This window comes from Pholcus phalangioides, unplaced genomic scaffold (assembly GCF_987345545.1).
Source record: "Pholcus phalangioides strain wild (caught in Gottingen) unplaced genomic scaffold, Ppha-v1.0 ptg000007l_1, whole genome shotgun sequence".
NCBI lineage: Eukaryota > Metazoa > Arthropoda > Arachnida > Araneae > Pholcidae > Pholcus > Pholcus phalangioides.
The window spans coordinates 40,024,617-40,096,705 of record NW_028301600.1 but is presented as its reverse complement, the minus strand read 5'-3'; the positions used below and the strand labels follow the sequence as shown (position 1 = coordinate 40,096,705).

The following is a 72,089-nucleotide window of genomic DNA, read 5'->3' as shown; positions in this document are numbered from 1 at the left end:
TAGGATACATCTTGGTGGACCAATACAAGCTTGGGTGCATAGCGAAAGGCTGTAATAGAGTGCCTCTATGCACTAAGAATGTATTATGCCATATTCTAGTAAGACAAAGCTCTAAATTTGTTGGGCAAAACTATCGGTTGTTTTTCATGGCGTTTCTGCTCTTGCCCACTGGCTTAGGCATTTTAATAAGTAAAAGATCTGGCAAACGAGCTTTCAAAGAGTGTACTTTATGGATCTACATACACTGCAAAGACGCTCTTGTAACATGTTGGAACAATGTGCCATGTTGCTGGATGAATGAATGTGTTCCTATGACAATAACCAGTTCTGACCACAATGTAAAGGTGATGGTACCCACACATCCACCCAGATGTTGCGCCCATGTATCAATAGCGTAAACAGTATGCTGCATTTCATGGGCAGAGATACAGAGGCGGGGGGGGGGGGCGGGGGCATTGCCCCCAGCGTCAAAGGTGAAGTCGACTGATCTAATGTATATATGCATATATGAATTGACATCATCATCATGCCCCCAGCAATAATGACCGTGCCCCAGAGACGTCCAAGTCTATCTCTGCCTATGGTGCATTTCTATAGTGCACTTCTACTCTTATGGCGACTTATTAATAATCTTAACTTAATTCTGACTCTTTCATAGTTTGTAGATAGTTGAAACTGCTGTCCATTTCTTCGAAAGGCATTGTGATTGATAAGGAATGCAAACAAAAGTTGAAGTACAAAAGCTTGCATACCTTTTGTTATCCACTGCCCCATCCTTAACTTTAAGAAACCTCTCACAAGTGGTTGAATGGTCAAATCTGGATGAAACCAATATCAGCTGCATCTTTCTTGCTACCTTTCATGTGTTTGAACACTCAGATCAAAAGTATCGTTCTTTTCAGGTGCTGCATTTTCATTTTCAGGTAGTACGTATTTTTAAAAGTGCATCTTTCCTCACTTACTCATATGCCTGTCTCATTTATACATCTTTTTTCCTTGTTCTCTGGCACAGTCACATGAGTGAGTTTTGTACTGTATTACATTACATATTTGTGCCCTTTTTTTGTTTTGCTGGGAAGTTATACCTATGAATTTTTTTTTTGAAATGAAACAGAATGGCATGAGCAATCAGAATTATTTGGTTTTGCTGGGGGACATGCCTATGAATTTTTTTGATGTAAAAGTTGTATAGATTTTAAATAAAAAGTTTAAAACAAAAGGGTTAAGCTTGAAATCATTTCAGGGTTTTTAGTCAAATTGATTGTATGTACTTTAGAACTGTTTGTTTGGTTAACCATAATCATTATTAAGGAATTTTTCAACTTGTCTTTTCAAAATAAACTGCTTGGTTAAATCAGGTGAGTCCATCTGAGTAGCAGTATCGAATAGTGACTAATTTGAATTTGATATATGTCGTCTGACATATCAAGATAAATGTTTATAGAATGAAAAATTTTCGGATTTTCTTTTTTTGATTCTATAAACTTACAACAAAACCAAAACACAGGAACCAGGGATCCAGAATGTGGGGCCTTGAACCTAACGAACCTAATTAAAGAATATTTATAGCATTTTACATGTTACATAATTATGTGCATAAAAACTTTTCATATAGCACAGAACTGAACAAATTCCAGATCACCATAGTGACTAAAAAATTGACATTGGTGTCTAATTTTTTTAATGTCCTCCTATAAATGGATTTAAACCTTAGGACAGCACAAAATTGTCGAAAATTATATCACGTGTGTCTGCTAGCATGAAAAGGGGTCCCAGATAAGTAAAAAAACCACTAATTTGTTAAAAAAATACCTGGCACCTATGAAATTTTGCTAGTGCCTAATTTTTTTTTGATTTGTCAAAACTTGATGTAAACCTGATACTTGTCAAAACCTGATTACTACCTCCGGGGGTAAGCTATTCCATTTATTAACAACCCTATTAAAGAAAAATTCCCTGCGACACCATAACCTAGAATTGTCCCTTACCAATCGATACTGGTGACCCCTTGTAAAAGCAGTCGATTGGCGGTGTACTAAAAGTTCATGGTCCATCCTATCCAAATTTTGAACACTTCGATCATATCTCCTCGACACCTGCGTTCATCCAATGTAAATATATTCAAAAAATGAAGTCTCTCTTCATAACTCAGGCCCCATGTGCCAATAAGGACACGCGTAGCTCTTCTCTGCACCCCTTCAACCAAATCTATGTCCCTCTGTAGGTATGGCTTCCAAAACCTTACAGCATACTCCAGTCTAGGAAGAACTACGCCTCGAAAAAGCGGAAGAATGACTTTAGGAGAACGCAAAGAGACCTTTTTGAAAATGAGACCAAGCATTCTATTCGCTTTTTTGACCACCGCTGAACAATGTTCAGAAAACCTAAGTCGCTTGTCAATGAGAATTCCCAAATCGGTGACCCTAGTTGCATTCGGGATAGTGACACCATTCAACTCGTAAGAAAACCGTGGGTTGTTCGAACCAAAAGAGCGACCATGCACTTATCAACGCTAAACGTCATGCTCCATTCATTTGCCCATGCTGCAATCCTGTTTAAGTTGGTCTGGAGCAACTCCCTATCGTTTTGATTCCTGATTACCCCCATTAGCTTCACATCATCTGCGAATTTGCTAGTAATCCTATCGATACCCTGATCGAGTTTATCGATAAAAAGTGAAAAAAGTATGGGGCCAAGGACACTTCCTTGAGAAACTCCACTTGTGACATCTGTCCAACCAGAGAATTCCCCGTTCACCATAACTCGTTGCGACCTATCTCTCAACCACGATTCTATCCAATTCAGCAAGTTGCCCACAATTCCAATCTCGTATAAATGGTCGAAGTCGTTCCCGACGAAAATATGAAGTTGTTAGTTCTTTCCGACTTCACCTCAGCATAATATCCAGAAAATAAAATGTTTCCTTGACTATGAGTGTTTCGCGACCAATAGATCATACAAAATGTTAGTCCTCTAATGAAATTTTTTGTGAAATCTCTGCTCTCCAATGTGAGTTTAACATTAGCAAAAACTATTTCCATACTTGATGGTAAGATTTCAATGAGCCATACGTAGTACAGCAGTTACTCCTTGAAATTATAACAAAATATTTCAGAAAAGCAGCCTTCTACGCGAAAAATTAGTGTATGTGTTGGCTTTCCAAATGATATGCAAGACTTACAAAAGCTACTTTCTGTGATCGCAGTGCTGAGCAGGAACAGAACTAGAGGGAGACAAAGAGGGCAATGTCCCAGGCTACAAAATTTAGAGGGTGGGAAATTTTAAATGTGTGGGAACAAAAACAGTCATCACACGCACACAAATTTTATGATGGGGTTGCCGCTTTGGTGGTTCAGTGGTCTTAGTGACAGACTCGCATTGCGAGGACCTGGGTTTGAACCCTACAGTGGTGGTCGGCTGAAGTTGGTTTTCTGTGGTTTCCAACTTCGAGGTGCAAATGCGGGTTGATCTCCCTGTTAAAAGTCTCGCCACAGAGAGCAACAGGCATACAATGATTCAATCATCACACTTCAGTCATAGTAAGAAAGATTGATGGCAGATGGCAGCACTACACAGAAACAAACCTCACAATAGGGGGTTCACAACACATACCAATTCGTTAGAAGTTCCGCAGAGGAATATGGATGAGTTGCATGTGTGGTTTAGTGATAGGGGTGGGAAAATCCTGTTCATAAAAATTCTAGTTACAGCCCTGGTGCTGAAGATTACATAAACACTGACGACAATGTACAAACTGAACCTGACATGACATATATTGAAACTTCGCATTTGAAATTTTAGAGCAAGTCAAAAAGAATGTAGATGTCATCATTTTAGAAGAATAGCGTAGGATAAATTTTTATACAGATGCTGTCAAAACCCTGAAAGAACTTCTGCATTTTGTTTCAGGGCATGATGATTTGGACATGTTTAATATACTTTTGGGAGAAAAATTGTTTACTGAAAGTCAGGTATAGTAAAGGGGCATACAAAAAAAACACTTATTGACTAGTGGAAAAAATTCAAATTTATATTCATTTTCAGTAGTTTTTGATTTTTTTACTCACTATTCTGTATGCAATGTACTGTATATACTGTAATGTTAAAGGTAAAGTGAATATGTATGTATTTTATAATAAATAATGTATCATATGTGATAAATATTTAGTAATTACAGAGGAAATAATGTAGATTACTTTATTAATTTTATCTATTTTTAAATTATTTATTTTCAATTCATTTTTATTTCCTTTCAATTGAATACGAAATCATTAAATGATTTTACAAATTTTGTCAATTGAACCGTTGTTAAGCGGAGACCTGTGTTTAACGGAAAAACTCTCGGCTCCTTGCAATTGATTCCATTGAAGACAAGTTTTAGTGTATTATAAAAAATTCCCTCTTTGTTCAGCTAAGATGTATGTGAATTCTGCCTTCAATGCAACTGGTGTAGAAAACAGACTTTCAAAAAAATAAGCCGTAGAGGGTCCTCTCTCTACAGCTTATCTTTAGCATGATTAAAATTACTGTTGAAGCAGTTACAAATACTGGAAGGCTGAGAAACCAAATCAACAAACTCTGACCTTCGAGCAATTTAAAACACTCATTTACAACAAGAATTCTTTTAAGAAGTATTGTGTGGCCCATTGGACTTTTTCACTTTTGTTTAGAAAGTAGATTACTTTCCCTCATGTTGATGAATGTATTGAAATTTTCTATTTAAAATAAATAAATAAATATATACACTGAAGAGCCAAAAAAACTGGTCACCTGCCTAATATCGTGTAGGGCCCCCGCGAGCCCACATAAGTGCCGCAACACGACGTGGCATGGACTCGACTAATGTCTGAAGTAGTGCTGGAGGTAATTGACACCATGAATCCTGCAGGGCTGTCCATAAATCCGTAGGGTAAGAGGGGGCGGAGATCTCTTCTGAACAGCACGTTGCAAGGCATCCCAGATATATTCAATAATGTTCATGTCTGGGGATTTAGGTGGCCAGCGGAAGTGTCTAAAGTCAGAAGAGTGTTCCTGGAGCCACTTTGCAGCAATTCTGCACATGTGGGGTGTCGCATTGTCCTGCTGAAATTGTCCAAGTCCATCGGAATGCACAATGGACATGAATGGGTGCAGGTGATCAGACAGGATGCTTACGTACCTGTCAGAGTCATATCTAGACGTATCAGGGGTTCCATATCACGCCAACTGCACACGCCCCATACCATCACAGAGACTCCACCAGCTCGAACAGTCCCCTGTTGACGTGTAGGGCCCATGGATTCATGAGGTTGTCTCCATACCCATACACATCCATCAGCTCGAAGCAATTGGAACCGAGACTCGTCAGACCAGGCAACGTGTTTCCAGTCCTCAACAGTCCAATCAATGTCTGTGTTGTCGGGCCCAGGCGAGGCGTAAAGCTTTGTGTCGTGCAGTCATCAAGGGTACACGAGTGGCCTTCGGCTCCGAAAGCCCATATCGATGATGTTTCATTGAATGGTTCGTACGCTGACACTTGTTGATGGCCCAGCATTGAAATCTGCAGCAATTTGCGGAAGGGTTGCACATCTGTCACGTTTAATGATTCTTGTCAGTCATCGTTGGTCCCGTTCTTGCATGATCTTTTTCTGGCCGCAGCAATGTCGTAGATTTAATTTTTTACCGGATTCCCGATATTCACGGTACACTCGTGAAATAGTCGTACGTGAAAATCCAAATTTCATCGCTACCTCGGAGATGCTATGTCCCATCTCCGAGTCGTCGTCATTATTCTCGTGTGTCGACTATAACACCACGTTCAAACTCACTTAAATCTCTATAACCTGCCATTGTAGCAGCAGTAACCGATCTAACAACTATGCCAGACACTTGTTGTGTTATGTAGGCGTTGCTGACCGCAGCGCCGTACTCTGATTGGTACCATATCTCTTTATTTGCATACGCATGCCTCAACCAGTTTTTTTGGCTCTTCAGTTTATATACGGGGTGATTATAAAAAAACTATCCCGACATATGGGCCCCTAACTATCATACCATTCACAGAAACTGAATGAAATTTTGGCATAAGGTATTTTGAGATATGCGCTCAAGAATGATATGGAAAACAACAGTGTCACTCTAACAGTTACGGTTACAGTGAGAAAATTTCGAAAATATCAAATGGCAACACCAAGTTTTTTGTATTTTAATGCGATCTCCATACTGAAAAACACTAAATAGCATTGGAATGGCACCTGTAGCACAAAAATCCCCGGAGCTAGGCAAGGAAAAAGTAAAAAGGACTTCGCCGTGCACCAAAGCATTAATGTTCATTTCATTCGTCACACCGTTTCTTCGGCTGAGATCCCAGCCTGATTAGTCCTCCACAAGGTCATGTGGAAAATTTGTGAAACACAATAAAATGTTTATTTTATGCTGCTTCTCTGTCCTTATTAGTTATCCTCACTTTTAGCCTATCTACCGCCGGTGATTTTCATGCTACAGTTGCTGTTCGAACGCTATTTAGGGTTTTTCACAATGGAGATCACATTCCAATACAAAAAACTTGGTGTTGCCATTTGATATTTTCGAAATTTTCTCACTGTAACCGTAACTGTTAGAGTGACACTGTTGTTTTCCATATCATTCTTGAGCGCACACATCAAAATACCTTATGCCAAAATTTCATTCAGTTTCTGTGAATGGTATGATACTTAGGAGCCCATACATCGGGATAGTTTTTTTTATAATCACCCTGTATATATATTTATATTTACTTATTTATATATATTTCAACAGTGCACTGGTGTAAGAAATTAAGAGAATTTGCAGACTGGGCCGATTTTAATGAAATTTGATATGTACATACACTGATACAATACAAAACAAATAACCATTCAATAATTGTGTAATACACATGCATGATTGTGCATAACAGTCGTTGGAGTCGGAAGGTATGAAACAGTGGTTGCACGATAAACAAAAAAATGGGTTAATAGATGGGTTAATAGGGGGTATGGTCACCTCTTACAGATATACAGGTCTCGCAGCGTGATTTCATACTTGAAATAAGACAGTTTATCATTTCCTGTGGCAATTCGTCCCAGCAACGCTGTTTTCATTCTCTGGATGGTTTCCCGGAGGGGGGTTGCGAGTTGCAATTGCCCTCCCCAGAGTGTCCCAGACATGCTCTATAGGGTTAAGGTCTGGAGATCTGGCTGGCCAATCCATCCGGCGAATATCCTCACTCTCTAGAAAATCGTCGAGCAGAAGAGCTCTATGTGGCCTCGCGTCATCGTCCATTAAAATGAACTCAGGGCCAACTGCACCCCTGAAAAGGCGAACATAGGGCTCCAAGACCTCATCCCTATACCTCACACTAGTCACAGTGCCTCTTTCAAAGACATGGAGAGGTGTGCGGCCATCCAACATGATGCCTGCCCAGACCATTAAACCTCCTCCGCCATAATGGTCGATTTCGTGGACATTGGAGGGTAGGTAGCGGGTCCCTGGTTCTCTCCATATGAACGTACGGCGAGAATCGGTGCTTCGGCTGAACCGGGACTCGTCAGTGAAGAGAACAGTCGCCCATTGATCCATACTCCAATCTCTATGCTCTCTGCACCATGATAAACGGATTCTCCTGTCTGTAGAAGTGAGCGGACGCAAACAGCAGGTCTTCTTGCAAACAACCCTCTCTCATAAAGTCTTTTGGAAACAGTCACCCTTGATACACGGGTTCCTGTGGCTGCATACAAGTCACGAGAGAGCTGAGAAGCTGTAGCACTCCTGTTATGCCTCGCCATAATCAACAAATGGCGATCTTCTCTGGCCGTCGTGGCTCTTGGACGACCTTGCCCAGGCTTTCTCTCGATGGATCCGGTATCCTAGAACTGTTTCCATAAGTTACACACAACGCTGGGCATTAAATTGAACTCTCTACAAATCTGGACTTGAGATTGGCCTGCTTCTAGCCTCCCCACAATTCGCCACCTCATTCCATCATCTAAACGTTGGTGGTTACTCATTTTTACTGCTACAATTTGAAATTAACCGATTGCTGCAAAATAACACCAAGAAATTCGCCGAGGTGTGCTAGCAAACGAAATGCGTCTTAACTTACGCGCGCTTATAAAGCCTTTTCTGTACTGGCTCCGCCTACACACACGTGTACGCTTACGTATTTGACGTACAAGATTTGCAAGAAGCAGTGGTTTTACATTCAGTTCAGTTCTTTTCATGAAATTCGATAAAATATGCAAATTCTCTTAATTTATTTCACCAGTGTATATATATATATTCTTTGTTGTTAGAATAATGTTCTTTTTCTTTTAGAGTTTTGTAAGTGTTAAGCAGAGGAATAAAAAAAACGAATGCCAAGTGTGTCATAACCTCCAAGACTGTAAAAAATGCCACATCACATTGGAGTGTAATCACAGTGGATCATCCAAATTACGAATTGGAGATGAAAGAGACACTTGAAAGCTCAAGGAACGATGAAAGTAGGATTCCCTTGTACACAGCATGCCTGAAAGTGAAGGACTTTGGTAGTCATGTTTCTGTGTCATATTACAAGGAACAATATAAACACAATCCTGTGCATTGCGCAATGTCCCAATACCTAAATCAAAAAAAGACATTACAGCAACACGTAATAGTTGCCCAAGAAAACACCATTTCATAGATTGAAGCAAATTTTTTTCGTCAAATACTGCATAATTTTATAAATTAGATATCCTAATTCAAATGAAATTCACCTGGGGTTAAAATAACCGTTAAAATATTGATAGTTTTTGTTGTTAACTTTTCAGTAATTTTTGAACAAAAACAATTGAAAAGTATTTTGCATGGTACCAGCAAATATGTACAGCTTCATAATCAGTACATAATGAATGATTTTTTATTAATGCCATTCAATGAGTATCGTTTTTATCAAAAAAAAAAAAAAATCTTTATTTGTATTTTATTTTTAAAGTGTGTCCATACCAATTGAAGTTTAAGGGGAAGACTGCTTTCAGTCCAAAAATGAAATTAATGTTTGTCAGCTTTTGTGTAGCTCAATATCACCTCTTTCAACAACGTAAAACACAGGAGGCAAAAATGCTTTCAGTCTGGCTGTAATAAAGAAAGATACAGAATGAAGGGAAACAATGTTTTTAGTCACAGCTTGTAGTCTCCTGAAAAATTTAGTTTTGTGAACTGAAATCATTCTTCCCTGACCCTTCAACTGTTTGGCACTAAAATGAAGGAAGCAGTCATTTTGACAACAAAACTACTTTGACACAGGATTACACCCAAACAACCCTCCAGAAATGGAAGCAACTTTGCTACCACAGATTAACAGCTAGGAAAATGAACAAGATAGTCTCTTGAATCACCTTCAAAACATTTAACTGAACACATGCCCATTCCTTTAACTACATACATGAACAAAAATGCCACAAAACAAACAGGTGTGGCACACCAGCTGACTATGGTACAGAATACAAATTTATAAAGCATCTACATGCATACAATTACTCTGAAAACAATAGTTCATCCAAATTATCAAAAACAAAGCAGTAAGGGGACATTCAAGTATTATTGTCAGCAGATTTTTAACCCTTTTTTTGACCCCATCTCAGCAAGTCATCAAAACTCTGACCCCCGTCAGTAAAATTTTGTCAGCTCTGCCCCTACCTCCTAATGCATATTGGGATCAGAGACGTGGGGGGTAAGCCCCCTATGCTCCCCTACAGATGATCAAAAATGTATTTTTCAAAAAAAAATATAAGAAAATACCTTTATATGATATCATAATCGATTTCTGTTGATTTCAATGTTATTTGAAGGCTAAGAACTCAAGATTTCCCTTCAAGAAATTCATTGCGACCCACCAAGACTTTTGCACTCCCTCGATACGGCTGATTGAGATTGCCCTTCGAGAATATACATAGGGCAGCAGGGTGAAAGTAGATGATGCCCCCGATCACCCCCCCCCCCATTTGAAGAGCATGCATCTGCTTATGTACAGGAGTCCAGCAAATCACTCAAGGACAATGCATAGGATGCACTGAGTGGACACAAAACCGTTTAGTCGACCCCTTCCCCTATGAGTGAGACAGGACATGGGGGGTGGAACGTCTTTTGAGGACTTATCAATAGGGGTGAATGTTAGTTCAGTTGCCCACAAACTAGGGAAAGGTTTTCTTGTTTTTGGCATTCCCAATAAAGATGCCATTAAGACTATTTCATATTCTTATAAAGGGTGGTTGATGATGTATGCATCAGTTCAGCCCCTGTCCCCTCTACCTATCATCAAAAGTCAACACATCTGAAACCCCTCTGCCTCCCCATTGATGCTGACATAATACTTGAATGGTCCCTAAGGGGTCAAAACAAAAGCAAGTGTACAAAAACCATTTAAATGGGCTATCTACTAGTACTGTAACAACCCCTTTATGCATGTTATCACCCGGAAAAAAATTTCTGCACCTTGATTTGTTTGTATATTAGATACTTTTGTCCATGATACTTTGTTTGTCCAGCGTTAATTTAAATTAAAATGAAGCTATATATCTCATTTTAACATGTTCTCTGGGTTTATAATCTTATTTTTTATAAAGAAAAAGTAGTAATGAATAGTTACAATCTCATTCTGTAGAAACTGCCAAAGAGAAACAAAGATTCCGTAGGTCGATGCAAAAGAGCATATTGCTGTGATCTTATTGTAACTGTGTACTAAGTGTTTCTGAAAACTTATCAGCACTGCATCATGGAAAGCCATGAGCAAAAAAGTATGTATCAGGAAAGCTCAGTTGCAATAATTTTGTAAGTTGACTTCAGTGAGCAATGCCGGAGGAAGCACGTGTATATTATGATTTCCACGTGGTAATTTTTATTTGAAAACGATGAGTGGTAAGAAAACTGTTTTCAATCTAGAATGGGCAAATAAAAACCTAAATCTTCAGTAGGCTGATTTGATCGAAGCAGTCAAAAATGATCTGTATAGTCTAATTTGAGCAACACGGACAGACAAGCTATTCAGAGCCATACCAAGCATGTGAAATCAGAGTTTTGTAAATGACCCTTTGATTACTAAACTTTTCAGTTCTAGCACAAATGCGAGTGTGGAGTGTAAACCAACTTACAAGGAATTGTGATGCAGCAAAACCAACTACATCTTTGACCAATTATATGGGACAGTGAAGGCTTAAATCTTGTGGGTATTGAAATTAGTAATGTTCCCACTCTTCCTATAATAATTCGAGGATGTTGGAAGAATTTTTAAGGTCACGATTCCAGACAATGATATTACAGAAAAGGGAAATCTTGCATTCCTTGATTGTGTTCCATATGTCCATCATGTGTATTTGAAAAGCATAAATGTGTGTATAGAAAATTGTGATAATTAATAATCTGATTATGATGTTATGATAATCATACACTATCTACCAATAAGTATTTGGACACCTATGCAAATGACGATATCTGCGGTCCTGAGATACGTCACGCCCTCTGCCGGTATATATCGTGTAGGAAACAACATCGGCATTAGTCGCATGCAAGATGCCGCGCAGTTCGGAGCTCTCTGATTTCGAGAAAGATATAATTATCGGGTATCACAAAAATGACCGATCCTTAAGGGACATATCTAGCGAGCTGAAGTACCCAAAATCGACAGTGGTCTATGTGATTAAGAAGTGGAAGGTGAGCTGTGATTGTCGGAATTTGCCCCGAGTCGGCAGACCAACGAAACTGGGAGATAGAGACCGACGGGTGCTGTCCAGAGAAATTCGGAAGAACCGCATCCAACCGATGGTCCTCATCCGCGAGGAGTTTCAACAGGCATCCAGGAGTATTGTTTCAATGAATACAATCCGTAAGGAAGCATATCTGATTGGTTTTCATGGTCGTGCTGCTGCCCATAAGCCTTTGATCACAAAGTCCAACCGTGTTGCTTGGTTAATGTGGTGCAAAGCACATCGAAATTGGACCGTAGATCAGTGGAAACGGGTTCTTTGAAGCGACGAATCAAGGTTCACCCTCTACCGTTCGGATGTCTGGGTCTGGCGTCTGCCTGGAGAACGTCTCCTGCCAGAATGCATTGTGCCAACAGTCAAGTTCGGGGGAGGTGGAATTATGGTCTGGGGGTGTTTCTCCTGGTATGGACTGGGACCCTTGGTCCCCATTCATGGTAAGCTCAACGCTGATGCCTACTGCACTATTTTGGATGACAATGTGCTTCCTACGTTGTGGCAGTTTTACGGGGTGGACCCCTGTTACTTCCAGGACGACAATGCCAGCTGTCATACTGCGAGGTTAACCAAGGCTTGGTATGGTGCCAATGGGGTTCATCGAATGGACTGGCCTGCCCAGAGCCCAGACCTGAACCCTATCGAGAACCTCTGGGACGAGTTGGATAGCCGAATTAAGGGGTGCCCTACCCGTCCAAAATTGGTGAAGGCTCTGACATGTCTTCTCCAAGCCGAGTGGAAGAAAATACCACTAGCCGTCACACAAGGACTTGTGGAAAGTATGCCCCGGAGGGTTCACGCTGTAATTGCCTCTCGTGGAGGCTCTACCAACTATTGATTTTGAAGTGTCCAAATACTTATTGGTAGATAGTGTAATTCTTATTATTAATTTTATATTGAATTTTTTGATTAAAAAATTACCTAGAATTTCTAGAAAATCTGACAGGAAAACCTGGATAAGTGAGATTTTTTTTCAATGAAAATGAGAGTAAACCCTGGGTATATATTGGTTAGTGATTATACATGCCATTATTAATTATTTATGCCATTTAGGACAAAGGAAGGTCACAAGTTTTACTTTCAATATTTTGCATTACTTAGAGTGGAATGCATGAATTTTTTTACAATGTACCAGCAGGAATAAAAATGATACACCTGTTAAAAATATGTGTCTTTATTTTCATAATTCTAAGTACAAAAGACATACACAGACATTTGTGGCCCCCTAATGAATTTTACATGAAAACATATTTATATTTTTGCACATCTAAAATAAAAAGTAACTCAAAATTTGAACGTTCAGGTATATGTACCAGTTTTACTTAAAAAACAAATCAAATTAACAAATTTTAACTGCCAGGTTGCCAATTTACAATACTGTCAAATTGTAGTTGATTTAGATTACACTGTTTTAGTTACATGCAATTAAGCCTCTGCTCTTTTGCTCCTCTCAGCTCATCATCTACATTCAAGCCCCCATGTAACAAAGTCAACTTATTCAAATAAAGCAGCAGTTTGTTTTATGAATGCAGAAACTTTATAACTCATACTTGTGTAAGAGAAAATAAGTAATTACAATAAATTTATGAAACAAATTAGGCTTTCACAGCTATCGTTAGTACTAAGACTGCAGAATTTCAGGCTATTTGGCCGTCATGAATGAGTGAATGAACTTGATGTTTAACAACATCTTCAGAAGTCAATGATAAGGACTTGAAAAGTGATGGTAACTTGATCACTGACTCCTAAAGATGCTTATACAGATGATTGAAAGAAAATATGGGTCACAAGCTACTGGTTGAGCTTGATCCATGGGCTTTCAACCACTACACTAACTGAGAAATACACATTGCTTTACAGCTGAAATAAGAACACACAAACAATAAAAGCTACAGTGATAACTTACGACATGAATCATTGACAAATACTAGATATTTTATATGGGACAGATGGTTTGTGCTAAAATGTGGTATTAGGATTATCTAACACTCAAGTGTATAAATTGAATAGCATTTTACATTATGAACATAACCTTTTTACAGGACTAATTGAGGCACTTACATACATTTCATTGCCTTGGTAAAGCAATATTTATATGCCGAAATTTCTAGCAAAAGTTGTTTTATTTTACATTAAAACACTAACTACAGTGAAACCTCAATATAACAATACTCTGAAAACCAAGAAAATATATTGTTATATTGAGAGGCAGCAGTTCAACATTAGAAACCAGGTTTGAACCCCACTGTCACCACAGTGGTGGTCAGCTGAAGTTAATTTTCTGTGGTTTCCAACTTCAAGGAGAAAATGCGAGCCCATCTCTCTATTAAATAAATTGTCTTGCCACAGAGAGCAATAGGCCTACAACAGTACAATTATTCAATCATTACATTTCACTCATAGATAAAAAATTGATGGTAGCACTACACATAACAAGCATTACACAGAAATAAACTTCATGTTAGATTCACGGCATGTACCTTCCAACATGCACCAATTCGTTAAAAGTTCTGCAGAGGAATATGGCTGAGGTGAATGTCTGGTCTAGTAGTAGCTCAACATTAGAGTATAGACATTTCCAGACAAGACTTGAAAACATTGTTGTAGAGGGATTTATTATATATTGAGTACCATTATAGCAAGGTTTCACTGTATTTACATCTTTAGATCTAATGCTACTACTGGAATTTCTTTTACTCTATAAAAAAAATAGTAATCAATCTAAATAATTACATGTATTACATTCTTACATAGCTATCAACTGTTTCTGAAATAAAGCAAATCAGCAGTAATAAATGAAAAGAAATACATTTTTATTCAGAAAAAATATTTATCTTCAGCAGCAGTAAATTGCGCTTAATGTGGTTTTTGTGTGAAAACAACACAGCAACAGAAGGAAACATCATGGCCATCTTAGAAACCAAATGGTGTGAATCACATTAATCCCAGTTATTACAACACATCCCTGCCAATAAGTGATCCCAATGTCAAAATATGTGAAAGTCTGAAAGGAGCAGAGTTCTGGTAAATAAATGGAGTAATGCCTCATACCCAAAGATCTTAGTTTTTTCGCATGTCACAAATAGACAGGTGTACCTGTACTCCATGGTGAAAGAGTAAAAAACCAAAATTATTGATTGAAAATAACTATTTGTTACATAATTTCTGGTGACATTCATTCAGCCACTGGCAATGCAAATCAGTTCTCGTTTTTTTTTTTTGCCATGCTGCAAAAATGTAGAGGGCACCACAGTGTTGCCAATCCACCATGTTAGAGCCTTCTGTTGGTGCAAGTCAGGTTTCAACATTTATTTTCATTGATCCCTTTTATGAGCTACTGTACTGTTTCTTTTCTGTTGTCATACTGACCTCAGTTATGGACCAAAACTAAAAAATGAGGAGAGAAAAACCTAACAAGAAAGCCATCACATTCCTTTCGTGGTAGATTTATAGATATCATAAAATCAACCTCATGTGGGTCTCACAGATGCAAGAAATATCAAGGGGTCTCACAGACACAAAAAAATGTTTCTTGTATAGTTAAACGATAAAACATTTACAATAAACTACTCTGCTGTAGGACTACACCACACACCAAATTATATTCTTATCACATGCATCAATCAATTTTTGCCAATAATTGTGATGAGAAACCTACCTAGAGTAAACACATGTAATCATAAAAAACACAAGTTTTTCAGCTTGGGGTTACTTAAGTTAAAAGTAGAAATAGCCATTTCCAAGAACATAGAACTCTGTAACAGGTAATATTATTATACAGTTTGTGATTTAAAAAAAATTATCTGCCGATGTTCTGTGTATCTGCTTATACCTGATAACTTTCTTCAACTTGTAAGAATCGAAGAGATAGGCATGACAGTTTCCTTTCCAGTAAAGACACTCTGTACTGAAGATAAATCCGTGTTATCATCAAATACTCCAACCAATAAAGCAAATTCATCATTACTGGATATAGATGTGGAAGACTATAAAATTAGAGAAGCGAGAGTAAATAAAGCATATATTCCGAAAAAAAGATGATGCAATGAAATTTGGTAATTTCTTGCATGAATATAGTTAGAAAGCTCACACAAAAAGCTAAAAAAATTATATTTGTGCTATGAAAAAGATGAGAAAAATCCAATTTTCTATATAAAGGCGAACCAAACACAAAACTAAAATAATTAACCACCAAATAAGGGAGGACCCACCTCAGCTAAACACATAGATATAATGGGTCTCGTGACATTACTAACATCTGAAGGTGTTTCAGAGTAAGGCACCTATGAAAGAACGGGCTCGTCATTGATATTTGTGCTGATAACAGGATTGCTGCTTCAAGTGATGTCTTGGAGATCATTGGAAAGAAAAGCAGGGCAGGAAACTGTGATTGGCTATAGCGATATTACTGACAGCACATTTTTGCTCAAATGTGGCACATATAACAGACTCGTATTTAAAGGAGCACATTTTGGTTCAAAGCACATTGTTACTTTTTTTAATGACTGTACCCAAAGCATGCTGTAACTAATACTTAAAACGCTCTTTAAAATTATTGATCATTTTGATCATTTTAGTCGCACCACGGTCATTTTCTGCACACGAGGGCTAATTAGACCGGGACCTACAATTTATTGTCGATTCCAAATGGCAGGCTTGTTTTTTATACTCGTCGAGGCATTGGTGCACTAACCCCTCGATGGGAGACTCCCTGCGGTAGCAATTTTTTCTGGGTCATATCGCCGTTTATGTTGTACCCCTATGTCAGGAAAGTTTTCTGACAAGGATGAACCGGGTATCGACCTCGTGACACCTCTGCACATCCTTTGGTACTTTAGGCGAGTATCTTATCGACCAGGGGATGTACCACCTTCTGATTCTTAATAAGAATCCGCTTCTTAACTATGGATTTGATCTTTAGTTAAGAATCGAGTTAAGAACCAAGGCTACACACTTCTTAGCTTGATTCTTAGTAAACATTTTTTTTCTTCTATGCGAGATAACTTAAATTCTTTCTTTAATAGAAGTTTTCTATGATTCATATTTTAAAAAATGGAAAAAAAAAATTAACACTGCATTTTTATTTCAAAATAAGGAATTCTCAGACTTTTTAAGTTATCCAAAAGTTATCTGAAGGTTGTGTGGGAGAGTTGAAAACAGTGTTAGAGTCTATATACAGCACATATATGTTGATAATAGTGATAAAAAATCGGATTATTTCAATAAAGTTTGATAAATTTTGCTACATTTATCACATTTACCAGTGATTATGCATAATTCTCAAATTTTCAATCCATAAATATCATGATTGATGAGTCGTAAACACAATTTTTTTCATATTATGGGAACTTAATATAACTCATATTATGGAATTATTAAATTCAAATCATATATGATTTGAAATTTTTTATTAGTTTAAAACTTGAGAGAAAATTGAATTTCGCCCACAAAATATGTGAGATAAAGCTTCAATCGGCCGAAATATAATTGTACATAAATTAAAAATCATTATTAACCTGCTGCTGCGTTTGTTTTTTTCACATACTTCGGTGTACGTGAAAAAGCCAACATTACAGAAGCGATGACCATTTTTAATATTGGTGTATTATCTGATCACTATATATTATTTTTATTTGGCCACGAAGCAGCTATGCAATACATGTACAGTACCACGTTCACTTCGCCATGACAATTAATTTAAAGAAACATGAAGCATATTATAAAAATTATTGTTAGTCTTGTAATGTTAGCTTCACTTACATACATAATGTAAACACAACGATGATTCATTTATTGCATTAACCATGGTTTGACAATTATGCATAATGACCTACAAATGTGATAGATTCACGGTATATGAGCAAAATTTATCAAACTTACCGAAATGGCCGGTGATTATTTATATAATAACCGCAGCTCTTTATCACTTTCACCATAACATATATAGCATAGCCCCTCTTCATGGAGGGTGGCAGGGATCCATCCCAGTGAACGTGGGATGAATCTTTGATTAGAATCATATCAGATGATTAAGTATGGATATGTTTGTTTTTTACTGTAACATGTTAAAAAAATATTATGTATTTATCATTTCTTCAAAACCATATTCACATTGGCTGAAATAATCTCCGCCATTTTTTCAGGCTAGCGTCGCTCTAAAATATCTTTTCCTCCTTATCTTGTCAACAACAAGCTGTTGTTAATTTTTAGCTGGGAGCTGATTGGCCAATGGCGAAATTCCCCATAAGGGAAATTTATCGGCCTGTACATTGTCACGTGACCTTAAGAATAACTTTTAACAATCACATCGTGGTTGCATTCGGAGCTCGATTCTTAACGTGATTCTTACGAACCGATTCTTACGTATGGATGATTGGTTATTAAGAATCAGAAGGTGGTACACCCCCTGGGCTACCGCGCCCTCTTTAAAATTAAATCACCATATTGTAAAGGAAACAAAACCCACACAACAAATGAATCAATCTGGTTAATAGATCACAAACAACCTGATATCATTCAAATAAAAATTGGATATTGCTTCAACCAATTATGACAAATTTTAAGTATAATTTGTGTCACCAAAAAAAAAATATATATATATAAGAAATTTATTTCTCCAAAAATTATGTTATTAGATTTAATCCCCTTTTCCAAGTAAGAATGTGAATACAATAAATGGATTGTATTCCATACACTCATTGGATAAAAAAAAATTGAGATGATGATTACATGGCAGACTGCTCTAATAAAATATCATTCAATCAATCTTTCAATCAAAAACTCATTTTTTTTAAATTTTTCAAAACTTTTTTCACATTACCACATGTATCATAGTTTTGTGCTAATTTTCTCTCAGTGAAACCCTTATTTAATGACCCAATTATTTAATTGATGGTTCAATAGACTGAACAGAATCACATTTAAATGAATCTATATAAATTTGAAAAATTAAATTTCAACTTGCAAAGCATGTTTTAAAATTTTTCCCAGAATTTTGCTTTTTAAAATTTCTTTACCAATCTATTCAATAATATTCATAAGGGGTGGAAGAAAATGAAATAATTCCTCACACTTTGAGTGTCTCATTATGAAGAAAAAAGTGTGAAATTCATAGTGATTAATGATTAAACTACAATCAATAAAATTATAAAAATTTGAAATCGAAGTTGATCAAGTTATTTTAGTGTAAAACAGATTATTTTTGTAATTGATATTGTTTCATTGTTTTTGTATATTTATAAGAGAATTCAGTTTTAATTTAAAAAAGACAGGAAATAAAAAAAAAACACAAAAAAAAAATTTAATTGATAAAGTGATTGATAGAGGGCCAATGACAAATACCTACAGAACAGATTACATTACAGAACAAATAGTAACTAATGCTTTCTTATTTTAGAATCTACTTACTTCTTACAGCAAGCATCTAGCATTAGGTAAGTCTGATGGATGATATCAGCGTGGATGCTAATGATTGGTTTTCATGTAGAATCCTCTCCAGGCCATCAATTTTTAACTTCACAAGACAAATTTGAAGTAGAGCAGTCGAAAAGGATAAGTTGCTATGTTTTATCATCAGTTTGACAGGTATCACACATTGCAAATGATGAAGATATGAACCAGTAATATGAACAATTCTTGTCTTGGCTGCAAAAGTACTCGCATGCCTTGGGGCATTCCTGTAAAAAAGTATGTAAGGCGACAATTTTTCTCAACATTCAATGCATTCCCTCAGAGAGAATCTGCTCCAATAGATTTCCCTAGCAATATCCTAAGGAGAACTAGGGAAGATAACCAGTGTCATGAAGACTTTTTTTTTATGTGCTGCCACTTATGGTAGGCCTGTTGAAATACAGTGAGTTAAATTTACTATCATACAATATTTAATATCCTTCTAGCATATGGTTCTTTTTTCAGAATGTGAATAATTCTGAATATTCTGATCATGATTTATTGAAAAAATAAATTGAAGCTCAACAAAATTAATTTCATAATAATATGTTGATGCATCAATGATTTTTCTAAGCCTAGAACAATTCTTAAATTAGAGTTCAACTATACACAAATTATTTTCAACATTGACTATATGAATCTGTATAATTAAGGGCTCTCTCTCTAGTTTTTGAATGAACTGTCTACCAACATAAAAGACAGTTCTAGGCTAATCAGAAATTACTTCATTTAAAACTAACACAAAATTAAGTAATTAATATTCTTGATCATTTTTTGGCAAAGATGATGAAAAAATTAAAATAACTATGCACTATTCTTTGTGATTAATACTTGACTGGCTTTGTCAGAGTCAAAATACTTTGTCGGGATTAGACATGGAATACACATTGCAATGAAAAAAGAATGCTTAGTTTCGATGCTAGGTAACACACTCTTCGTGTACATACATTTGCTAAGACCTAGCACAGCCTAGAGCTTGCTTGCTAAAAATATTTTGTTGGGATTAGGCATGGAATACACATTCAATGAAAAAAGTTACTGCTAGGTAGCACACTCTTCGTGTATATACATTTGCTAAGAGCTTGCTTGCTTGCTATAAGCACATTTATGTAGAGGGTGGTCATAAAATAACTTTGTTGATATACAAGCTCTTAGTGGCAGCAAAAATCAACAAATTTGGATGAAATTCGAGATATAGATGTTTCAGTGTATGAACTCAAGGATGTAAAAAAAGAAAAGAAACCTTAGCTCTTGCAGGTATGACCAGAACAGAAAAATTGCAAAAAATTTGAATGGCAACACCTGTTTTTATACACTGCAAAATGATCAGTGTATCAAAAAAACATGAATGGCGTTGGAACGGTACCTGTAGCAAAATAAATACAGATGCAGACAAAGAAAGATCTCACCAAGGGGTTGGTCCACTAGACGCTCAGTTAGGGATTTCTGCAAATTTGAAGGAATTCCTTAACTGAGGGTCTAGCGTACCAATTCCTTGGGGAGATCTTTTTTCTTTGTCTGCATTTATGGTATCGTTCCAATGCCATTTATGGTTTTTTTGATACATTGATCATTTTGCAATGATTAAAAGTGGGTGTCACCATTAAAAATTTTCATTGTAGCCTGCAAGAGCTAGGGTTTCTCTTTCTTTTTTTTTTTCACATCCTCAAGCGCATACTCTGAAGCACCTATATCTCAAATTTGACCCAAATTCATTGACTTTTGTAGACGCTAGACACTCGTATACCAGTAAAGTTATTTTATCACACTCCTTACTTGATGAGTAACATATAATAATGTTTTTTTTTAGAGGGCTATGCATCGCCCTAAAAATTTTGACAAAAAAAAAGATGATGTATGGGTCATTTTCACAAAATGGGACAAAAAGTTATCAAAAGTAAATGTCAAGCAAAAACCCTAAAAAAATTCTTAGTGACAATTCTTTACCTGCTCATAAATGAAATTTAGTCAGCAATGAAGTTTGTTAAAAATTCATGGTGAAAAAAATGTCAAGTCTAACCATGTTAAGATAGGCAAAATGCCATGTCTGATTTACATATTTTAGCACTAATTTGATATTTATACTTCACACTCGCAACATGTTCCATCTAATTTGGCTGCACATTTTTAGACAAGCACTGATACTCTCTGAAAAAAAAAATCTAAAAATTGTTTTTTGTTTTTATTTCTCTTTCTACACTCATGTCCATAAATTAAGGGTAATTCAGAATCACTCGGGAAATTGAAATCTAAAGTAAAAATTTCACCTGTAGAATTATCACACACATCTGGAAGAATGATATGCGAATTTCAGGAAGCCACCAGATGATGCCGATAGTACGTCACAATGACGAGAGTGTAAGAGGGGAGTATATAAGGAATGGTGGCAAAGAAGTAAAATTGTTCACAAGAGTTCTGTAAGGCGCTCAGTGCCATAAGCGAATAGTTATGACACAGAGGACGCATGTGGATGATTTTTTTACGTGGTAGAATTATCGGCTGCCTGGAATGTGGGCGTTCAGATGGAAGTATCCGAGGAACTTGGAATTGCCCAAAGTGTCATCTCTAGGCTTTGGCAACGATTCCAAGATAACGGAAATGTCAGTAGACGTTACAGTACAGGTCACCCCCGAGTTACAACGCCGAATGAAGACCGGTATTTCACAGTAACTGCCAAAAGAAGCAGACGGAGCACAGCATCCGACCTGTCTCGTCAGCTATCTGCAGCCACAGTTTCAAGGCAAACCGTGTACAGACGTTTGGGAGATATTGGTCTATATGCTCGCAGGCCTGTCAGATGTGTTCCGCTCACGGCAACTCACTGTCGGCAGCAATTAGCCTGGAGTAGAGAACATGCAATGTGGACATCGTCACAGTGGGCTTGTGTGATGTTTTCCGACGAGTCCAGGTTTAGCTTGCAGTCTGATACACGTCGGACTTTCATATGGAGAACACCAGGTACCCGTTATCACCAAGACAACATCATTGAACGACGCCGTTACGGTGGTGCAGCATTGCTCGTTTGGGGTGGAATTATACTGGGTTCCAGAACAGATCTGCATGTTCAAACCGGAACCATGAAAGCCCAAATTTATCGGGACATCATTCTGGAACAACATGTACGTTTGTTTAGGGGTGCCATGGGTGCAGAATTTATGTTTATGGATGACAACGCTCACCGAGCAAACATCGTAAACGAATGCCTTGAATCTGAGAATATAACCCGTATGGAATGGCCAGCATTCTCACCTGACTTGAATCCGATAGCACATGTGTGGGACATGCTTGGCCGATGAGTTGCAGCCCGTCAACCACCTCCTACATGTGTACCGGAACTTCGGAGAGCATTGCTTGCTGAGTGGAGTGATCTTCCCCAAGATCAGATTGATAATTTGATACTCAGCATGCCTAGGCATTGTACGGACTGTATTTCATCACATGGGAGACATACAATGTATTAACCATCATACCAACCATGTAATAGTAAGTTTTTCTAAAGGAGATATTTTTTACAATTGCTCCAGGGAGCAAAAATCGTAGTTTTTATGAATGGTGTCATACATACACCATCATTTTTGTTCTTTATCTTTTGTTTAATAAATGGGCTTTATGAATAAGTAACGTTTGTTTTGTTTCTGAACCTTTATTTGCCGGAGCTGACATTATCCTCAATTTATGGACATGAGTTTATATTCATATTTTTCTTTTTTTTTTGTTAATTTTATGGGGCAACAAATTTCTAATTTGTTTTTATTTAGCTGGAGCACGAGAGATATTCTCAAAGCAAAGTCTTTTTAATCTTACAACTGAAAAATCTGGATTGCTTTTATTTTTAACCCCTCAACTTATGATTAAACCTTCTTTTTGGTTACCTAATGTCGGGAAAAAGACCTTTTTATATGTTTTGCAACACTGATCAAAAACTATGCACATTGAAAACATATGCTTTTCAGAAATATTAGAATTCTCCGATATGAAACATGTGGTAAAGTGAAAATAATTTCCAACTGAATATTTTGCACTAAAAAGTAGCCAGGAGAACAACATTTAATAAGAATACTAGTTTTTTTTTTTTTTTCGTGAATAAATCTAATTTATGAAGTAATTTCCAATTCTAATTGATTTGAGTGATGGTTACATTCTTCTTAACCTTTTCAATGTGCAGAATATGATTGGTTCAAGTCCTACAACACCAATTGCCAGGGCTTGGCAAATCCCAGGTGACCATGGCAACCAAAAGTTTATAACGGCATCTATTTTTTTCATGTACGATAACTGAATTGAAGTCTGAAGCCCAAAATTATCAGACGTTATGTCACTCCCAGACAAGAGTCAAAGAATATTCTACTTTTGAACCAATTTCTTTGAAGGAAAAATTGCTTGGTGCCAATGAAAGTTTGCTGGCATCTACATTTTTTCTGATTTTTCAAGCCCTGCTAGTTGCCACCTTTGTTTCCCAAATGTCACAATTAGAATAAAACTAGGGGAATTTTCATTTTGTAATAAACTACTGATAGAAAATATTTAAAATTATAAAAAATATGAAATATGATGAAATATATGAAAGTACAGTTGATTTTTGGCTCATTCATTCCATATATTTTTACCTGTTATCTGCTTAAAACATACACTTGTGTATATAACATACTAAACTTTTTTAACCTAGAAAACAATTTAGATATAACATATTGCAAGCAAAAGTTTTGAAAAAAATGAAGCCAAAAATGGACTTATTTGTGCAACACGTAATGTATATATGCGTGGGTGATATCTTTTTTTTCACAGAAAGCTGTGGGACTTTTTATGAGAAAAAATTCATTGTCAAAATAATTACATTAACAATGAACAGCATGATAGCAATGTAATGATCTACAGCTAAAAAGTGCCACCCATTAGTAACATCTATAACTATTCTAATAGCAAAAGTTTGTGTTAATTAAAAAAATTCTGTCTTTCCCATGAAGAAACTGAATAGAATATACTCTGCAAATTATTAAATGTTTACTTTTTCTGTTACTGTTGGAAGATGGCTGTGATAAACATTTGTTGTCATTGGTAAAAGCAGAAATCTGCACTATTGTAAAAATCTCTACCTCTTGAAAGACTCTGAAAAAAGCATGCTGATTGATGGCAAATAAAATTCATGAACATTAAACAGTTTTTTTTAATTTACTGTACAACTTTGAATGAAAGCCATTAGCATAAACTCAAATAATACCAGTTAGGCCGTCCGCACACGGAGCGATTCCGTGGCAAGCGAGCTACGTTTCTTTTTTCCCTCTCCTTCACTTCTGAACTAAATGAGTTGGAGACCGCCAACGGTGCGATTGCTTAGCGATTTTTATGCATCGCGATTGCCGAGCGAGTGATTGGTGTTTCGAGCGATCTGAAAAGAAGTGCGATTCTAATCTAATCAAGGAAACAGTTATTTTCCGGATATTATGCTGAGGTGAGCTCGGAAAGAAAAGTCATCACGTCTCTGCCGGGACTCGAACCCAGGCCCTCTTGCATACCGGGCAAGCATGCCCGGTAGAGAAGATTCATGTGTCTCCAGTGGTGTAGATGGCAGCATGCTTGCCCGGTATGCAAGAGGGCCTGGGTTCGAGTCCCGGCGGAGATGTGATGACTTTTCTTTCCGAGCTCACCTCAGCATAATATCCGGAAAATAACTGTTTCCTTGATATCTCTGGCTGAGAAAAAAGCCATCTATATCTCTCTAATCTAATCGTCCAAATCGTCAGGAAAAACTACACGAGGCCCAGTTACTCCAGGAAGGATGCTGAGTGAAATAGGGAAGGAAATAAATTTATCAGGTATGTAGCATTTTTTTTTCATATAATAGTACTAATTCATCGCAGTGTAGCTATTTTTTCATTGTTTACATACATGAACGTGATGAAAACTGGACATATTTTCATGGCATTCAGTCGGTACGGGATGAATTTTTTTTTATTTTTTGGCTTGGTTATTTGAAAACATATGCTTTATTTTATTTTTTTGCTTTTAATGGGGGTCCGTGAAAAATTCCAGCCTGTGGGGGGGGGGGGTGCGAAAGAACGTTATATCCCACATGCTTTCAGCCGGGTATGCAATGTTATCTTAAACTTTGTCTTAAAAACTTAAGACAATAATGTGATTTGCTTTTCAATGATTTAATAAATGAATTAGGTTCTGCTTATTTATTATGCGACTCATGATAATTTTTTTGTTGTGAAGAAAATTACAAGGCAGAGAACAGGTGGAAGAAGTGGCAGGAAAGTAGGAAGAGCACGGGTGCAAAGGCGAAAAATCGTCCAGTTTGCTGGCGCAAAAAATCTGGCCATTAGCGGATGCCAATCGTATGAATCATATAATCGTATCCGTATATCCCGTATCGTTGGTAATTCACCGCGATCACTCGTGACTCGCCGCTTGACTTGCTCGCCCAGTAATCGCTCCGTGTGCGGAGGGCCTTAAATTAATTAAATTAACCAGTCAGGTGGTTACGACGACATTTGCTGTCGTGCCAATTTTTAATCGAATTATTTCAATTTTTGAAAACTAATTAGTGATTATTTCAATTATCATAATTTTTTTGTTGATGATTTTAAAAAACAGTTAAGAACATGAAGTCAGTTTAAATGTATTCATAAAAAATTTTAATCAGCAAAATTCATTGTATTAGCTTCAAACTTTTAAGAAAGGAAAAAAAAGAAGGGAAAAGGAGAAATTAATTGGACAGCTGACTGGTTAAGAAAAAATTTATACATGTTCTATATATGTAGAAAGACGTCACTCTCCCCTGTTAATACAACAGATACGGAAAACTGGTTGAGTGAAGAGATATGTTTCAGGGAAGGAAAATTCATCTAGCCCCATAAGAGATGAATTTTCATTCCCTGAAACACTGATATCTCTTCACTCAGCCAGTTTTCCATATCTGATGTACATAAACTGAAGAGCCATGAATGAGAATTTCATTCAGTTTCTGTGAATGGTATGATAGTTAGGGGCCCATATGTCGGGATAGTTTTTTTATAATCACCCCGTATATAAACTGAAGAGCCAAAAAAACTGGTTGAGGCATGCGTATGCAAATAAAGAGATATGGTACCAATCAGAGTACGGCGCTGCGGTCAGCAACGCCTACATAACACAACAAGTGTCTGGCATAGTTGTTAGATCGGTTACTGCTGCTACAATGGCAGGTTATAGAGATTTAAGTGAGTTTGAACGTGGTGTTATAGTCGACGCACGAGAATAATGACGACGACTCGGAGATGGGACATAGCATCTCCGAGGTAGCGATGAAATTTGGATTTTCACGTACGACTATTTCACGAGTGTACCGTGAATATCGGGAATCCGGTAAAAAATTAAATCTATGACATTGCTGCGGCCAGAAAAAGATCATGCAAGAACGGGACCAACGATGACTGACAAGAATCATTAAACGTGACAGATGTGCAACCCTTCCGCAAATTGCTGCAGATTTCAATGCTGGGCCATCAACAAGTGTCAGCGTACGAACCATTCAATGAAACATCATCGATATGGGCTTTCGGAGCCGAAGGCCACTCGTGTACCCTTGATGACTGCACGACACAAAGCTTTACGCCTCGCCTGGGCCCGACAACACAGACATTGATTGGACTGTTGAGGACTGGAAACACGTTGCCTGGTCTGACGAGTCTCGGTTCCAATTGCTTCGAGCTGATGGACGTGTACAGGTATGGAGACAACCTCATGAATCCATGGACCCTACATGTCTCAGGGGACTGTTCAAGCTGGTGAAGGCTGTGTGATGGTATGGGGGCGTGTGCAGTTGGCGTGATATGGGACCCCTGATACGTCTAGATACGACTCTGATAGGTGACAGGTATGTAAGCATCCTGTCTGATCACCTGCAGCCATTCATGTCCATTGTGCATTCCGACGAATTTGGACAATTTCAGCAGGACAATGCGACACCCCACACAACCAGAATTTCTACAAAGTGACACTTCCGCTGGTCACCAAAATCCCCAGACATGAACATTATTGAATATATCTGGGATGCCTTGCAACGTGCTGTTCAGAAGAGATCTCCACCCCCTCTTACTCATACGGATTTATGGACAGCCCTGCAGCATTCATGGTGTCAATTACCTCCAGCACTACTTCAGACATTAGTCGAGTCCATGCCACGTCGTGTTGCGGCACTTCTGCGGGCTCGCGGGGGCCCTACACGATATTAGGCAGGTGACCAGTTTTTTTGGCTCTTCAGTGTATGTACATCTGATGTTCCATATCTGATGTATATACTGTACTCCAAAATTCCTAAGGAGATATCTACCGAAAACTATATTCTCTCTCATGCTATATTAAACACTTAAACTGCTTTATAAGCTGATTTTAAGACCTTGCTTATAACATACAATTCTGGAATCACCAAGAGGGTATGATATGAGCAAACTCGACAGTATACTGGTCCAAAAAATATAGATAATTGAAAATAAGAACACTATTTCAATGACGATAAAATCAAACTTATTTTTGTTTTAAGATAGAAAGTCATTATTGTGAAATTTGTAAAAATAGGCTGGGGACAGCCAGGAGAAAGACATTTTCTTAAGAAATGAAAATTTGTTAAAGCAAATTTTAAAATCTATTGATGAAAAAATTATTCATACAGTCAAACCTTGCTAAGAGATCACTCTCAGGAGTGCAAAAATATTACCCAGTAAGCAGTGTGACTCAGTAAATGGCGTATGCCATGGCCTCGCTACTTCTTTTCCTCTATTGGTGAATTCAAGCACATAAAACACACTGTGCAAATTTTGGGAAGGATTAGGACCCCCCCCCCTTTGAATTCGCCTATGTGTGCATATGAGTTACAAAACTAGTTCATAGTAAATGTGTTCAGATCTGTTTATCAGCATACTCTCCTCCAACCACATGTTGCGTAGCACTGAAAAATAGACTGCTGTGCTCTTCTAGAAGCTTGCTTTTTTTCTATACATTTGCTAATAATATAACTATTGGTAGCATTTACTTGAAAGTAGCATGCTTTCGTGCTGCTAAGTAACATGTGTATTCCAGGCCTTAGGATCCCATAACTGGCATCAACCAGCACCTTCTAGAGATAGAAGGCCTCTGCAGTCTGCTTGTAACGTCAATAAGTAGTCCATTTTCCCTCAGAAATATTCAGGGGAAAAAAATTCCCTGCTCTTGCCAGTATCATCGTTGTGAGGAAAAGAAATTATCAAGCTCAGAATTGGCGATTTCTATGCCCGACATCCAATCACTATACGGTATTTGTAAGCCAATCAGAAAGATTCTACGCCAAAATAAGAAGAAACGAAATAGGATGCATTTCAAAATGTGGCAAACTTGCTAGGTAGTCTGAATGATGTTTATGGCAAACAGTGCAGAGGCCTTCTATCTCTAGGAGGTGCTGCATCAACGCTTTACTTATAAAGGTGTAACTAACATAAGAATGAATATTTATTATCAAAGTACTTTGAAAGCTGTTTAAAGACAAAAATTTTTAAATAGCGCTGGAAAAAAGATAACTCATGAAGAACCATAACAAAAAAAAGTGATATACAAATGATGTGATCATAATAGACATTAGACCACACATATTTATTCAAACTATTGTCTCACTTATCTTTAAACTAGCTATATCAAAGCTAATATTATCGGTTTCTTCTTTATGGTTTGATGTTTCGCATGTAGGACGTACTGCTGCAATATCATGATTGGAGGGACTTTCACCAATATAATTTTGCAAGGAATCTGCACCATCACTCTCTTGACCAGATACTTCAGAACAGGCTTCTTCTGGAGTGAAGTATGCTGATATCTGACTAGAATTTTCAACAGAATCTATTACATTATTTGAAAATGACTCGGTCAAGCATATCTTTGGCACGAAAACATTTTCAAGGGTAATGTCTGGCTCAAAAATGACAGAATCAGTCCTCTGACACACATTCCTGCAATTTTCAAGGTTCAAGTTTTCAAGTATTCTATTAAGGTGCTGCTGCTGAACTTTATAATTCTCTCTCAGCTTATAGAAATGATGAGCACTAAACTTTCTAATCCTATTGCGTTGAAATACATAATTTTCACGCAACTTCTCAATCTGACTTGTACTATAATCTCTAACTCGCTGCACTTGAAAATAATAATTTTCACGTATACGATCAATTTGCAAAGTACCATAATCTCGAATATCTCTCAAACGTTCAGCTTGAGAAGAATAACTTTCCCGCAAACGTTCCATCTGTTGCATGCAATTGTCTTTTATACGTTGCACTTGGAAATTGTAATTCTCCCGAAGTCTCTCAAGCTGCTGTTTTTTATAATGCTCCATATTATCTAGTATCTTTCTTATTTGTTGTGATTTTGGTGAAGTTTTACCACTTTTGCATGGGCATTTTATCCCATAACGCTTCAAAATCATCATAATAAGTACAAACACTAAGGTGAAAAGTAAAAAACCAAAGCTTGTTGCAAGACCAACAAGAATGCTAACTATTTTTATATGAACTAAATATTGGTAGTCTAATCTTAATCTTATTGCAACTGATTGGTTACTCAAAGGATTTGAAGCTACACAGACATAAAAACCTCCATCTCTTCTATCAATATCTTGAATCAACAAGTCTCCATTTCTCATGAGCAAAAATCTTTCTTTGTTAAGCTCTTCACTGCTGGAATGGATTTGTGGGTGATCAAAAGTTAGTGGACAGCTTTCTGTGCTAGAACAGGCTGAATTATTACCAAGCCAATGGAATGTGAGCTTTTGAGGAGTGATCCATGTTATGGCTGGTGAAGGACTACCAGATACCTCACACTGAAGCAGAGCCGTTGAACCAACACCAAACTGAGCATTTTCAGTATATCTTAGAATGGAAGCATTAGTACATATCATGTCATGATCCAATGCATCTAAAAGAACTTTATCCTTCAAATTTGGAGGATTGTGACACAATGTCTCTGAAGGAGACAGTAAATCAGCAATTGAACGTTCACTAAGCCATAAAAGAATCCAGTACAAATAACAGTCACATTTCCAAGGATTTCCTTTCAACTTAATGCTTTGTAGCTTCATCAAGTTCTTGAACAATCCATTTTTCAAGCTACCCAAGTTAGAATCGCTAATATCTAGGGTTTCTAAATTTTTTGTATGGATAAATGCATTTTGATCAATGTGATTAAATTTTTCTGAAGCAGAAATATCAAGGTATTTTAGATGTATCAAACCCGCAAGACTTGAAGCTGTGAGATTTTGAAATTTACTCAAGTGTTTCATGTGCAAAAATTCAAGGTTCCTCAAATAAAAAAATGTTCCATCAATGCTTTGTAAAGGATTATTACTCAGATCAATGACTTCAATTCTCTCTAGTGGGCGAAACACTCCTTTATGGATAAGCTGAACATTGTTATAACTCATATTCAAATTATGAAGCGTTTGAAGATCTCTAAAAGTCAATAATCCCAATGAACTAATGAAATTTTCACTGACATCAAGATACATTAAACTGTTTAAATGCCATAAAGCTACATTGCTAAGCTTTTGTAACTTATTTTTTTTCAAATTCAACCATTCTAAATTTTTCATATTCATGAACCACTCATGTTTGAGATTCATAAGTTCGTTTGAAGACAGGTCCAACTTAATTAATGATTCCAAATCTCTAAAACCCCATACATCTATCTCATGAATTTTATTCTCACTTAAACTCAGTTCTTGTAATAAGTGCAAACCAATGAGTATATCATTTATTTCACTCAATTTGTTGTGAGATAAATTTATAATATGCAGATTAAGATGTGAAAGATTTACAGCTTTTTCTGAATAAAGCTGGTTGTGACTAATATCTAAAATATGTAGATTTATCAGAGATGATATCCACTTTTTATCAACTGAGCTAATATTATTTTCCGACACGTTCATGACTTCCAGCTTATTTAGAGCCATGTCAAAAGTGAGGTTACTTATATCATTCTTGAATAGCAGCAGCTCATATGTTGAAGCATTTATATTGGGTGGAATAATATCAATTTCCTTGGCACTACAATCTGTTACAAGTTTATGCATTATCACATGACAATAACATTTTGATGGACAACTGATCACAGAATCTATCAAAAGTTTTGAAGTAGGTGGTGATAAGATTGTATATGCACTAGGTACATCTGGTGCAACACCTGCATTTTGAACTACCAGACTCAGAAAACTTATTGAGTACCAGCATAAACATATGTCAGCTGTAAGACGTCTCATAGTACTCCAGCTGATGTCACCTAAAATAAGAATTACACTAATTAATATGCCCTATATGAAACATTATACAACAAAGACATCATCAAAGGAAGTCAAAAGTAAAATGGCAAATGAGAAAAAAATCATTGGAAAAAAAATTTATACCAATTCATATATTCAATATATTAACATGAAAATATTTTACATGAATAAAACATATTGGGCCGTATTAATAAAAAGAGGGAAAACCTTTTACTTGTAAAAAATTAAGTACATCCTTCTTGTCATAATAACAAAAATAAAGCACAAAACCTTTTACTTTTTTCAATAAAAGCAAATACTTCTTCAGTTGACCTTTTGCTCAGACTGAAGCAAATTCAAATAATTATTAATAAAAATCACCTTTTACTAACTTACATGAGCAAATTCTTCAAAAATTATGAGTATGGTCTGTAGCAGACAACCACAAAATAAAAATACATTTTCATTCTGCTATGGCTGAATTTGTGCAGCTATAAATTACTTTTTCAGTTTAAAAAATGTAGAATTTAGAGGTCATGCGCTTTCATCATTGTGTAGCCACATGCTGTTTGGAACGTAATTTATTTAAGGAAAACACAAATCAAAGAGATAACAGCGTCTACAATACAACAGCAAGGCATGGATGCCATGACAACTTCCTTGTTCAAATAACTCTCAAACACTACTTCCACGAGAGTGGATCTCAGGTGTGCCACCTACATTCATGGATACGGCCGGTCTTGACCATCACAACTGGAAAAAATGAAAATGTTTGCTATATTTCTCGCTGATCCTGGGTATCAAAATGGAATTGAAGAAAATCGCTGACTGTACGTACTGTCGTAGACCGTATAACTGCTCAGGCAGGTTTAGCTGGATAAAATTCCCCACTACACAAAATGAAATACTAGAGGCAAAGAAATTGTGGCAGAGTAAATATTGTTTTCCAACAGCAATTGATATGATTGATTGCACTCATGTAGGGATGCTCAAACCAAAAAATCCATGGGGATGAGGACATAAACCATAAAGGGAAGCCAACTCAATATATTCAAGCAACTTGTGATAGCAGAGAAATGTTTATGAGTGTTGATGTTAATTGGCTTGGATCTGTAATGACACCTGAATCAAAGGAAATTCTTAAGTTAGAAAAGTAAAAAAATGAAAGTAACTGATCCCTTGATTCTACACTCATGTTTATAAATTGAGGATAATGCCAGCTCCGGCAGATAAAGGTTCAGAAACAAAACAAACGTTACTTATTCATAAAGCCCATTTATTAAACAAAAGATAAAGAACAAAAATGATGGTGTATGTATGACACCATTCATAAAAACTACGATTTTTGCTCCCTGGAGCAATTGTAAAAAATATCTCCTTTAGAAAAACTTACTATTACATGGTTGGTATGATGGTTAATACATTGTATGTCTCCCATGTGATGAAATACAGTCCGTACAATGCCTAGGCATGCTGAGTATCAAATTATCGATCTGATCTTGGGGAAGATCACTCCACTCAGCAAGCAATGCTCTCTGAAGTTCCGGTACACATGTAGGAGGTGGTTGACGGGCTGCAACTCGTCGGCCAAGCATGTCCCACACATGTGCTATCGGATTCAAGTCAGGTGAGAATGCTGGCCATTCCATATGGGTTATATTCTCAGATTCAAGGCATTCGTTTAGGATGTTTGCTCGGTGAGGACGGGCGTTGTCATCCATAAACACAAATTCTGCGCCCATGGCACCCCTAAACAAACGTACATGTTGTTCCAGAATGATGTCCCAATAAATTTGGGCTTTCATGGTTCCGGTTTGAACATGCAGATTTGTTCTGGAACCCAGTATAATTCCACCCCAAATGAGCAATGCTGCACCACCGTAACGGTGTCGTTGAATGATGTTGTCTTGGTGGTAACGGGTACCTGGCGTTCTCCATATGAAAGTCCGGCGTGAATCAGACTGCAAGCTAAACCTGGACTCGTCGGAAAACATCACACAAGCCCACTGTGATGATGTCCACATTGCATGTTCTCTACTCCAGGCTAATCGCTGCCGACAGTGAGTTGCCGTGAGCGGAACACATCTGACAGGCCTGCGAGCATATGGACCAATATCTCCCATACGTCTGTACACGGTTTGCCTTGAAACTGTGGTACCCGTGGCTGCAGATAGCTGACGAGACAGATCGGATGCTGTGCTCCGTCTGCTTCTTTTGGCAGTTACTGCCAAATACCGGTCTTAATTCTGCGTTGTAACTCGGGGGCGATCTGTACTGTAATGTCTACTGACATTTCCGTTATCTTGGAATCGTTGCCAAAGCCTAGAGATGACACTTTGGGCAATTCCAAGTTCCTCGGATACTTCCATCTGAGTACGCCCACATTCCAGGCAGCCGATAATTCTACCACGTAAAAAAATCATCCACATGCGTCCTCTGTGTCATAACTATTCGCTTATGGCACTGAGCGCCTCACAGAACTCTTGTGAACAATTTTCGTTCTGGTATATAAGAGTTCGGGGTATATAAGGAATGGTGGCAAAGAAGTAAATACTTCTTTTCCACCATTCCTTATATACCCCCCTCTTACACTCTCGTCATTGTGACGTACTATCGGCATCATCTGGTGGCTTCCTGAAATTTGCATATCATTCTTGCAGATGTGTGTGATAATTCTACAGGTGAAATTTTTATTTTAGATTTCGATTTCCGTGTGATTCTGAATTATTCTTAATTTATGGACATGAGTGTATTTATACAGATCTAGCTCCACATAAAAATACCTGGTAGTTTTTTTTGTTTTTTTATTGAATTATACATGGCCTGCGAGATGAACATTATTATATTTTTAAACTATACACATTTACTATAGAACGCCTCGGTTTTAATAGTAGGTTGAAATCACAGTAAAACCTGTCTTAACAGTGAGCCCTCTTTTATGGTCAAATAATAATTTCCGCTTGTATAATAAAAATTTACATTTCAAACACCTGATTAACAGTCACCCCTCTTTTATGGATGAATTTTTTTGCCCCACCAGTGTCCGCAAAAGAGTGGTTTTACTGTAAATAATATAATACCATACACAATAAATATCAGCTGTTGTAATATTCAGAAAATAGTTATTTATACCATAATTATGCAGAATTATGAAAATTAGACATAGTTTTGTAATACTTTATGATTTCACTTTCTACTAATAGACGAGAAGGATTTACTTGCGAGTAAAAGATAATCATTATTATTACAGATTGAAGAATTTGCTTTTAGCATTTCCCTTTACTTCAATGCTCATGCTCATGCTTCTACTTCTACCCTTTAGCTCATGAGCATTTCCTTCTTTTTATTAATATGGCCCATTATATTTAAAAAATGCAATACTTGTTTAAAACTCTCAGTATTTTAGCCCTTTGCTTGAAGAATTTTGCAGACTTGCAAACACTGGCATAAACTGCTCAGTAGTGATGAATGTAGACTTTTAATTGGGGGGGGGGGCACATCACCCAGACCAGTGTTCTTCAACCTTTTTATACCCACAGACTAGTGAAAATAGTTAAAAGATTTTGGGGACTAGCAAAAAATAAACAATTTTGCATACAATCTATCGAAAATTATGTTTTGGCTAATGAATGTGATTCTGGAACAAATTATTTTCATTAGCTGAGGTATCACTGAATACATATTATATGTACAGATTTTTTTTTATTGTTATTTTATTAAAATACAGCACTCCCACAGGTACTGGAATCTTGAGGCTCAGAAGACCTCAAAATGGTTAATTTTTTTCACAAAAAAATTAAACTTCACAAACTTTCAAAAGTGACCATAAGAAATAAACTAAATTCATTCAGATGTTGCCCAGAAAATTTGAACAATTTAGAAACAATTAAATTACGACTTCGATATGTTTTGTTTCTAATTTTTTTTCACTAGTGATTCCTATTTCTGGGGAATTGCTCCATAATAGGAAATGAATGAATGAATAATATGCCTATTATTCATTCCCATAATAGGCAATAACTTTCATCTGCACTTTGGACTTTTAACTGATCTGAAACATCAGATTAATTTATACCGCTACACTTTGGCTTTTGGAAATTGAAAAAATTACAGGAAATTATTCCATTAATTCTTAGAAATTCCAGATGGCTGCAAACTTTTCAATCGTTTTACTACATTCTGCTGATTCATTTTCGGAAACTTTTAGTACTATTCTAAAACATGATTTTTTTTATAAGATCATGCCTTTTTTTTAGTTCAGCGATTGTTAGAAGAAAACTGTTCGATGTGGATTATGGATAAAGATTAAACAATCCATAGACCCCTTGAGAAAGTCTTTCAGCCAAGGAACTGTGAAATTTAACTATGAAACTGATTGAAAACCGGAAGATTTCAGTCAGATTTTTTCATTTAACTTATCTTCACTACAGAAAATCTATTGCAAACACCATACCACACATATATGGATCGCAATGACTACTATGGCTCTATGAAGAATATGTAAATGGAGTACAGAAATGTTAGTCAACAAGGAAAGGGGGTTCACCTCCGACATAGTCTCTAGTCTGATAATGTTAACTTATAAGAGGGAAAGAAAGTCTGATACAATTTTAAAATGAGCAAGAAAACACTTCAGATGAAAAAAAAAATTATAAACTGAAATCATAACTATAAATGAAATTTTTCCCACGTAATAAGTCTGTTCTGTATTTTGTAAAAGTAATAACAATACCCAAATGATAACATTATTCATGACTCAAACAAATACAAATACAACACCACAACAGGCAAAATGCCCAACGAGGTGGCTGAGAAAAATACAGCATCTGGCCCAAAACAGAATGTTTTGCATTGTTCTGCAATGAGTCCTTAGCTGAGGTAAAATATTCTGCAGTAAAAATTCCCATAATAGTGTTTCCTACATGGAGGAAAGTTTTCCCCTAACAATTCTTCCAGAGAATGTTCTGCAGCAGCGCTGATTCTTCTGAAATACAGTTCACAATTCACGGTGCATTCTACTTTGGGAAGCATCTTTATCACAAAAGTATTACGCAATAAATGGAAGTTTTTCACTAGAATTGCAGTTATTGATCTCGCAAATTATGAACACCCAAATTTGACCTTTTTTCCACTCATTTTTTTTTACACCCATTAATTGGCAAACATTGAAATTTGCAGAGAAATTTTTTAGGAGCTATATAGAGCAAATGAGGTGTCTTGAATATCATCATATAATAAAAAAAATTATTCTTAATATTTAAAAAATATATGGGATGTTGCCTGTAAGCAACATTGCCAACCCATTAGCACTACAACAAAAACAAAACAAATGTTGCCTGTAAGCAAATTTGGTAAAATAAGATAAAAAACAAATATAAATATGTATTCGTTTTTTCATCTTGAAAAAAATTATGCTTGTACTATAGGTACTATTTCATAATTTGAATAAGGTACAATATTTTTTTAGCATTTTACACTTTAATATGGGAAGCTTTGAAACAGTTTCTATATGCAGCACAAAACTACTTTAAAATTTGAGCAAAACACATTGAATACTCATTTTTGCAGAAACTGCATCGTCCCTTTAGTTCAGGCCAATGATCATACAAATCATGTCAAGTGTCCTGCATAGGGAATTGAGGTTGTGGTTCCAAGTCCAAGATTGTCCATGGCTTTCTTTTTTTGCCAGCATTCATAAGATTGTTTGCAATTACTCCTTGGAATTTTTTAGCTCATGGTTTGTTTCTTTGCACTCATGTCCATAACCAAGCCATGCATTAACAGTATAAATTTATCAATTGCGCAGAATACGGGTAAATCTGTGACATCATACTACAGTAGAACCTTGTTCATCCGAACACCTTTTCAATCGAACTCATTTTTAGTTTTCTATAGTCAATAAGTAGGTATTTTCTTGGAATTTGAATCCTCTTATTTCCCAATTTGATAGCTTCAGTCTATTGTACAATAATCCACGTCCAAACAATTACACATATTGTACCTGTGTGTGAGCTATTTTAAACTTTTAATTCTTTCCATGATATCATAAATACCTTCGTGTGGCATCTTACCCAAGTGATTTGTTTCCTGTCTCTCCCTTGTGATGCCTAACATACATCTTTCCATGCTCCTTTGTGTTGTCTGTAACCTTTATAGCATCTCGCTTGTGAGTGTCCGTGTTTCAGCTCCATAAGACAGTACTGGTAGCACAACACTGGTTACACACTTTCTTTTCAGACATAATGGCATGTGGCCATCGATGTGATCAGATCTTGCTCAACAACACAGAGATAGAAGTAGAAAGCTATGTACACCTGGAACAAGAAATCATCATGGACAACGGAATCATTAATGAAATAAACAGGAGAATCAGGATCGGATAGAGCACTTTTGGCAAAAACTGTGTAGTTCTGAAGAGCCACATGCCATTATGCTTGAAAAAAAAATTCTATTATTCTAAGGTTTTTGTTGCAGAATTTTAATTTATTCTTCTGCATTATCAAATCAGTTTCGAATTAGATTTCCAAACTTTTCACTTTTCCGAACACCCTTTGGTCCCGATGTGTTTGGATAATCAAAGTTCTACTGTATTTCATTTACAAGATTCATGTCAAAATATCATCTGAAGTAGTGCACAGCAGTTTTGTCTTCACTGGAATAAAAAAAATTGAGATGAGTTGGCAAGATTTGATGAAACGTCTTGCGTTACACAATCAAATACTCTGACGTTCTTCTGTTCTTGCTTTGCTTTCGCGCCCTTTGTCAGAGCACATGTTGATAAGCAGGGTTGATCATTTTGCTGGCAAAAACATATTTTAGCCAGGACAGTGGCAAAAACTGGTAAAAAAACAAGGGAAAAAATGGTTTTATGAAAATAAAATTTACTCAATGTGTACTATTGTAACTGAGACTTGAAATCATTATAACAATCAACTTTATAATATTGTATTGAAAAGTAATCTGGTGGAAAATACAAATAAATAGAGATACAGTAAATGCTTGTTATAATGACCCCTTGTTATAGCAATGATTCTATGCAATGACCGATATAATGACTATCCTTATATATTTTTTTTTCTTTTCTTTTTGATATCGGTGGTCATATATAACAATATATGCAATTGTTTTTCATCAATTTTTTTAAAAAGATATTAGACATAAATAAATGTGGGAAGTATAGATTTCTGTGTTGTATGCTTCGCAAAAGTATATTTTTGTCAGGATGTTTTTTACTCTAGTTTTTTTCAGCTATAGCAAAAAATTTACCAACCCTAAAAATGATTGATTATTAAGCCAAAATTTGAGTTCAAAACTATGCCCAGCATCAAAGCTGAAGTCGATCTAATGCATATATGTATAGATGAATTGACATCATCATCATCGTGCCCCCAGCAATAATGACCGTGCCCCCCCCCCAGACTTCCAAGTCTATCTCCGGCTATGCATTTGCATAACAGTAATATAAATGCATAACAATGCCTCACGTGCATAGATGGGGAAAGAATCTATTTTTGCGAGGACAATTTTTACCATGGTTTTTTCCACTTATGGCAAAAACTTTCCCCAACCCTGATAAAATGAAACTTTTTTTTTTAAACATGCTCCCCACGTATTTCTAAGGGATCAGCATGACCCATCCAGGGAATAATATAATACTGATATCAGAGAGATATCTTGACAATGATATTCTGTGGATCAAGAAAAAAAAATTGTAGATATATCAAGTATCATTGCACTGAGGTTTCAATGTACTTAATTTTCTATTTTAGAAAGAATTGATTTACTTTGGACAAAATTTGCTACTTTCATTACAACCACAGTTGGGTAAACGGTTGGGTATTAGATGGTTTAAATGCTTTTGTAAAACATAATTTATGCCCATTCTTTGATTGCTAAAAATTAATAAGCATATATATCATATTAATATAATCCTTAAACCAGAGTTTGTGTTTCAAACAATTTTTTTGTATTAAGTTTTTTCTGAAATGATATTAGATATAAATAAGTGTGGGAATTGTCAATTTTTTATGCTTGGCAAAAACTCGTTGTCCAGAATTTTTTACTGCAATGGCTAAAACTCACCAACTCTGAAATTTATTAATTCTTATACTAAATTTTGCGCTTTCAAAACTATCTTATTTCCATTTAGAAAAATAATCAAATGCACAATAGTGCTTCACATGCATAAATACGAGGGAAAAACAAATTATTGCCGGGACGGTTTCTCTAACGTGATTTTTTCCAAAAAAAACTTGTCAACCCATTGGTAAGAAACTAGTTACAGGGACTTCATTGCTTTCAGAACTGTAAAGGTATTTACTAGCTTCCTTATGAAAAATTCAAAAGCTTATCATTGGCAGTTCTCCTTACACATAGTATAAAAGCACAACTCAACAGAATTCATTAGAAATTTTTCAGAGGAATGTTTGTGAGGTGCATGTATGGTTAAATAGTAGCATTAGAATAAAAGCACTTGTGGATCAATTTTTTCCCTAAAATACATATACTATTTTTTGTTAAAAATCAGACAAACTTTTTCTCCTTTTGAAGTGTCTTAAAAGTACATTAGAAGCATGTTTAATTACTATCATTATCAGATTTAGAAAAATTATTTAATATTTACCGTATTCTCCCACATTAGCTGGCATGCTGGAAAACAGCAAGAGGACCAGCATGAGGAGTATTCTCAGCGTGCTGGTCTCCCTCACTGTTTCCTGTCATACCAAAAAATACCTGTATTTTCCAGCACTTGACAAAGTTTTTTTTACCATTTTACCAATCAACAAAAAGAGTCAATTATGATCAAGCGAAAATAATATAGGATCGTTTTTCTTCTTCGCTCACTAATTAATACAAATACAAAGCCGCAACAGGCAACATGCCCAATGAGGTGGCTGAGAAAAAGATGCCCATAACAAATATGGATATGTCATATATTACTAAAATAATATTAAGAGCTGTAACTGGAATTTTTGTCATGGGGAGGGGAGGCTAAATTTGATTTTGCTATGTGATATGTCCTTACTCGACTAATGCGGAATTTGATTTTCTTCAATTCTGATTTGAATAAAATAATTTCTAATTTTCATATTTTCACACCCAACTGCTTATGTCAGGGGTTCTCAAACTGTACACTATCAACCTTCATCGGGGCACTGCGGAATGGCAGCCCTGACAAAGAATTTTGGAAGAGACTGTTTGTTAAACTGCTCTGGAGAGCTGCAGGTGGAAAAAGTTTGAGAACTCCTGGCTTATGTAATCATCATTCAAACCCTTCTCCCTGCCTTGTCATAAAAATGAATCAATACGAACCCCCCCCCCACCCCCCCCCCCCCATTAGTCCTTTTTAAACAAAAAATTATAATTTTTGTACTTGCTTCCAAGTAAGTTTGAAACCATAAAGAATTTTTATAATTAAATGTATATATTGTACAAGGATAGTAGCACCATATATGGTCCACTTTTCACCATGTCGATTGTATAAGAAAACATTTTAAGATATTTCATTTCATACAGCCAAATTTCACATAGATTTTTTTCCTAGTAAATGAGCATTGGACCTTTAGATTTGAAGTGATTTTTCTTGAGTCTTATATTATTCCTGTCTTCATAATTAAGAAATTTTGAATATTGATGGGAACAATATTTTACTTTATGCAGATGAAAATAGTAAGCACTATAAAATAACTAAGTTCAAGTTATGTTCATTTCATGTGCTTTTTCAGGTTGTAAATATTCATTACTTTATGGCAATCAATGAGTAAAAATATAAAGTGCTAAAAATTCAAAATATGGTAGAGGCCGCTTATTAGAATCACAAATAATATTATCATTTGGGTGTTGTTATCACTTTTAAAAGGTACAGAATAGACCAATGTTATAACATATGAAAAAATTAGTTTATAGTTATCAGGATTTCGATTTATGTGTCATCAATTTTTTTGCCGAAAAGTTTTTTTTTTTACACATTTTGAAGTATAATCCATGTATGCATGAAGCTACTTCGGCAATAGCCTACCTATAGTGTAGACAGATACAATGAAAAAGCTCCTTCCCTTCGGTTCTTGGTCAGTTCCTTTACATCGTTTGATAAGTAATGTAAATTTCTATGAGATAGCAGCTTAATCACTTTCAAATTACTGTAACACACACTGTAAATATCACTCTTTAAAACCTGTCACAACAAGTTAGAGCACAAAGAGCTTTATGGTTTATTTTTTGACGATGTTCCAAGTTAGGGTTGTAACAGTTATTCTGGAAATGTATAATAGGTGTTGTGAAATGAAAAAAACATTTTCATCTAAAATAGTATCAAGCTGCCTAGATTAAAACCAAATTGAAATAAGTTCATGGGGACTCTGCACCACCATTAACGACAAGTTATTTTTGGATCAACAAATTTAAACAGGCCACACATCTGCCGAAGAAGAATCCTTGGAACACTGAAGAACATACTGGGCATCCGGTTTAGGCTACCACCTTGTGTTGGGATGCGAATAAACTCTTTCAATTGATGTCACAACAATCCTTTCCCTTTCATACTATAGTCATCTTCTGACGTATTTTTCTCTTGAAAATGATTTTCTTTCTTTGTAAACTTTTTCCAATTACTTGCCTTCTTCGGTCACATTCCTGTCAGTTTAAGCCATTTGTTCTTTTCTGACTTTGTATACTTTTCCCAGAAGTCATCTGTGCTTCCAATCTTTGGCTGAGGCTGTCTTCTCTGTCCTAAATTACTCTTCTTAACTCATTTTCCCTTATTCTATTTTGACAACTACTGTATCCCTGAGATGTATGCTCTTGACTCTTCTCTCAAGCCAGTATCTACACAAGGCTACCTGGAATGCCTTGATCATTATTGGCTGCTTTCTTCGAAGCAGGCTTCTCGATTAGTCAAGAAGTTACAGGGTAGCAGCCTGTCTCCCCAAAAAGGAGAATTTTAAGCAAGATTTTTCCTTTTGGAGTTGGGCAGAGAGGAGTTTCAAACAGAGGGTTCAGATCAGATTATGGAACAAGGTAAGTCGCTGACCTTGACACAAATAATAATTATAATAAAAATAATTATTTGTATCTTGATGTTTGATGTTGGCTCCATATTATAATTAACTTTGCTTCCCACTTAATTCCTAAAATGTTTTAATAATTTAATAAACTATAGTCACTCTCATTCCCCTGGGGGGTATTATTTTCACAACTACATCGTACATTCTTCAATGTTTAATGTAATTGATAAGGGAGCAATAAGCCACACAACACCTGGAAATCATTGAAAAATTCCATGGTATCTTCATGGAAGATCACAGATTGAAGTTGCTTGAGGTAGTTGATGTTTTGGGCATCTCAACAGAATGGTTTCACTATATCCTACATCAGAAATTAAAAATGAAAAAGCTTTATACAAGAGGGGTGCTGGGATTGGTAACAATTAATCAGAAGTGAAAGCAAAAGATATTTCAAAAGAAAATTTGTCAATATTGACTCAACACAAAAGACTTTTGGCATTGATTTTTGGCTGTGGGTTAAACATGAATTCACCACTGTACATTAGAGTCAAAGCAATGGATAGATCATGGTGAAACAGCACTAAAAAGGCAAAAAAAGGCTGATTTTTCTGCTAAAAAAAGTTATAGCTGCATTTTGTTTGGGAATCTCAAGTCATTATCTATATAGACTACTTCTAGAAAGGCCGGAAATTAGGCTAAGAGAATTAGAAAACATTATGCCATACTTCTGGGAAAGTGTGAAGAACAGCTGCAGGTGAAACAGCCAAGATTGATGCACAAATAAAGCCCTATTGCACCCACTGAATTCTACAGATTTGATCCCACATGATTTTTTCCTGTGTATCCTTTTAAACTTGAAAGTTTGGCTTAGTGGAATTTTTTTTTCCATTAAATGAAGAGGCCATCACAGCTATGAATAAAGGGTTAGAGAAAACATGGTTGTCTGATGGGATAAAAAAAATTGAAAATCATTGGAGAAAGTATGAAGAGAAAATGGGAAGGAAAAACTTGGAGGAGAAAATGTTGGAAAATAAAATATAGGCCTAATTTGTCTAAAAAGTTTTTAAACACCTTTTTTTACCTTACTTACCAAACGACCCACATAGGTTCACAGATCATCAGATTCACAGTTATTCAGTGTGGTGAAAGAAATATTAAAAAAAATGTGTTAAAAAAAAAAGGTGGGTGAAGTAAAATCTGAATAACAGGGGAAAGTGGGAATAATGACAATGAGAGCAGAAATGCAAGGAATTGGCCAGAGATTGCTGGGGTTAAATAAATTAGAAAATCACATTTATTTTAGCATTGTGCATATATATATAGGAGATTTTCATAGAATACTTGCAAATGACAAACAGAAAAATACATGAAATTTCTATGCTCATGCTAGAATTGACTCTTGGTCAGATTCATATTTTAAAAACTATCATAGCAATAAATTATTACTTGTTTGGCTTTACGTAAATTGCTTTAAAAAAAGGGCATAAAAAAAAGGAGAAAAAAAATGAAGAGAGCTTCCGGAGGTGCGATACCTGAATTGCAGATGAACGTGGAAGCGCCATCATTGTGTGATTCTAAGGATGTATCTATCGAGAATGTCACAGTCTACGTGTGTGTGTGTGTGTGTGGAACGGTTAGCTCGAACAGTCATTTAAACTAGGATGTTTCTTTTAGCACAGTCTGGAATGTCATAGTGAGTCGCTGACGGGTGATAATTCCGAACAAAGTTCATATTTCTGTAGATCTGTCATACAGGATAGATGATCTTACAGGCGATGATCTTGATACTGATGGGATTGATGAATTTGTTGATATTGATGAATCTATGATGCCTCTTGAGACAATTTTCCCAAGGTTTTAATTTCATTATGAATTTAGTGACGGTGCGCACATGTAAGTTTCGAGGAAGACCCACATGGACCTGCTGCTATGCTCTCTACATCATGACTGTGCTCTTGGTCTGTACATGACCAAGCTCTACAATTTCACACCTTGGCGATGACAATCACGCCCCGCTGGCATCCATGACTGTCCTTTCGTGCTGTAGCAGTCACTGTAACCAGTGATTTCTGGTTGTCACCAGGCCTATACAAAAGCCTTGGCATTGAATCGACGATAATAGCACACTCTCAGTTGGACAACGGTTGGCAACTCTTTTTTGGTATGGAGACAGTAAGTCTCGACAATTGTTGAAGATTTGTGTGCAATGTATTCTGAAACATGGGTTTTAGCCAACAAAAAGTTCTGTGTGTTCTTTTCAGCGACACACACATTTTCTTGGGAGAATGGTATATGTGTAGATGTTGCTATCAGGGTCAAGTACAAAAAAATATAAAAAAATGCAAATTCATGCCTGTAATGGCATGACATTCAGCTTAAAAACTTTCTTGGGGGAATCTATGGAATGTACCATACATAAAAAAAATTTCATTGCAATTCATAAAACAGATTAGACAGTTTCATACAAACTCCTCATAATGGCTGAATAATAATAATAATAAAGTAGGATTTTAGCTTATATATACTGTATAATATCCTTAATATCCTGTTTTAGAATAACACGAAAAAGAAAATCGCACAATAGAAAATTTTGCAACGAGTCATGTGAAAAAGAAAAACTGGGTTGCCCTGTTTTCATACGCCCTGTTCAATCAAACAGGATGTATGGTCATTGTAATAGCTTCTGGATTTCTTTTGAATATAGTTATCAATCAGTTATTGTAATTGTGCTGCGGGTCACTTAAGTGATCTGGAACAGTGCACCAAGTCACTTAAATGATCTGTAAATGTTCTGTGGGCCCCTGAAGCGATGTGAGATTTGCTGCTTTAGTTCACTCTTAAAAAATTAGGTTTGTGATCAGGGGCACATCAGATGACTCAGAGGGCCAAATTTGGCCTGCGTGTCATGGATTGAGCATGTATGGTCTTGTTGATTGTGGGTGGGAGTAAAGAACTAATTCGGGAGTTACTAGTACACCATCTTGGTGCATATGGGTTTTTCCCGCCAAACCGTTTCTATTGTGTTTTATCTCAGCACTGCAAGCCTAAATTTTAGGATGCCAAACCAGTGCTGTAGATTGATTAGCATGGTTGCAACTAGATGCTTGGTCAGCTGGGACAAGCACAAATTTTGGAGCTCCCTTGTAATGTTGAGAGTTCAAAGGGTGAAATTTTGCCTCCTCTGGTCTAGCGCTCAGAGCACTAAAAACATCTGATTCCCCCCCCCCCCTAGTTGTGGTCCTGTTGATTAATCAACTATTATAATATTACAGTATTAATATAATCATATACAGGGTGCGTAAGTAACAGGGTGTATAGCATTTTACTGGCAAACTGTGTTAATCCTAGAGGCATACTTCCAATTAGAAAAAGTATCTAAATTGGCAACAGGAGAGTCAGGGCAGCAACATTCTAATTGAGTTTTTAGGCACTATACAACCCGTTGAAACATAAAAATAACATATCTGAGTACTACATTTCATTTAAATATTTTTTCTAATTGTAAGTATGCAGGGTCGGTCTTAGAACAAGTGACACCCTGCGCAAAACCAGTAGTAACCCCCCCCCCCCTCCCAGAGATCCAGAGTGATATTTCAGAGGGTGTGATTTATTGTTTAATGCTAATCACTACTGTCCCTTAAAATGCGGGAAGGATTCATCTTCCCATATTATCGGGCTCTTGAGCAGGGTCTCTTCATCACCTCCCCCCCAGATCCAGACCTGCCCTCCCTCTTCTTCCTAGGTGACTAAATTAGAGGAAATAATGATTAATTTAATAATTACTCCAAATTAGAAAAGTTTGCTAAATTAGTAAAGTTATCTACAGCTTTTTTCTTCCGAGAGAGATTTGATTAGTTAAAATTACATTGAAAAAATTTGTTTACAAAAAATAATTTTTCAAATATTTATACATGAGTAAGACCGAAGATTGACACTTTTTCCACAAAAACGTGGCAACACCCCCCTCCCACCACTTACCATTCTTTAAGATATCATTATTGATGAATGGAATTTTCTCATGTGGGTGTGTTCGCTACAGACTATACAAGATGCACAGCTAACAGTGCGCATGGGACTTTACTGGCAAACCGTTGATCCTAGAGCCTGTAGTACCCAGACATGTCATTTATGTTTCAAGGGGTTGTAGACTTCTTAAAATATAAAAATTAACTTTTTATACAGTCCCCGTGTGCCCCAAAACCCAGTTAGAAAGTTGTTGCCCTGTCTTTCCTGATGCCAACAATAAAATTTCAGGTTTCTAAGTGTAATATTCATTGAGATATTCGAATTTGAAAAATGAAGGAAAGTTGGGAAAAAAACAGCTCAAAATGCGGTAAAACCATTTTACCCACATCTAACACTGTTTTCCCCCAAATTTCCATGTAGCCCTGTTTGCTATGCACCCTGTATATATACTTAAAAGGTAATTATTTGAAGAAAAATGAATACAAGATGGAATTTTATGAGTGAAATAGAACCTATGCATGGGTCATCATCAGGGGGAATGCCATGCATGGTTCGATGAGAGTAGGCGTTTCTGAAGGGTGGCTATGTCTGATTGCATTAAAAATGCCAACACTTTTTTGATGATTTTTGACTACATTTTTGACTTTTCAATTTATTTTTTTGATATTTTTGTATAATCTGTGTAAAATATTCCCTGTAATTTCTGTATTCTTGTAACTTTGTATATACTTTTCTCATGCTTCATTTTCCTTATAATTTGTTCTATATATATTTTTTTTCTAGTATTGTATTTCTTCAACATATTTTTTCATTGTCTTTTTTTGTCCATGTTTTTTGAGAAGGCAGGCATCAGGGAACAAGGGTTGGCATTTTTAATGAAATCAGGCATAGCCACGCTTCTGAAATGCCTACTCTCTTTGAACCATGCATGGGGGTTCCCCCTGATGACGACCCACTGCATGGGTTCTATTTTACTCTAATAAAATTCCATCTTGTATTCATGTCTTCTTTAAATAATTACCTTTTAAGTATATATTTTTGAATGAACAAGTGAGCAGAACTAGCGCTTTTGTCATTCGAAAAGCTATTTTTGCTATTTTTATATCTTCATATCTTTTGATTTTTGTTCCTACCACACGTCTTTTTTTCCCTCAAACTGCGGATTATACGCGGGAAGATATGTTTGTTTTGTTCAATTCTTATTCAAGATTCACATTGAGGGAAAAGAAAATCACAAAAAATGACTTACTTTAAGATGCTAAAAGAAATCTTAGAACTTGTAGAAAACTGATTCTGTACAACAAAAAGAAAATTGAACATTTCACAAGGATCACCAGATTTTCATCTCCATCAAACTCATTTTGAGCTTTTCGACCCCTTGTGAAGGCGGTTTTGTCATACCTTGTCAAGCAATCTCATTTTTTCATGAAGAATTTTCACTGCATTGATTTGCTATTTACGGCCTTCCAGCTCAAGATCATTCATTGGCTGGCCAAAGCTGGGCTGTCACCAAAATATTCCCTCAAAAGTGCTATCTCCCTAGTTAATGAATTTAAAGCGGCAACAGTAACGTAATTAGTTTCTCACGATACTCAACACTTTTTTTGGCATTTGAACAGCGATCAATAGCCCAACCCCACTTAAAAGCCATAAAAAATGGAGCACTATACAATCATTTTTTATTTCTGTCTTCTGACTACCGACATAGTTGTATCTAGCTTCCTAGTAGTTTTGTTTTGTTTAGAGTGATTTTTTGGTCTAGACTGATGGTTATCAACCTCCACACTCTTGAAGGAAAGACATCTATTAAGCTGAGCTGATTCTACATCTCTCCTTCTAATGGCAATAAAAGACCACCCAATCTGCTCCTGGAAAATCCTGCATTTCTTTCAGATATTCTCTTCACAGGTGTTTTCATTTTCTAAAATATAGTCATGCAGGAACTATTTTTGGTGCTCCTGACATCCCCAAATTGAAAGAAAAAAACATTTGTCTCAGTAGCTTTGTTTTGATGCATTCAAGGGAACAGGAAGATTTCATATCATAACATATCATTTCAAATTTTTTGCCCTTTTACCTCAGATTTGACACGCCTCCTAAAGAGGACAAAAACTGTTTTCCCTAGTTTTTTTAAATAAAGATTTTTTTCTCCCCTTTAACTCAGATTTGGTGCCCCTCCAAGAGTGGATAGAAATAAGTTTTCCTCCCCTTCACATCAAATTTAGCGCCACAGTGCATGAGTTTTCCCGTGTGACTACATTTTTGTTTCCTCCTTGTGTGACGAATAGAAATGTGGCCCGAGTGTAGGATCCCTATTTAAAGAGGGCCCTACAAATCATAGATTTTTTCATTCATTTTTTGAAAAATATTTCTTACTTCAATATTTTTTCAAACATGTGCTGTGTTGTTGGCTATTTGATTCTGTGTAATCACCAGAAGTCGGAAAAAATAGGCAATGAAATTCCCAGACTCAAATATTCCCCCTCCAAAAAATACATCTCTTTCTCTTGTTCCCATTAGCAAAAAAATGGGGTGAAAAGGGAGATAACTTTCTCCATTCTTCTTAATTTTTACAGCACAACAAAAGATATAGAAGATTCCCCCACCATCTCCTGGAGTGAACGAAAAGAAAAGAGCTCAAGTGTGTGTGTATTTTTATTGTGACCGAAATTGGTATATACTGTACATATATAGATGCACTGCTCATAGATTTTTCTTCTAAAAAATCATCGTAATATATTCTTAAACCTTCAATTTTTTTTCTCATCTTGGTCATTTTTCATATATATTTTGCAGTCATTTACCTTAAAAATTATTTTCTAGAATGCTTATCTAACTTTTCAACTTGTTTTGGTGCCCCCCCCCGTATTATTTGGCGACCTGTGCCAGTCATAAGACTGCTACTATGCCATACGCCCTGTTACCTATGCACCCTGCATATATTCTAATAAAATTAATTATATAATTATCATGATCAATTACAGAATGGATCATCATTTTACATGTTATATAGATCGCAAACTTTAGCTGCTTTTTTTTCAGAAATAAAACAGCCATTCCCAATAGCAGCCACATTTTCATGGTCCCGTAGTGGCCGTTGTTGGGTGGTTTTACTGTATATGTATGATCAGAAATGTACAAATACAAGGCCACAACAGGCAAAATGCCCAATTAGGTGCTTAAGAAAAAATTTGTACTTTCTTATGGGTGGGTTTGAACCCATGCACCCAGAACAGTTCCCATCTCTGACTTCATGACTTACCAACCCACCATGACATCACATATGCAGAAATATAAAGTCAAATAAGAGTATAATATAAATAAGAGCTGAAACTATTATCAGAATTGATTGTATAAAGAGCATTCCATATAATCTGTGGTGAAAATAACTAACAGCAATGCAATATAAAAATTTTTTGCTCAAATAAACTAACCTAATGTACCACAATTTTTTCATATACAATTCTTTCCAAATTTGCAAACCTGCAAAACAGAGAAAATAAACATTTTTCAGAAAATTAAATGCTACAAACAACTGATTTGAGATGGTTGCAAGCATTAAAAAATTTATAGTGATTTTAAAAATTTGAAATATTTGTATTGTGGTAAAATAAAAGGACTGCTAAAAGGACCTATACAAAAGACAAAAGAGCTGTTAGCTTAGAACAGGGGATGGCCAACTTCTCTCTGTTCGAGGGTCAACATAATTGTCTGATGCAGTGTCGCAGGCAGCACCAAAGACAAAACTCAGGTATATAAGGTGCATGTACAAAAGGAGAGAGAACTCCGGCATATAATTCGCACCCAATATGACTGCTGCCCGAGTGGCGTGGTGATAAGATGCTCGCCTACCACTGTGAAGGTTGCCGTCAGGTCCCAGGTTCAAACCAAGTGAAGAATATAGATAAGATATTTTCCCTAATGAGCTTGAGGTGACCACTGGTAGATGGTGCCTTCATTTCCAACTAAACTTGTCAACGGCAGTAAATTACATTATTGCGAATGGCTGGAATTGGTATATGGCAAAGTAGTGTGATTGCTTGCTATGGCATCACAGGCCGCAAACATTTTGATGGGATTTATTACATAATTAACTAAACACTTCATAAATAATTAAATATTAATTATAAATTAATGAATTATTACTGGAACCTTTATTTTTTGGAAAAGCGTATTTATATGTTCTCTCATACAGTGAAATCAGCACAGAAGGAAGCTGGGTAAATAGCTGCAGCGTAGATTACAATTTCTTACCACACCAGACTCAAATGTTTGCCTCATGCCCAGCTCTCAGGGTTGATGGTGGGATTACAGATGGGCTAGTAAACAGCCTAGGAAGGTGTATTTAATGACGTTAGTAAATACAAACAGTCAGTAAGTAAGTAAGACCTTGCTGCTTCCGGCTCCTCACTTGATAGAAGTTTTCCAGCGTTTTTGTGTTAAATTCGGGAGATCCACTCCACAAGTCTACAAAACTGGATTTTTGAGCTTGGCACATCTAATTTTTTCCAAGTTTCTCGACAACTCATTAGATTCAGCAAAGTCAGTAAATCCTTAATGTACAGTCTTAGAAACCGGTCATTTCTACTGATGGCTGGATTTCGGACTTTGCTTTCTTCATGGTTACAAAACTTTTCCCAAGCACTTCACGATAGAAATGTGGTGTTGGTGTGTCTTTTCTCCAATTTTTCAAACATAGTGATCTTCTCTTGGGATTTTTCTGGTTGGGGTATTTTTTTGGCCTCGAGTTGATGTTGTCAGTTGCTTGCAGCTCGGCCAAATCTTTGTGTCTCTCTCATATATTTTTACTTGCTTGAAAGAAAAATTTTGAGGGAAATTTTGTTTGTCAAGATTACCATCACTGACCTCCGATGATTGCGCAAGAAAATCTGCTACTTTCATAACTCCTACAGTAGGTTTTTGAAATCAATCATGTGACTTGTGTGTTTAAAAAAATTTTGCGTTTGCGTGTTGAAAATACAAATTGTTTTTGTCAACTCAGAAATATATTTTTCCCTACATTAACCCAATTTTGTTCATCGAAACTAATATAAAAAATATAATCGTTTTTTCATCTTGTCGCGGGCCGCACAAAATCACGTCACGGGTCACATGCAGCCCATGGGACAGATGTTAGCTACCCCTGGTTGGTATGATATAGCCTTTGCATTTCATTTTGCATTTCTCATTTTGCATTTCTCATTTTGTTTTTGTTGTATTCTTCAAATACATTAACCAATATTAACTGTTTAAAAGTATTACATAGAACACAAGTTATGTATTCTTTTTTGAGGAATTTAATTTGCAAAGAAGCTAGGCCTATATTTACACAGACATGCCAACATATATTTGTGTTAAGTCTCCCAATAGTGATGAATGTTGAGCTTTACCATGGCAGGGTTCCCAGATAAATCTGCTCGATCATTTCCCTGACTCTTCGACCATAATTCCAAACTTTCTCTGACCAAAAACGCATACACTGTCATGTCCAAGATCACTGTGAATTATACCATTTCTCTGTAATATACCAATGAAAAGCACAGTATAGACAGAATTTTTAAATATATCGACCCCCCTCCACGAAATCAAATTGTATATAATGCCTTGTGTAGAATACCAGTTTACTTCAAAATCACAGAGATCATTGAATTCAAAACATTGTTTCAACATAAAAATAGATGAAAGAACTGCAAGAATGACCAATAACAAGGCACGGAGGAAAAAATAATTAAGATGTTGATGATAAACTGTCACTATAATCTGAAACAATCACATAAACAAAGGCAGTGGTAATAATTTGACGTAATTTTGAAACACTTTTATTATTTACAAAAATTTTTTTGCGAATCATTCAATTCATTTCTGATTCATTCTGCTTCTAAATTAGCTTTACTCTTAATTTGTTGTCTTCTTCCTTCCACAAGTCCTTTTCCACGATAGTTCCTTCCACGATATTTTTCCTCTCTTGCTACTTTTTTTTTCTTTAGATCCTGTAGCCTTCGCTTGTCTTTTATGTCTTTCATGTCAATGGCATGAATTTCATCTGCTTTTCAAACTGTATCATACACATATTTGACGCTCTAAAGTGTTTTCATGTAAGTTTCAATCAACAAAGGCTTGTTTATGGAAAAGTTGCTTTCAGATGCCATAGGCGCTGGAACCTGGGGGGGGGGGGAGGCCGAGGTTGTTTGCACCCCCCCCCCCCCAATAAATTTAAATTTTATGAGGGGGCAGAGCCCTTCAAATAATTGATAAATATATATAAGGCACATCTCTCCCTCCTGCATATGTGCCTTAGGATGGTTAGCAACTTTCAGCCTCCTCAATGTTTTCTTCATGTCGCCACCTCTAACAGATGCATTGTCATGTGAGAAAATAAATACATTTCAAAAACCTTTTACAATTCCACAAAATTCTCGTCACAAGCAATAGTATCTGAGAAGGAAATTTGTCTGGGCCAAATTCATTGGACCCTACTTTGAGGAAATTTTCAAAAATTCATCTTTGAAACCAAAATTGGCAGCACTAACAAGTGCTGTCAACATCATCATTCATCTGGTTTGAAAGATACAAACTTTGGAGCACCACTTCCTTTCTTTGGATGTAAATTTTCGGAACTGTGTTTGATGATCCCTTTGAGACAAGCATATGACTACTGGTAGGATCAACCAGGTATCAGTTCTCAGAAAATCCGATCCGAGGTTGAGACCTCCCCCAAGCGGCGTGCGATGGCCGCGTCGTGTTCGGCACATCTCCCTCCGGTCTTCTTATTACGACTTCTTCAACCGAGAGTTGTCTGCTACAACGGCCCGTGTTTCTTTCTCGCTGGGGCTCCTAGAAACTCCGGGCTAGTTCGGCGGGGATGGAATCCCCACCTTGCGGCCACACAACCCATCACTTCGGTCCGCGTCTGCCTTCGGCGCCTCGGTTACCCAAGCCGAGCGCAGCGGAATGATCCCTGGGTTTAGTGCTGACAGTTCCCGTAGAACAGTGGTTCTCAACCTTTTTGAAACCGCAGCCCGGTGAATCAAATTTCTATGAGTCTACAGCCCGGTCTGGAATAGTTTACTCGTTCATAAGATAATAATTGATAAACAACCAACTACCTTTTAATTATGAGCTATTTATTTGATTAATTATTTAAAACCCCTTTATTTGATTAATTAATTATAAACACTTTTAATTAATTTATTAAATTAAGACATTTTAATCAATCTATTAATTTAAGACATTTTAATCAATCTATTAATTTAAGCTATTTTAATTAGTTTAATAATTAATTTAAACCATTTTAATTAAAATTATTTTAATGAACAGAATCCATTATTATCTGACGGATGGATGTAATATTTTTTTCTTTTTGGTACTATACTAACCCATTTGCATCATTCGAAAAAGTGGAAAATTGGCCCATATAACCAAAACTTTTTTATTTTATAAAGTAAGAAATATTTCAAAATAAAAAAAGTGAAAAACAAAATGGCGTACACAAAGAATTTATAATGTTACTTAGTTCAATGAAAATATACATTGAAAATCATTTGAAAAATTAAATTTAATAGTTTTATACAGTATGATAGTACTCTAGTGTTTTGTTCTTATGCATAAAAAACTAGCACGCATATATGCGCTTTGGTGATAATGACGAGGAAAATTCCACGCATATATGTGCTTATGATACAAATGGGTTAATAACGTGCAGAAGTCAAAACCTAAACGAAGCGTTTCATCAGCAACTGCAGTAAACATCCTCATTGCATTAGGCACCGGAACCTGAGTACTGAGGCTGTTTGAGCGCCCCAATAAATTTTACAAGGGAGCTGAGCCCCCCAATAATTCATGAATATACAATGCAATGCACCATTCCCTCTCCTGTGTAAGGGTTTGAGCCCGTATATACGGGACAAATGGAAACTTTCAGGAAACCCTTCAATGTTTCTCATTTCAGCGCCTCTGCCTCATTAGAAAATAAAATTGGTCGCAAATCAATCGAAATATCTTAATATTCAATTTTATAGAATAGTTTCACATAGTTTGCTTGATACAAAGCTTTCAAAATATGAAACTCACAGTGGGCAATAAAATTTATTTGTGCTGACATCAATGCAACATTTATTGATTAGCACTTTTTAATAATTTAGTGTAAAATATATTTCATGATCAAATTTTGTATTTAATCTTAGCTAGAAAGAAGGTAATGATATATAAAAAAATTGTGTATATTGTAACTCACTAAAAAAAGCAGAAAATTGTTAAATTTTGGGCGAAACGCTCATTTCAGTATATTCATGATAGAGGCTTATGTTAAATTGTGTAACTTAATAAATTTCAAAACCTTGAGCATGCGATTTTGATTTTTCTACTCTAAAATTTGAAAACTTTTCTCTATTTTTTAACAAAAATTTAGATTTGTGAACCGATCATTAGAACAAAAATGAAAAATATGACACTGGAAAAAAATTGAAACGAAATCTTCTTAACGTAATTCACTGTGTCTTTGCAAAGAAAACAGTATATATTCTTTATCAACACCCCTAGTTATGTGCACTTTGATAACTGATTTAAAACACAATATTTTCGGTATACATGCAGGTGCTTTACTGACATTTGCCACGCATATGTAAAATACTTCGTTCATTTCTGAGAACAGGTGAATACATACTCCATCATTATAGTAAGACTGCTAGAGGTTTTTACCACTGGTCGTAAATAGCGGGTCCAATGGTCGAAGGTGGTTTTCTATTACCTGGAAATTCCTAATCACTCATAATTATTCCCCTTTGAAGTTACGCGGCTTGGTCACTGGCGAGTACCACAGATGCTTCTCCATTCTCCAAGGAATTATACAAATACAGAGTTTTCTCATGGCATTGTCTTTAGGACATTTTCTGTGGTGCCTATAATGGCAAATAGTGAGCACATAAACAGCAGGGTCATCTGGTTGTCAACAGAGAGCCTTGAAGGAATAGAATATTTTCCAGGGAAGAGGAACCGAGAGTATGGAAAAAAAATTTTCCCCTGCTGTATTGTTTAGGTTTCAAAAAGAAGGGTACTCAAAGTTGCAAAAAGAAAAAGAAATACAATTAAAAATACAGCGGTGACCAAAGACACAGTGTTGCAGCTAGAATATTTTGTCCTGTAACTATAGGAAGGTTTTTCATGTTTACCGTTGTATGATTTTTAGACTGAAAAATTTTAATAATAAACTGAAGAGCCAAAAAAACTGGTACAGGCATGCGTATGCAAATAAAGAGATATGGAGCCAATCAGAGCACGGCGCTGCGGCCGGCAACGCCTATATAACACAAAAGGGGTGTGGCATAGTTGTTAGATCGGTTACTGCTGCTACAATGGCAGGTTATCGAGATTTAAGTGAGTTCGAACGTGGTGTTATAGTCGCCGCACGAGAGATGGGACATAGCATCTCCGAGGTAGCGATGAAATTTGGATTTTCACGTACGACCATTTCACGAGTGTACAGTGAATATCGGGAATCCGGTAAAAAATTAAATCTACGACATCGCTGCGGCCAGAAAAAGATCATGCAAACACAGGACCAACGACGACTGACGAGAATCATTAAATGTAACAGACGTGCAACCCTTCCGCAAATTGCTGCAGATTTCAATGCTGGGCCATCAACAAGTGTCAGCGTGCGAACCATTCAACGAAACATCATTGATATGGGCTTTCGGAGCCGAAGGCCCACTCGTGTACCCTTGATGACTGCACGACACAAAGCTTTACGCCTCGCCTGGGCCCGACAACACCGACATTGGACTGTTGAGGACTGGAAACACATTGCCTGGTCTGACAAGTCTCGGTTCCAATTGCTTCGAGCTGATGAACGTGTACGGGTATGGAGACAACCTCATGAATCCATGGACCCTACATTTCAACAGGGGACTGTTCGAGCTGGTGGAGGCTCTGTGATGGTATGGGGCGTGTGCAGTTGGCGTGATATGGGACCCCTGATACGTCTAGATACGACTCTGACAGGTGACAGGTGCGTAAGCATCCCGTCTGATCACCTGCACCCATTCATGTCCATTGTGCATTCCGACGGACTTGGACAATTTCAGCAGGACAATGCGACACCCCACATGTCCAGAATTGCTACAAAGTGGCTCCAGGAACACTCTTCTGACTTTAGACACTTCCGCTGGCCACCTAAATCCCCAGACATGAACATTATTGAATATATCTGGGATGCCTTGCAACGTGCTGTTCAGAAGAGATCTCCGCCCCCCTCTTACTCCTACGGATTTATGGACAGCCCTGCAGTATTCATGGTGTCAATTACCTCCAGCACTACTTCAGACATTAGTCGAGTCCATGCCACGTCGTGTTGCGGCACTTATGTGGGCTCGCGGGGGCCGTACACGATATTAGGCAGGTATACCAGTTTTTTTGGCTCTTCAATGTATTTTCTATAGTGGTGAAGAAATCAATTAGTTATTCATGTGTAAATGCTTTGAGGAATGAAAGGATAATGAATATATTCTCGTGGCCCGGTACTGGGCTGCCCCGGTGGTTGAGAAACACTGCCATAGAATACTCAAGAGGACTCCTATCCAACTTCTCAACCATAGCAACTAACAGCCTCTTCTACACTGCAGACAAAATTCAAAAATATCTTAGTTTTGCTTTGTGCAAGAATTTTTTTTGCTGCAAAGCCTGTATGAATACTTTTGTTCGGAAGCAAGTCTTCTGCCTGATCCACATCAATTTCAGGAAGTTGCTTTGCAGAAGCTGCAGCCTCCAACTTATCAGGATCAACCAATCATACAATAAGTCTTCACATAAGATCTTGAAGAGAGCTTCAAACAAAAAAGGGGCTAGAGGTTTGTGGAGCTCGGAAAACTTTTTAGAAATGACTCACACTCTGAGGCCACCATGTTAAAAACTCATCTCACATTTAATGAGGGGATCTTTTACTGCCAGGCCTACAGAGGTAGCAGACTTACCTGAAAGAGACTTGTTGTTCTTTATAAACTTCACATTGTTAAAAATGTCTATAGCTCTTTCCAAACATTGCACATTTTCAACCTATCTCCTACTACAAAATTTTAAAGAAAACAATTCTCTTTCAATTTTACTCATTTTAGGTGTCTGTAATGTCTGTGAACTGTGTGTAGCAAGAAGGAGAATCTATAAACAAGTTGCTAACTCATCCCATCCAGCTGCCTTTCATGTAACCCACAGGTAGAAAGTCACTCCCCTCTCCTTCCATGCTGACATAATATTTGAATGTCCCCCCTACACAGAGGCATGGGAAAAAAGCAAGAGGATAGAACATTTTCTCAGAAGAGATGGAAAAGAAATTAGAGCTGGTATTGGCTTTGTTTTCAACAATGGAAAGGAGGGTGTCTCCTCTCCTTAGACTCCCTTCATCCATATACTCAGACAGCATGTTCAGTGACCTTGACCAACATTATGATTCCAAGTATGTAAAATACCACCTTTCAATTGATAAAACATTTAGCTCATGCATACCAAACTTTCTCTCAGTAGGGGGGATCTAGAGGAAAATGCAAATAAGGATTATTAACGGGGTTTTCTTTTTCTCCCCCAGAGGGTCTGAAAGAAATAATCTTCTATGGAAGAAAGTGAAGATCAACCACTGTAGAACCAGACATGGCCCAGGCTCTGCCCCATGGGGGATATAAGCACTTTACCCCAAGGGGTTGGGCAACACTGGAGAGAGAGATCAACCACTGGTACGTGTATTTATCCCCCTTTTAATTTTTTTTCCTCTTCAGATTTTCTCTGATTTTTCCCTGACTTTTGACATATATTTTACATTTTCTGATTCCCTGACTTTCAGGCTGCTGGGAATCTAGGGGACCCTTAGTAATTCATGAATATTCAATGCAATCCCACCCTGCATATGCCCTTGTGGGCCATATATTTGAACCTGTGGCAACCCTAGAACCTCTCATCCCCAATTTTTCATTTGTATTAGAGCTCCTATGAGGAAAGGCTCTCTGAAACAAGCCCAGTGGGCCACACATGTTGAAAACCTATCTTGTGCATGCAAAACTGCTAAACGGTTGGTCCATATTACAATTGCTTGCACAGACAAAATAACACGACACAGGTGAAATTCTAAAAAAGAAAAACTATTCTCTTCAATGAAACAATAGTTTTCCATACTTAGGTAACATTACATGAGGCAGATAAACAATGTGAAAATTTGGAGAACTCAAAATTGCTCTCACTCATCCACATTCTCGGTTGTTCGGAAATCTTTTGCTAGATGGATTATGAATTTCATGTTTCTTATACTTTTCAGATATTTCACAGTCCTCATACAAGATGCTTATTATTTGCTCTATTGTCATCTTCTGGTGTAGGCCTGGATTATGAGCTTATTACCATATTCTTTTCAGTTCAACCCAAATGTTGCTTTGCAACACTCTCAATGGTGAATATGAAAATTTATAATTTTTTTAGCCGATTTTTGTCTTCTCTCGAACTTGCTTGTTCTGTCACACAGGTATGAGTCATTCTCATGAAATTCGACAAAAAATGGAAAAATAAAACCCAACAAAAAAATATATATGTCAACCAAAATATCCAAAAAAATTCTTAGAGGCACTTCTTTACCTGCTGATAAATGTCAACAGCCAGCAATGAAATTTTTTCAAAATTCATGGTGAAAAAAAATTGATTCAAGTTTAACAATGTTAAGAGATAGGCAAATCTGAAGTGGCATTTTGTCTATTTCAGCACTAATTTGATATTTATGCTTGACACTCGCAACATTTTCCATCTATTTTGGTTGCTCATCTTTATTTTGGACAAGCAGTAATACTCTTGATAGTTTTTTGTCAACTGCATTTTCAGTTTTTTTTTACTTGCGTGTTTCTCGAGCAATTTTTTGTCAGTTTCATGGGGATAACAGATTTCTAATTTTTCTTTGTTTTGCTAGAGTATGAGAGGCATTCTCAAAGCAAATTCTTCAGATGAAACATAACTGCAGCTTGATGTTGGCAATCAAGAAATATTGATTTTTTTATTTTTATCCGCGCCTAACTTATGATCAAACCTTCCTTTTGTTTACCTAATGCCAGGAAAAATATATTTTTATATGTTTTGCAACACTGATATGATCAACTATGCATGTTGAAAACATGGGCTTTTCAGAAATAATAGAAGTATCTGATTCGAAACATGTAGCAAAATGAAAATAATTTTCAATCATAATTAACAGAAAAGTAGCCAGGAGAAAAAAATTTAATGAAACACTCCCATCTTTTTTCTCGAAGAAATCTAATTTGCTAATTAATTTACAATTCTAATTGATGTAAAAGGAAGTTCAAGAGTGATGGCTACATTATATTCTCTCTCTCTCTCAACTTTTTCAACACAAAATTTGATAGGTGGCAACTGGTGTTATAGGACTCGAACTAATGTTTTCCAAATGTAACAAATAGAGGGGAGCTGAAGAAAATTTTCATAAATTTATATTGATAAAAAATGTTTAAAGCTATAAAAAATATTATATATGAAGTATTATACTGGTCCTAAAATATACAAATGCAAGGCCAAAACAGGAAAAATGCCCGATGAGGTGGCTGAGAAAAAGATGCCCATACGGATGTCATATATTTCTAAAATACAGCAACCCAATTAAAAATGATATTATAAAACTAAAACCTATACACATGATAAAATATACAATGCCCATAAAAAATATTTATGGTTAGAAAGTTATCCTTTTAAAATTTGGAAAATGGGCTAGGAACAGCCAGGAGAAGGTCAATTCCTTAAGAAATGAAAATTTGTTCCAGAAAATTTTAAAAATTTATCAAATGAAAAAATTATAGAGTGCCGACTTGTCAGAAACAGGACTAGGCTATAAATAGAAAGCAATGAAAAAAAAAGTTCTGTGCCAAATACATTTAATGTATTTAGCACAGAAGTATTTTAGTACACAATTTAAGCCAATTCTGTGAGAATGACCCATGTACGGATATGTTGTAGACCTGAATGGTTTTTTTTCCACAAAATAGCTGAATAAAACAATTATTTCTGCAGTATTTGGGAGTATCTCTTGTAGCTATGCTATTGAGTGCGTCCATTTGTAGAAACTACGGACAATCCATAGCAGTTGGCAACTGTTTTACATATGATTTTTACCGTAAGTTTCTAAAATAGTCTTTCAATGTACAGTAGCACTCAAAAGTCTTTTGTCAACTATAAATGTGTCGGCAAAATTTGTATTTGAATTCTTTAATGAAATCTATCCTATGAAACATATATACCGAGTCTTATTTCAAACTATTATGAATTTGTGCATATAAAGTAAAAAATCGCGCTTATGAATTAAAAAATTGTACATCTAAATTTTAAATTCAGAAAAAAATTAATTTACACTTTTTTGTTGGTTTAAAATTGTTTTGACACAAACAAAAAAATAAAGCAAGAAAAAACTACTGAATAATCAAATCAGTCATGCATTGAGCACCAGAGCAAAGTACAATAAGTTAACATTTTGTTGGAAGTAGTTTAGGTTTAGACTAAAACCACTTGCCATATTTTGGTATAAACTTAATGAGTTTTTCCCATGATCAGTGGGCATTTTTTTCCATTATTTTTTCATACAATTCAAAAAACAATTGAATTTACATAATTTTTGGCTCTGACTTGTCAATGGAATTCAATCCATAAATGCTTGATGGCAGAGGCGTAGCCAGAAATTTCGTTCAGGTTGGTACCACTATCATTTCAGGGGGAACCAAAGTGATAGAACAATAGATTTGGCCATCTTTTTCCCTTTTTTCAGTCATTTTCTCATATTTGGGGTGGCCAGATCCCACGAGTCCCCCCTCACTATACCCTTGCTTGATGGTATTCAAGTCAGGGCTTTGACTTCATCACCCATAAAATTCTCATTTTGTTGCCTTACAAAACTTTTAAATACTTTTTAACTTTTAACTATTTATGGTCATTGTCATGCTGAAATATAGATAACAGCAGCATGTGTCATGTTGTAAAGGACAGCATGTGATTATGAAATATATTTTTATAATGAAACCTGACCCTTGTGTTTTTTTTTCAGAGGGTAAAAGAGGACGACACATTTAGCAGAGAAGCATCCCCACTTTCACCTTCATGTTTAACAGTAAGAACCCATAATACCTTAATAATTACTTCATAATTGACCTTATAACTACCTACAGGAGCCTGTCATACTTCATGTGTATTATATATTACCCATTTGTACCTTGGATTGTTTCATCAATAGGCATATTGACATAATTCTCCCACTCCCTTGCCTTTCTGTAATAAAGTAATAACAATTTGTTTCTGCTTGGAAGACCACCAAACAAGTCCATAAGGTTCAGCCGATATTTTAAAAGTTATAAACTCACATTCAGTCTGCGTTTTGAATTAAATTCATCAGGTTTTTTGCCTGGTAGACATGTCAAAGATCACTCTTTGCTTGTGTTTTTATTATTCTGTCTATCCTATCCGTTGTCTTCTTTGATTTTATTGAAAGAAAATTACTTTTTACATGTTCCCGAAATTTATTATAAACATGGTTTCACAAACTTATGAACTGTCTTGAAATACAAAAATCATTTGCTACTTAAGCTTGACTTCACCGCTTCCTTGAATATTTAATTACACTTTCCCGAAAAAAAACACCAAATACTTTGGCGCTTTACAGTTTTCATATGTGTGTGTGTGTACTACTATAAATTCATATTGAATAAGAATTAATTGCTTCCATATTTGATTAAACTATATTCGCCAACCAAAACACTTTCGATCTGCCCAAACACAAAAATTAGACAATAAAAGCTCACTAACCCCAAACAAACAAATTTCAGCTACAGGTGTTGAAAAATATCTTCCTTCTGCTTTACATATGTCAAGGTCAGGCTAGTGCATGCGAATGAGTTGGCACTACAAACATTATTTCATTTGTCAAAAGACTTTTGAGCGCTACTGTAAATATAGGTCAATTTGAAAATTACAAACAATTTGGTAATTGTAAAAGTATATTTTCTCAATAATCATAACAAAAACTGCATTTTCATGGATAAAATCATTTTCTTTCATTAAAAATCATAATTTTTTTTCATTATCCACTACTTTCATTAATCACGGTTAAATTTTATGGAAACATTTCAGTATATTAAATAGGTAAACAATATAACTATATAAGTAATAAGTTCAGTGCAAATAATAATATAATTCTGTCTGAGTAACTTGTTAGCAAATCATAAAAAATTAAAAAGTTTATAAAATAAAGTGAAAAAAGTTAAAAGTCATATTCAATCACACATTGGTTAATTAGAGAAAGCTATATACTATAAACAAAAATTTTGCTATGAGATTTTTAAAAAATAAGTCTATTTTTACAATAACAGAAAAAATTTAGGTTGGATCAGAGGTCTTCAACCTTTTTCTAGTTGCGAGCACTGCCTTTACTCATCATCAAAAGGAGAGCAATGTTACCGCAAGTAATGTTGCTCTCTTAATATAGAACACGGATGCATGAAATCAGAATGGGGTTTTAATTCTTGATTGCAACTTGCATAAGGTGTTTAATCGAGACGTTGATTTAAATGCTTGCAAACATGAAATCAGACATGGGCATAGAACACTATAGGTGCTTCAGCAAGCACCTTTTGCAGTGCTTGCGAGCAACTGGTTGAAGATGCCTGGCTTAGATTAAAACTAGAAAATACAAATACAAAGGCCATCATAGGCAAAATGCTCAACACTGTGGCTGAAAAAAGATGCTGAAAAAAAATATGGATGCCAAATTTATCTAAACTGTATTAAAATACAGCAACCTAATAAGAGCAATAAAAACAATAATTGTAATAAAATATAATGCACAGCACATAAAAAAATTATGGTTGTCATATCTAAGTATGGATAGCTTCTCGATTCATCCCATTATATAAACATAGTACACTCATTGATATAAAAATTTGCACACCAAGAAATAATTGTGGGATCGAAACGAAAGTTGGCCTGAAGGTACATGTTGGACAGATATGAAAATGATTAGAAATGCAGCGTGATTGCGCATTGCGTAATGCCACTAGAGGGCGTTGAACTTTGTTCTCCTTGGAGTATAAAACAGGTAAGCAGAGCTTGCTGGAGTGTATTTAATCGTTTGCAAAGGAAATGCTGAGGTAGACATGCCGTTACGCCGGCGTCGAAGACCATATGAGCAGTTGTCAGAGTTCGATAGGGGAAGAATCATCGGGATGATGGAAGCTAGGTGGTCAGCTCGACGAGTAGCTCGTCAACTAGGCCGTTCTGATTTTACTATGAGGAGGTGTTGGGACCAGTGGACAGAAGAGACGTCATTTACACGGCGACCAGGTTCAGGACGCCCTCGACAAACCGTCACATCATCCGAAATGCACACGTAGAGCCAACTGCCTCATTGGCCGCTATCCAGACACAGGCAGCAGCTTCACTACGGGCCCATGTGTCTTCCCGAACCATTGCAAGGCGCCTGACTGAAGGACATCTGGTATCGCGGCGCCCATTACGTGTGCTGCCAATGACACCCACCCACCAACGCCTCCGTTTGGAGTGGAATCGATCACGACGGGATTGGACTGCAACGGAATGGAACCAGGTCGTCTTCAGCGACGAATCGAGATTCAACTTGAGCAGTGATGACAATCGTGTTCGTGTGTGGAGGCCCGTGGTGAACGCTTCAATCCTGCCTTCGCTTTACAGCAACACACCGCTCCCACAGCTGGTGTCATGATATGGGGTGCCATTGCTTACGATACACGGTCACCCCTAATATTGATCCACGGCACAATGACAGCCCAGCGGTACGTCCATAACATCCTTCAGCCACATGTGTTGCCACTCATGGCAGGGCTTCCAGGAGCCATTTTTCAACAAGACAATGCTAGGCCACACACAGCAAGGATGTCACAAGACTGCCTCCGCCACATTACCACCCTTCCCTGGCCTGCTCTATCCCCAGATTTGTCACCAATCGAGCATATCTGGGATCATTTGGGACGGCAAGTTGGACACCCTACAAGGTTGGTCGAACTAGAGGCGCATTTACAGCAACTGTGGAACGAGATGTCTCAGGACATCATACGGAACTTCTATGCCTCAATGCCCGCTCGTATCGCATCGTGCATTCGTGCTAGAGGGGGTCCAGCAGAGTACTAAAACTTCTGTTCATCTGTACTTTTTTCTACAATAAATGATCCTTTTTCTTGGATTTTCTAATCACTTACTTATATCAACGTAGTACTTACATGTGTAAAATTTCGTTTCATTTTAAAGACTTCTTCTGGGTGCGCAAATTTTTATGGCAATGAGTGTATTTCTTTTTAGAGGTGTCAATTGAATTAGAATCCACTACCCCTCCCCCCCAGCCAGGGATAAGCCATTCTATTTATACACAACCCTATTAAAGAAAAATTCCCTGCGACATCACAGCCTGGAACTGTCCTTCCTGTACCAAAATCAATTTAAGTGTCCCCTTGTCGAAGCAGTCGATTGACAGTGTATTAATAGCTCATGATCCATCCTATTCAGCCCATTTAAAATTTTAAACACTTCAATCATATCCCCTGACACCTGCACTCTTCCAATGTAAACATATTAAAAAAATGAAGTCTCTTCATAGCTTAAGCCTTATGTGCTATATTATATGCGTAGCTCTTCTCTGCACCTCCCAACCAAGTCTATGTACCTCTGTAAGTATGGTCTCTAAAATCTTACACAGCATACTGTACTTCACCCTGTCGTTGGTGGCAATGACCAATCTCATTTATAGAGATTATTTATTATAATGCGTGTTATTACAAATATTCTTGAGAATACTCTCTAGAAGGACTACTATCATAAATAATTGAAGAATATTCTCATCGAGGAGAATATTGGAGAATGCACTGCCTTTACTCATCATCAAAAGGAGAGCAATGTTACAGCAAGTAACGTTGCTCTCTTAACATAACACACGGATGCATGAAATCAGAATGGGGTTTTAATTCTTAATTACAACTTGCATAAGGTGTTTAATCGGGAGATTGGTTTAAATGATCGCAGGCATGAAATCAGACATGGGCATAGAATATTCGAGAATATTCTCTGGAAGGACTATTATATAAATAACTTAAGAATAATTCTTATTATTTTCAATAAGAATATTCCCCAGTAATTTGTAAAAGTAGTCCTTCCAGAGAATATTTTCAAGAGTATTATATATATTTATATTATTAATAACAGGATAATAATATAAGAATAAGAATATTCTCAAGTTGTTTATAATAGTAGTCCTTCCTCGATAAGAATAGGATCAGGTGGGATAAAATGGTCATACTGAACATAAAATGGCATAACTTAAGAATTTCAATTGATATTACTACCAAATTTCTGTTTTAACTTTCACTTGCTAGTAGCAAAGTTTTTCACCTAAAATATAATGCCAAGCAACATTTTAGTGGAAATGAAAATTTTTTTTGTTAATACGATTAAATAATCGACGTTTGGGTGTACCCAAAAAAAATTCCAAAACAAACACAGCTATACGCGTTTCGGAACTATATGAAGTTCCTTCATCAGTAGCAGAAACAAAGAAGAAAATATTGAAAAAACTCCTTATAGCGGGAGTTACTCACTGTTATAGACAAGAGTCAAATTCAAAATGAACCGGCAACAAAAGAGTAGAGCAAGAGGATGGAAAAAAGAAGAAAAATGACGAAGCCAATCACAACCGAGAACGTGATAGTGATCATCAGCATCACTGCTCATAAGCACAAAATTGAACATGAGCATTGAGTAAGTGCTTCAAGAAGCACCGTGGTGCTTGCGAGCAACGGGTTGAAGATGCCTGTGCTATGCGGTAGTCACTGTTTCGCATCACGGGTTTGTATGCAGAATCAGATTTTGAGGGGCACAAGGATTTCTTCCACAGAAATTGTGGTTCACTGAAAAAGAGTTCTCAGATCTTGCCTTTGATGAAAATCCACGTTGGGAACCCGGGATTGTGCAATGGTAATTGGCTAAAAATATGATTTTCTAAGGTTTTCTACTTTTGAGTTGGCTATTCTTAGGTCAGTGTGATCATTGTGTCAACCAAAGCTATGAGTTGGCTATTCAAAGGAATAGCCAACTCATGATCACACTGACCTACAACAGAATGATGTATGTACATACATTAAATTTCATAGTCCATACATTAAATTTAAAATCTACGTATAACTAATTTGGAAGATAGATGTAGGCGGGTCTGGTGCCCCAGACTCTGATTAGAGGGAACGCAGAATTCACCCTTTATATCTGCTTCTTCTACATTACACGTCACTACGTTACAAGGCGTAGTGAGGGGGAGGACTTGGGAGTCTGGTCCCCCAAAATGTGAGAAAATGACTGAGAAAAGGGAAAAAGATGTCCAATCTATTATTCTATCACTTTGGTTCCAGCTCCGAAAGAAATTTCTGGCCACAGGCCTGCATGGGGGGGGGGGGCGCAAAAATGCTTGCCCCATTTGAGAAAGTATCTAGTTGCAGCCCTGGATAGATGGCACCATCTACTGAACATAAAACATGCCAAATGCTGGAGGCACACTATTAAGTTTCACCAATACAAATCTGACATAGCTCCCATATTCAGGCGTGAAAATATGTGGCAGTTCAGGTGACAGATCAGAGGGGTGGACCATTACGGAGGGAAAAGAGAATCATTCCACCAGGAAATTGCTTTGCAAATATTTATATGAATATGGGAATCAGAAGATAAGTGTCAGAATCTCATTTACTTTTAATTGTTCACAAGATATTGTTGAAATAGCTAAGGTTTTTATAACAATCTAAAATCAATCAGAAGGGAATTTATAGATTGATTTAGTAGTAGATATATATAAATGTGTATGCTTAACTTTTAATTACACTGGATTCAACTTATAACGTTTTTTGACCACCATAAAAATATAAGTGGGGAAACGCTTTAAACAGGAAATCTTAATAATTACTTAGAGTTGTGAACACGAAAATAAGTTGTACTAAACTTTCTAAATGGGTCTAAACTGCTTGCCACCCTTATAAGCTGGTAAATTAATCTTTTTTCAATGAACCTTTGGATGGAACATGTTTTTAGAAATTAATTATTTGATTCACAGAGATATGTCCTCCCCTACCCAAAACATTTTCCACTGCTCTATCTCAACTAAGAAATATAGGCAGGTGATCAAAGACATGGGCCATGCTGGAAAAGATTCACAGAGATACCAGTGAATGATGGGGGGGACACATACTTTTGTTTTGAGAGGGACCCACATTTTGCCAATAACCTGGTCCCGGGCCCAGGTAAATTAGAGTACAGCGGCATCTCTGTAAGATGATGGAGTACACTGAGGGTAAAAGCTGAAATCACTCTCATTTGTTGGAAGAATCAATCAAAATTAAATTGAACGGTCTTGGCGAAAAACAGAACAAGAGAGGTATGAGAAGGAATTTACAAAAATTCTAGCACCTAGGACTATTCAGAACCTCAAACTTTCGAGATTCTACTGTGCCAGAATGATAACATTACCTGTGATTTTAATAAGCGGGGTCTACTGTAGTATGAGATTGAATAAAGAGCACTTACCGAGCACTACGCAGCCACAGATTTTCAGTCTGAACGGTTTGCGTCTCAATTTGGCGTTGTTGCTATTCATGAAAGACAAACGGAAGACGTTCGTTCAAAAACAGCTCTGTTCAATAAAACTAACGATGACCGATCGTCGAAACGAACCTGATGTCTTCCTCATTGTTTTCATATGCTTTTGTTCCCTTCACTTTTTTGTCTTCCTTTTGTTGTTGTTTAAATGCAAGGTCAAGAAAATTTGAAGGCCAAGGGTACTTGATTTTGATAAAAGGCTTAAGATAATTCGAAACTTTATTCTTTCTTCGATTTCTTTAAATATTACTTTGACATAGGAAAAGACATACGAAGAACATCTCCTGCTATGCTCGTCGACTAATTGTTAACTAATAAATACACCTTTAAGTTACAAAACTCGCAGAAAAATCGAAACAGCAATATCAGTATGTCGCACTTGCTAGGATTAGGATAACGTAGACTTTACATCGGCTAGAATGATGATCGCAAGATTCCATTTCACAGGATTATCAAAGATACGAGATCAAAAACTTTTATGACCATACAACTGGACTGAACTCCAGAAAAATATAGGTACCAGGAATCCTCAAATATGAGAAATCGATAATTGTCCCCAAAAATGATGCCAAAAGTCATCGAAATTGCCTATTATGACTGAAAATATGGCCAAATGGCAAGAAGTGAAACGCTGCTGAAAATCACAGTGTATCAAAATGTAATTTACGGAAAAAATCTGACAAATACAGTCATCCCTCAGTATTCGCGGGGTTACGCTCCTGGAAAGGGGGTGGGGATAACTGCGAATAACAAACCATAAACTCTCGTTTTTTAGGCATCTTGTTTATGCAGTCGAATCCCGTTATAACGAACTCCAAGCAAGGCCAGACTCATAGGCGGAATAGACTTAGAAGTCTGGGGGGGGGGCACGGTCATTATTGCTGGGGGGGGCACTATGATGATGATGTCAATTCATATATACATATATACATTAGATCAGTGGACTCCACCTTTGACGCTGGGGAGGGGGGCATTCCCCCACGCCCCCCCCCGTATCTCCGCCTATATCCAGACTTAACGGGGTGCGAAAGGCGCAGTCGCACCAGGCAGCAGAATTTCAGTGTGGCCACAATTTTTCCAGAAGAAACGCTTTTCTTGGGAAGACGGATATATAATGCATAACTTCTAAATTTTGACAATTTGTACAATTGAACTTTCGAAAAAAAAAGGTAAGATGTTTCTCTCCGATTTTCTTTCTCAATTGAATTATTCATCTAGTACAGTACCAACATTAGAGATATTTTGTTTCATGAATAGAGAGTTCATTCATAGAAACATTTAAGAGCACAAAGGTGCGAAAACTTAGGATGTAGGCCATGTTGCTTGTAGCCCCGGTAGTTAATTTTCTCATAAAATATGTCTTTGCCTACTATTAAATGAATTATGTCTGAGGTTTAGGCATAGGCGAAGATAGACATGAACGGCTGGAGGGCGGGGCGCGATGATAATGATACCAAACATTATATGAATTTTTTTTTTCAAACCGAGCACAACTCAGGTCTATCGCCTTGGGCAATTTACTACCTAGTGAGTTGTGCCGGAGGTATAAGTGTAACCCACACGGGTAAAAGGCTTATATCCCCGGAGGAACAGAGCCTGGGACGCGTCTGGTTTGACGGAGCAACGGAGGTATAAGTGTGTGTACCTAACAGTCTGAGTGCGTATCTAGTGTTGTGTCTGATTTTTCAGTGCTGCCATCTATATTTCAGAAGCGTGTGAAGTGTAATGACTGAATACTTATACTGTTTGTAGGCCTGTTGCTCTGTGGCGAGACTTTTTAACCGGAAGATTGTCTCGCATTTGCGCCTCGAAGTTTGGAACCACAGAAAACCAACTGCATCATTATATGCATATACATTAGATCAGTCGGCTCCGTCATTGGCACTGGGGGGGGGGACATTACCCCCATAATCCCCCCCCTCCTCGTATCTCCGCCCGTGGGTTTAGGCTGATGGCAGCTAGTCTTGTTAATATTCAACCACCTATACCAGGGCGTCATTTTGAATTTCGAATTTGAATATTCAAATATTGAGATTGCAGTCTTGGATTTTATTTGTGGCACAAGAAACTCTTGGTTTTAAACAAGTAATAACATTGAAGAGCTCATATACAATGAATCCCACTTATAGCGTTTTCCAAAAACTAGTCATGAAAAACGTTATAGGCTGGAAAACATTTTAAACGGGAAATTTCGATAAGTGTTAGTAAAAGTTAGGATTACGAAAATAAGTCGTACTAAGCTAGAAAACTTTCTAAGTAGGACGTTAAACGAAATGTACTGTAGTAATTTTAAATTAATCTACATTTTCAAATAGAGTTCTAACGCATTTAAAAATGTTTTTCTTTATTTTTGTGAATTCCAGAACTTGATTCTTTTACTTCCATTAATTTACATTAATTAAACAAAAACAGCAATAAAAGATTCAAAAAATGATCAAAGTTATAGAATTGCAACATATATTTGATAAAGATGATGAAACGCTTTAAAAGTATGTCTGTTCAATATGATTCGAGCCAAGATGAAGTGTAAGCAGGTGAACCACACTAATTATCATTAATCATTTATAAATTTTGTCAAATTAATTCAAATGCAATTCCCTCTTACTCCTTTCACGCGGCGACATCTTCTCTAACTTAAGCGATGGATGTACTGACAGCGGTGACATCATCCTTGACGGCAGCAATGGCAATACTGACAGCTGCGCTCGTGGTATCTATCCTGTCATTTACGGCGGCCGTAAATTTGTTCATCACTTCTACGATGTTCAATTTCATCTGGCTCATGACATTCATCAACTGATTCAGCTGTTTACGAATCTCGTCCATATCCATCCGTTTGGTCTTTACCATTCAAGTCCTCAAACTATCTCACTTCTGACACCTAATTGTTCCGGATAATCTCGCAAGCACTTGAGATAGCAAACCACGAAGCAATTTCACGGACAACACAAATTTATTTTGCAGTTATGTACACGTATTCACAAGTAGCGATTTCAACCGACACATAAAAAAAGAAAACGACCTACAAGTAAGATCATTTTCCAACTAAAATTCTACAAAACTGCTCTTGGTTCTCTGCTAGTGGCACCGCTATATAGACGAAAATAAACCTTCAAGAAAAATCACGACGTTTCTCGCGTTATTTTTACACTTCTCTTGACACAATGACATCGCCAAATCACCACTGTCACCAAACTTACCAAGTTTATCATCAATTTGGCCAGATTTACAAAGAAATGTATTAATGATTATTTACAGGCAAAAAATGACATAATACATGATAAAAAAAATGACTATTTACTTAATTTTTGTACTATTTATGTTTAAATAAGTGCACATAATGCTTACACATAAATTTCGTAACATAACAGATCTATATCGAGGACCTGACAAAGATGTATATCAGATTCACTATATGAACTTGATATAGATCTATCTGAGACAAGTGGCGTAACCGGGGGAAGCGATTGCTCCCCAATCAAAATTTTGCCTATATTGGCGCCTATTCCCGCATACAGGGGCGTCTCGAGCGTACCTGCCTCCAAGGGTACAAAGGCTCACGTGCCCCCCTACAAACGACCCTGGTGGGAGGCTGACAGGGCTTTTGCCTAGGGTACCCTAAAATTACATCAGTTTTAAAAAAAAAAAACCGAACATATTTGTTTATCAAGAAATGTATGTGACCATACGTCCCGTTTTTGAAGAAACTGTCCCATTTTTGAATGGGTTGCTCTGCTTTTGGTCAAGAATTATTTTACAGCTCTCGCTCATTGCCAGATAACTCACAAAACAGCATTGATTGGTGAGCCATCACTTCCCCTGTAAAGATTATTTATTAACGAGGAGATTTTTATTAATAAATTAATTTCAAAGGCGGTTCTGGCGTGCTCCAGAATTCTTCTTTTGCCTTTATTTAACTGGTCTGGAAAAATAAGTATTTGAGGGTACCAAAATGCGCACTTGCCCCTTGTGATGGAGTGTTAATTAATCCAATGTTTCATAAACTTTTGGCGTCCGTGGCCCCCT

The 72,089-nt window shown here is 36.6% G+C and overlaps 1 protein-coding gene across 4 annotated transcripts; it reads right to left on the bottom strand.

Annotated features, from left to right (window-relative positions):
• Positions 1 to 12,872: 12,872 nt before the first annotated feature.
• Positions 12,873 to 68,513, bottom strand: LOC149085276 (uncharacterized). Of its 4 annotated transcripts, XR_016192828.1 has the most exons (5): positions 67,992 to 68,513; positions 62,211 to 62,348; positions 49,823 to 49,871; positions 19,122 to 19,390; positions 12,873 to 15,700 (listed from the first exon to the last, which is right to left on the bottom strand). XR_016192828.1 is itself a non-coding variant. In XM_089233197.1 (4 exons), the coding sequence occupies exon 4, from the start codon at positions 31,417 to 31,419 to the stop codon at positions 28,774 to 28,776; it is 2,646 nt and encodes an 881-aa protein (XP_089089323.1). In that variant the 5' UTR covers positions 31,420 to 31,439; positions 49,823 to 49,871; positions 62,211 to 62,348; positions 67,992 to 68,510; the 3' UTR covers positions 20,164 to 28,773. The 4 variants fall into 4 exon arrangements, 3 of the variants coding, with proteins under 3 accessions (XP_089089323.1, XP_089089324.1, XP_089089322.1); XM_089233197.1 differs by lacking the exons at positions 12,873 to 15,700; positions 19,122 to 19,390 and adding an exon at positions 20,164 to 31,439 and having other exon boundaries at positions 67,992 to 68,510; XM_089233198.1 differs by lacking the exons at positions 12,873 to 15,700; positions 19,122 to 19,390 and adding an exon at positions 20,164 to 31,439 and having other exon boundaries at positions 62,211 to 62,345; positions 67,992 to 68,510.
• Positions 68,514 to 72,089: the final 3,576 nt, after the last annotated feature.

Bases quoted from the DNA above. Each gene is read 5' to 3' on its own strand.
- LOC149085276 (XM_089233197.1), bottom strand. From the start codon at position 31,419: ATGAGACGTCTTACAGCTGACATATGTTTATGCTGGTACTCAATAAGT.